This window comes from Orcinus orca, chromosome 6 (genome assembly GCF_937001465.1).
Source record: "Orcinus orca chromosome 6, mOrcOrc1.1, whole genome shotgun sequence".
Lineage (NCBI taxonomy): Eukaryota > Metazoa > Chordata > Mammalia > Artiodactyla > Delphinidae > Orcinus > Orcinus orca.
Window position 1 is genome coordinate 113,993,280 of NC_064564.1, and position 69,990 is coordinate 114,063,269.

Sequence of the window (69,990 nt, forward strand, 5' to 3'; positions counted from 1 at the left end):
GTCAGCAGGCATTAGAGTGGAATCACAGCCACTGTTCCCGTCTCCCAGGTCTACAAAGGACCCATAGTTCGTTGTGTCTTTGCTTGGCCACCTCCAAGCGCGAGTGGGGCAGAGTTCTTTGCTGCCCTGACTGTACTTGCTCGTAGAGTCACAGGCAAAGTTCTCCCACATTCCAGAGACGGGAGGCTCCTCTTGGCACTGTCACAACGTTGCTTTGCCTCTTGGTAGCTGGACGGCGGCTCACGCCTGCTCTCTCTGCATCATGGGCACAACCTGCTTGATTCACGCGTCCCCTAATGGGCCATCCTCTGCCGTGCCAAGGACAAATGTGGCTCCATCACTCTCCCCCTGGGGACCACTACGTGCTCCCCGCAATCAGAACTGACCTGGGAACCGGGGTCCTTGGTTCCAGACACAGTTCTGTAAAGATTTCCCTGTGAAATCTGGAGCACTTTCATTCCTGTATTCATAAATCACCAAATATTCATTCAGCTCCTGCTCTGTGCCAGGTCCTGAAGATTCTTGGGACATGCAAGTGAGCAAATCAGGGAAATACCTTTGGCCTCAGGGACTTACATTCTGGTAGAAGGACATACAGTGGAAGGCAGAATTTTGACCCTGTTAGTAGGTGACCTGGCAAAGAAGTGGCCAAAAGAAGTGACCTGGCCAAGGCTTGGGAGTCCAGGGTTCGGCTCTCTTCTCATACCTGAGAGCAATAGCGTCCACCTGACATTCCCACCCTGCCAAGGGTGGGTGGCTGGACCTCCTGAACTCCTGGCTGGGACAACAGGAGCCAGAGGCTGGAGCCAATGTTTATTTATTTTGTTTTCGGTTTTTTTTTGGCCGCACCGCGCGGCATGTGGGACCTTCGTTCCCTGACCAGGGATCAGACCTGCGCCCCTTGCATTGAGAGCTCGGAGTCCTAACCACCAGACCGCTAGGGAAGTCCCTGGAGCCAATGTTTGGAGAGGCCACTTGGTTGCTGGAGGGTCTGAATCTGCTCAGATGTGGACGTTGGTCTTAGGAATCATTCGCTTCTGCAGGCTGCTTACAACCTCTGACCTCATGCAGGCTCCTTCATCCAGGGGCTTGCACTGGACGCGGCCCGTGCTAGACAAACACGTGCAGAATTTCGGAAGAGGTTGGGTACTTCCGTTTTGAAGCATTCATCCCGATTACATAATCATGTCACTTCTCTTTGCGCACAGATTCCCAGCCTTGTTTGGGGAACACTGGGGCCGGCCCCAGGGGATCAATCATGATCAGTTCAAGCCATTCATGACAATCTGTTTCCCTTATTCTAGAGACTGGGACAGGGGTGAGCATGTGACCCAATTCTGGTCAATGAGATAGAAAGGGAAGTCTGCTGGGGGCTGCTGGAAAGATTCCCTCCCCCCACTTCACAAATATAGAGAGAGCTGTTCTAGATGCTTGTGTGTGAGGATGTGATGCCTAGAGCTGTGGCAGCCATCTTGCAACCATAAGGTGACACATTTGAGGTTTAAAAAAACCCCGAGGACAGTGGAGTAAAAGGTTGTAAGGCGTTCATTCCCACGTTACCTTATGTGGCGAAAGGAATTTTGCAGATGTGATTAAGAATTTTAATCTTGACGCTTGAGCCACTGGACTGACCTCAGGACTTCTTATCTCGGTAATTCTTCTTGAATAAACTTTATGGTTCAAGCCACTTGGATCTAACTGGGTGTTCACACCGCTATTCTACTAGAACCATCAGCAGTTCTCCATTCTGCTTAGCATAAGGACCGAAAGCCTTAGCCTGGCCCACAGAGCCTGTGCCTAACCTTCCCAGCCACACCTCATGTCCCTCTCCCCTGCACTCACTCTGTTCCCACGACACTGACCTTCCGTTTTTTCTTCCCACTCACCAGGCTTCTCACCACCTCGGGGCCTTTGCACATGCTGTGCCCTCTGCCTGGCATGCTCGCTCCCTGTACCTCCCAGCACCACCTGACCAACTTTGCAGATTCTTTTGGCCTAAGTTTATATGGCCTTAAGTAAGACCTCCAGCATCTTTTCTCTTATGGCCCTCATCTCATCTGGAATTATATGTTTATTTATGACTTCATCTGGCATTTGCTTCCCCCACTGGAATGAAAACTTTATCGCAGCTGGCACCGGGCCTGCTTTCCACACCTAGCCCCTGTACCTAGTACTGTCGAGTCCCCAGCAAGTGCACAGTTGTGTTTTTTAATTTTTATTGGAGTATAGTTGCTTTACAACGTTGTGCTCATTTCAGGTGTACAGCAAAGTGAACCAGTTATACATATACATATATATCCACTCACAGTTGTGTTTTCTGAATGAACGAAACAGTTTGTGAATCATTATTCCCTGCGTGTCTCCTCTGTGTACTCTGAGGACACCATGGCTGGGAATACCTCACTTAGCTCGTGGGGACACTTCCTTCCCTGGGTAGTCTCCTGCATACCTTTTTGCACTTGATTCATCTGTTTACAAGCCTGTTATACACACACCCACACATACACACACACTTATTAATCTGTTACTGCATAACAAATATCCCCCCCACAATAGCTTAAAACAACAGTGAACACTTGTCATCTCATTGTTTCCGTGGGTCAGAAGTTAGGCTACAGCTGAGCTGGGTGGTTCTGGCTCAGAGTCCCTCAGAAGATTGCAGTCAGGTGTCCACAGGGACTGCACGAGGCTGGAGAAGGTACATCCCCCGTGGCCCATGAACAGGCCTGGCAAGCTCATGGCCCCTCCACAGTGCTGCTTGAGCATCCTCACAGCATGGCAGCCAGCTTCCTCTGGAGTGAGCAATCAAAGGGGGCAAGGCGGACGCCCCTGCGCCCTCTGTGACTCAGCCTTGGAAGTCACATGTCGTCACATATTGTCATGTCCACTCTATTGGTCATGACACGAGAGCTTTGATACCTGGAGGGGCCATCTTGGAAGCCAGCCACCGTACACTTAGCGCCTCAAGAGCAAGCCTTGCTTTATTTGCCTTGGGTTCCCCCAGGGCCCTGCACAGGCCTGGGGCTGGGGGTGGAGTCTATGCTCAATATGAATTGTTGGAAGAATTAATGAATGAATACACTATCTTATGATAATGAATACAGTGTAGCACCTACATCTTGGGCCATTGTAAATGAGCTAATATATGGCGGACTGAGGCCATGGTAAGAGCTCTGTGCCAGCTCTTGCTGTTATCACTAAAGATGCTGTCCAATCGCATCTGATGCCCAGAGAAGGTGTTGTGTAGGCATGCGATTCACTACACCCAACAGCTCAGCCTCAGTGAATTGGGGGGTATGGAGGATCAGTGATGGTTTGGGGGATTTGGGGAGCAGGGGATGACTGTTCCCAACCCTTCAGGCACTGGTAAGAAAGGATCTAACAATTAAAGGCTTTGTGATGAATGAATGAATGAATAGATGAATGAATGATTGCATTGGAGACCTTGAGGAATTCCTTGCGTGACAGTGACATTCTGTCTCCTTGGCATCTCCTGGCCCTAGACAGGTCTTGGGGAAGAGCACGCTGGGCAGATCTGCTGCAGCCTGGCCCGGGGAGGGCTGCGGCCAGTATGCCAATGAAAACCATGCTCTCCTGGCCAGGGAAGTGCTCAGAAAGTATGGCCAGTACACAACGGCCCTGTGTCACCTGCTGGGATGGTCCATGGACCCACACATCTTGCTGGCGTGATCTCTCAGGTTCCTTCTTGGCATGTAGGAGGGCTCCCTCCCCAACCTGTGGTCCTTGTACCCCCGCCAGGGGCTAAATATTGTTTTATACAATCCGGGCTCCATGGAAACCGCCCAGATTCAGTTAATCCCCACTTCCCTTGCTTCCAGCAAACCAGGTTTATAGGAATCTCTGGGATCCCAGTTAAGGTGAAAATACGGGTGAGCCTTAGCATCTGCTGGGTACATTAACCTCGGGGTGACATTTGCCCATCACTGTTTTATATAGTGAGCGGACGCTGCTCTGTGTAGCCTCTTGTTTCCGTCTTAGCATTGTGAGGTCTTGGGCAGAACGCGTCTGCACCAAGCAGGTGATAACAGGGCCCTGGAAATGCCTCTTCGTGGGAGGCGAGGGCCGCGGACCACCGCTGGTGCCGAGACCAGATGACATAAGATCCTGGACAAACTGTGTTCCCGAACCTCAGTGCCCACATCTGAGAAGTGGGGGTGATGACAACAGCACATCTCAGAGGGCTGGGAGGACAAGGGGAGGTAGGCGCCCAGCCTGGTGCCGCCACCCAGCAGATGCCCCTAGATGACAGCTCTGATGGATGTCACCGCGTGCTGGGTTAACAAACCAACTCAAGATTTGCAAAGCCATGCTGGGCGGCAGGGACACTCCGCGTCCCTGCTCTGGACTGGGCCCCCACCTCCCAGAAGCAGCCACCAGTGTGACTGGGCTTTGCATGTCTGGGGGGAACCGTTGGCTGTGGGAACACATCAATTACACCACAGTGTGAGGTCTCTGTGCTTTCCAAACTTTCCATCATGGGTGTTTATTGCTTTGATAATGGGGGTGGGAGCCCCAAAGACCAAACAAACAGCATTATGAGAGAGAAACAGAGATTGAGAATGGGGCCAGGGCTGCGGCATGTGCTATAATAGAAGACAGAGAGAATCCTTTTGACGTGGGGCTTTTTAGATGATGCCCCAGGGGAGGGGAGGCCTCCTGGGGGAGGTCCCTGAGAAGAAGGAGAGGTGGGTCAGACCTTGGGATCCACGAGACAGGGCTGAACCACGGGGCAACAGAGCTTGCCTGTCATTTGTCGGCTGTGGGGCCTTGGGTAAGAACTGCCTCAGTCTCCCCCTCTGTAAAATGGGGGTGATGAAGATACCACTGGCCCCTCCACCTCTCAGGGTGGTCGTGAGGCTGAAAGGGGTGAGCAACCAACGGGGCCTCGAGCTGAGCCTGGCAGGATGGGCTCTGTATTCCTGTTTTATGGATAAATCAGAGTGAAAGCCCCACCCGCCACCAGGCCTGCCCCAGAATGCCTGCAGGCGCAGCTGCTTGTTGGAGCAGGCCGGCAGTTCAAGTCAGGGAGTCTCCCCTTTTCTCTATCCTCCCTCTTGCCCCCTCCTTGCTGAGGGGGTGGGGGATGAAAAGCTGCCCCTGGTCTGGTGATGGCTGGGGTCCCTCAAAAGGCGGCACGGGGCCTTTGTTAGCCTCTGCCTGTGGGCTCCTCCTAACAGGCTGGGGAGAGCCTTTAAGGGGCCTGAAGCCTCCAGAGACCCCTGGTTTGGGGGAGAGGGGCTGACAGTGATGGGGCCTCTTCCCCACCAGGGCCCTGCTCTCCCCCAAGTACCATCAGCCAGCCTCAGGCGGGTTTCTGCCCACGCGGGTCTGGAAGCCCCTCTACGGCGCTCCTTCCACCAGGACAGCTCAGACCTCCTGGCACCACTGTGAGGGGCCTGCCAGTCCCCTAGTCACCTCAGCCTCTGTCCACACCCACGGCACCCGTGTGGTGGGCTGGGAGGGGCTGCATTGAGAGAGGAGGGGGTGCAGGGCCATCTGAACCCCCAGACAGGTGAGTGCATCTGGGCCCCAGTCTCCTCATTTGTCCAAGAGGCTAAGGCAACCTCCCTGCCCCCGCGGCTCCGAAAGTCCGGGAAAACTCAGCTCAGTGATGTGTCTGCTACACAAGGGGGCGGCAGGTGGGGCAGGGCGCAAGGGACGGGAGACAGGATGCCAGGCCAGCCCCAGGGCTCTGAGCCACCTTTCTGAACACTGATACCCAGGGGCCATGCAGCCCCTCCAGGCACCACTGTCCTTGTTCTCCAGCTGCATTAAGGGACACGACCCAGTTAGCACTCCGCTGTAGGGATGTTGGGTGCCCCTTCCGAGAGAGCTGGCAGCCTCCTAGCGCACCGCTGCCGCCTCCCCTCCCCATCTGCCCCACTCAGGCTTCAACCAGAGAAACACAACCAGCAGGAGATCTATGTGAAGAAATTTATTGCAAGGAATTGGTTATGCAATTGTGGAGCTGGCTAGACAAGCCTGAAGTCTGGAGGGCAGGCTGGACCTCTGGGCCTGGCCTGATACTGCTGTCTGTGGGTGGAATTTCCTCCCCATCAGGGAAGCCTCAGCTCTGCTCTTAAGGCCTTTCAAGCGATGGAATCAGGCCCACCCAGGATATCTGGGACAATCTCTCCGACTTCAAGTCAACCAATTATGGACCGTAATGACATCCACGGGGTACCTTCAGAGTGACACTAAGATTAGTGTTTGATTGAAGAACTGGGGATTGTAGCTTCACCAAGTTGACACCAAGAATCACGTCATTCCTCCTCTGTCAATGGTTTCTAGCTCCTTCCAGCTTGAGCACCCACTCTCAGGTGGTCCCCACCAGTGGCCGGGTGAGGTCGGCAGGGCTCCCAGTCCTGCTGCAATGAATTCACCTGGACCCTCAGCGCTCAGCCTGGCTCCTCCTCCAGCCATGCCTCCCTTGCTTGTGAAATCTCCCTCAACCAGCCTGGGCAACCCCTGTGGGAGCCCAGCCTGGTGCGGAGCCACCCTCAAGGAGCTGCCGCTCGTTTGGGGGAGCTGTCAGAGCCCAGAACAGCAGTCTGCCAAGCGCCTCAGTTTTCCGGGCCCCCAGGTCACGCTCTGGGCTGGATTCTCTGATGAGGCTGCAGCTCTGGGCTGCAGGAAACCAGCCCCGTGGTTGTTTTGTTTTGATTGCACAACCCCGGAGCAAGAGGCCAGAGCGGACATCTGCTGTTTTGGCCGCCCAGCATCCACGGCCCGCCTCTTTCTGGCAAAAGTCCCCCAGTTGCCTCACGGGGAATTCCCCCCATGTGTGCAGCCTGGGGAGGGGGCTGCCAGGCCAGATGCTCCGTCCTTCCGTGCCAAGGGATGGGCCTGTAGCCCCGGCTGGGTCAACAGCCCTCCTTCCCCGAGGATGGGGCACTCATTCCTTGTCATGATGGCCAGCCCCAAGGGTGTCACTGAGTCTCCCTTGCTCTCCGAGATGCTCCGGTTGCATCCTCACTGGGGCCTGTCTGCTTCTCCTGTGCTCCTTCCATTCTGAACTCCCCCTCAGTCTGGTGATAAAGCCTCTTACTGATCAAGGCAAACAGAGCCCATTTCTGTTGCTTACAACCACAGAAATCTGACTGAATCTGAACGTTAATCCTGGCTCTGCCTGAATCTCTGTGTGACCCTGGGCAGGATGGCCCCTTTCTGGCCTCAGTTTCTCCACAGGTGCATCTCAGCTGGCCTCCCATGCTGACATCTATGACCCCCATGGCTGCTTCGGCCATTGCAGCCGACTGGAATTGACATGTCCACTGTCATGGATCAGCTGAGGGCTTCTCTGCCTTGACCCTGGGATCTCCGGGGCGTGTTTAGTGGGGGAGGGAAGACGGAAGCTGCGGAATCCCTGGTTCTACCGCCTACTGTGGGGCCATAAGGATCAATGTACTCGGTACCAAGGCCTTGCTAAGTCCCCAAAATAGGTCAGCGTTGCACAGCTAAGCGGTCGCTTTAATAGGAGAGTGGTCCACCTCTCTTTAAGCCATTATGCTCATTTTTTTTTTTTTTTTGCAGTACGCGGGCCTCTCACTGCCGTGGCCTCCCCCGTCGCGGAGCACAGGCTCCGGATGCGCAGGCTCAGCGGCCATGGCTCACGGGCCCAGCCGCTCCGCGGCATGCGGGATCCTCCCGGACCGGGGCACGAACCCGCGTCCCCTGCATCGGCAGGCGGACCCTCAACCACTGCGCCACCAGGGAAGCCCCATTATGCTCATTTTTTTGAGAATCTGGTGAAAGCTTTGGATGCTCCCCTTAGACCAAAAAATCTCTCTCCATCCATCTCTCTCTCTCTCCCTCCCTCTCTCTCTCACATGCACGCGGTGCACACACACACACACACACACACACACACACACACACACTTTAACGTACCATTTCAGGAGAACTAGGCACAGGCGTCAGATGCCCGTCCTAACCCTCAGGCGAGCAGCCCCTGGGTTTCTAAGACAAAGAACCAGCTTCAGCACACAAGTCAGCGGCCGGGCCCGACACCGGGTGCCTTGTGAGCGTCAGCTCACCCCCTAAAGCGAACAGCATTTGTGGTAGAGACTGCTGTTTTCACCAAACCCTGCTTCATTATTTTCCTCTTGGGCATGTAGCAAGACTACATTTCCCAGCCTCCCTTGAGGTTAGGTGTGGCCACGTGACTGAGCTCTGGCCAATGGAATGTGAGCTGAAGTGATGTGCCCCCACCACCCCTTTTAGCCTGGTCCATAAAATTCCTTCTATGCCATCCTCCACTCTTTCTCTACCCTCCCACAAGATGATTGTAGAGGAGCAAAAGTCCCTAGAAGCTGATGAACCACAAGATGAGGGAGCCTGGGCCCCTGAGTTACTGCATATGGAGGAAGGCCTCCACCTCTCCCCTCTACCAGCCCGTAGTAGATTGTGATGTGAATAAGAAACTTTTATTTGGGGGTGGTTTGTTACATCCCTTAGCCCATCCTGACTAATACAGCATTTGTATTATCTCCATCCAGGGGAGCTGCTCTTCGTTTTAGAGGAATCCATCTCAGGTTTCCTTTCAAGTAGCAAAGCTCCTCCATTACCTTCAGCCTGGGATCCCCAAGGCTGCAGAGGCTGCACGGTGGGCCCTGTGCCTGGCACCCACCTGAACTCAAGGTACTTTCTCCAGGACTCATGTTTACCACCAATCTTGGCCTCACCCCTTGCCCTCAGGCTCCTCTACCTGGCTTTCCTCATTTCGCGATATCTATAGTCTGCGATCTTCCTGTCACATCCCGTGGCCTCTCATTACTTTGGCTGTTGTCTGGGCTCCAAAGACCAGGGTCAGCTGTATCTATTTGTTTCTCTCCCACACAGCTCCTTGAGGGCAGGGCCTGGGGATGGTTTCCTGCTGAATTTCCTCGTGCCTAAGAGAACATGAGCACGCAGAGAGGGTGCTTCTGAAATGCTGTGGTCTTTGCAATTGCACCGTGTGGAAAGCCCCGAGAGGGCTGTCGCTGGAATCCCATTTTCCTGGAGCACCTGGATACCAGAGGGAGACGCTGGACTCTACCTATGGCTCATTCCCTAAATGGGCTGTAGCGAGGTTCCAGGAAGGTGGAGGCCAGGAGTCTGGACCTGGGCTGCCTCCTTCTGGCCCCATTTCCTAAGCACATATTGCACCCTGGTCCCTGGCCCCCGCGCCTACGTGCTGGGAGAAGGAGACAGGTCAAGGTCATGATATTCCCCACTGTGGGTCACCCTTTTCACCACTGTGCCTCAGAGGGAGGCGTGACCCCTACTTTTTTTTTTTTTTTTGGCTGCTTTGGGTCTTCATTGCTGCGTGCGGGCTTTCTCTAGTTTGGGGGGAGCGGGGGTTACACTTCGCTGCGGTGTGTGGGCTTCGCCTTGTGTTGATTTCTCTTGTCGTGGAGCACGGGCTCTAGGCGCGGGCTCACTAGTTGTGGCTCGCGGGCTCAGTAGTTGTGATGCACAGGCTTAGTCGCTCCGCGGCATGTGGGATCTTCCCAGACCAGGGCTCAAACCCGTGTCCCCTGCATTGGCAGGCGGATTCTTCTCCACTGCGCCACCAGGGAAGTCCCCTGACCCTTACTTTTAAAATAATTCAATTGGTCTCCAAACTACCTTTAGCCCTTTACAAACCCTTTAGCCATTGCTTAACTTCATAATAATAATAATAACAACAACAACATTAACTCTACTTGCTGTGTATGTGCCAGTCTCCAAACTAGACCATTTATATCCTAGATTCTTCTGACGCATCAGATCAACTCCTGGGGATGAACGCTGTCATTATTCCCATTTTACAGGTGAGGAAGTTGGGTCCCCATCCCAGCAGCCCCCAGGAGCAGCTGTGGAGGCACCAGACAGGGTCTGGCCAGGCAGGGGTGTTGTGGCAGATAGGGCTCCCCAGGACTGCCTTTCCCACTCCCAACAGTGGGAGAGGAAGCTGCTGGGAAGAGAAGAGGAAGGCAAGTCCCCTCCCAAGGGGGCTCCGCGCAGCTCCCAAGCTCGCCCTGCTCCGTTCCTTTCCAGGGGTCCTTGCCCTCCGCCCACGCCGCCAGCCACTCTGACCCCACTCTAGAGCTCTCCCTTCTCCTTCTCTGGCTCCCACCATCCGAGTGTCTGCTGTGGGCTTGGCTGTCTGGTTTCTCCCCAGCAGACTGGGGAGCGACGCCTCTCCAAGGTTGTGTGCTCACTTTGCAAAACAGCAGAAATTTACAGCCCAAGTAATTGATCACTGTGCCGCTGCCTCTCTCCACCTTGCTCTGTCTCCTAATTCCCTTCTCCCTGCTCTCCTCTCTCTTTTTTCTCAGCGCGCCATCTGTGGTGTCAGAGAGAAGGAAGCCAAGAAGAGGGAGGTTCTGGTCCCAGTTCTGCCAAGTACAAGTCACATGAACCTCAGTTTCCCCAGCCGCAAAACAGTGACGCTAATAATAACCGCTTACAAGTGGGCGGGGCCCCGTGGATGCCGGGGCGATAGGAGCGTCCATGCAGGGTGACTCCGTTCCCCGGACAGCTTTCTGAGGAGGGGGTGGCATGGAGCCCACCTTCCAGATGGGGACCCTGGGACCCAGAGAGCTTGGGGTGTTCCACTAGGCCTCACAGAGCTTGAACAGCAGGGCAGGGGCTTGAATTCCAGTCCACTGTGCCCCCAATTCCAGACCATTAAGCGACACTGCAGCCCTCTCCCCCAGGGCCAGTCAGAATAGAGGTGATCCCTGCTCCTGAGGCTCTGGGGAAGAAACGGAGGCCCTCAGGGGCGAGGGGAGAGGCTCTGCAAACTGTAGAGAGCCGTGATGATGGAAGGAAGCATCACCATCATTTGCTGACCCCTCTCCTGGACCAGGGTCCTTGACTGGGAGACTCTCTGGGACCTAGAAGCTGGCCTGGTCCTCAGATTCCGCCTCTCCTTCCAAAGACCTTGTGTGAACAGGGGCCTCCTGCCAGCCAGGCCCCACACCTGCCTGCCTCCTGGTGCCTCCAGGGAGGTCCCAGAACCTTCCAGAACGTTCCCCAGGAAAGGATTCCGAAGAGCCCTTCACTTGCCCTTCGCAGGGTAGGGGAGGCACACAGGCCTGGGAGGGGCCGCCATGTCCCAGGCCTGAGGCCTGCAGGCCTGGCTGGGAAGCCCCCTCCTGACTGCCACTCCAGCGCTCGCTGGCCCCCTTCATTTCTGGGGGGAGAATATTTCCAGGGGGCGAGAGCTTGTCTTTTCCCTTCCACTCCCTTCTCTTTCTTGTTCGCAGTCTAGCTTTAGCTCAGCCTCTGCGTGTCTCTGTTTCTCGGCTGTCTCTCTATCTCTCCCCCAGCCTCCAGCCCACAGGTGAGGACTTGCTCCCCTCCCGTGCCAAGTACAGCTCCTCTCCTGCCCCCTTGGCCTCCAAAGGCGCCTCCGGGCGGCACCAGCCTCTTCCCTTCGCCATCGCAGCTCAGGGTCTGCAGCTGGGGGGCAGCGGGTGCACTGTGTCCCCCACCCTTTCTGGAGGGGCAGGAGGTTCCAGCCCCTCCGGCTTCCTGCTCCGAGACCTGGCTGGCGGAGATGAGAGCCGGTCGCAGAGCTGGGAGCCAAGCAGCACACAGAACAAACAGAATTTTTTTTTGCAACTAGAGGGGGAAGCACAGAGCTAAAAATAAAACGAAAAGATCAGTATCTGTCAGTCTGACAGCTGATTGGCTGCTCGGAGATGCATATAATTACCAGCAACTGGCGCTGGGTAGGCAAAGCCGGGAGAAACTGCTGAGACGAGGTTAGGATTTAACCTTTAAATTCTGGAGCCACCCGAAAGCCGAGGGGAGGACGCCGGGCGTCGGTGCTAATGAGGGTGGGGGTGGGCGGTGGGCGGCTGAGTCCTGGGCAGGTCCCGGGGGGCTCATCCTGGAAGGCCCTGGGAGCCCTTCTCCCTGGCCACCTCCCCCATCAGACCGGGAGTGCGTTTGATTGGGCGGCCAGGAGGCATTGGTCCTTCTCCCCGCCCAGCGGGGGGGTGGTGTCTTACGGGAAGTCAGGGTCTCACCGTGGCGTGAGTGAGGGGGCTGCCTAGGGCTCTGGGCCCCGCCCAGACTGGCCTCCTGCTGAGGTCCACCCCTATCCCCACCTACATTCTTCCGCTTTTCCCAGCCTAGTGTTCATTTGAGAAACCCACCCCGGCTCCCCTCCTTCCTCCACCCCGGCGAGTCACCCGTGCTCCCGGCTGTTTCCTGCCCCACCTGGGGAGGGCATCTGGGTACCTCAGGCTTGTCCTAGGTCCCCAGAGATAGACAGAAACAGCAGGACTGGAGGGATGTTGTGGTCTCACTAAGCCTCAGTTTCTTCATCTGTAAAATAGGGGTGATGATAATAGGCAGATGCCAGGGGTGCTTTGGGCCCCGTCTTGCATCTTGATTCTCTCACCCGAGCCAGGAGTCAGGAGATACGGGCTCTAGTCTTAGCCAGGAATTGTCTCTTTCTTTCTTGGCACTGGTCTCCCCATCTGTAAATTGGGAGTAAGAGCTCCTGCCCTGTGTCCTCTGGGGTGGAGTAGGGAGGTGCCAAGTGAGATGGCGTAGGTGACGGAGCTCAGCAAACTGTACCTGTCGGGGCAGGTGGGAAGGAACTTCTTGTATCTTCTAGAACCACCACTTTCTCCCTTCCAGGCTTTTGCCTATAGGTGTGGCCTTCCCTTCAGTGTCTCCTCCTCTGGGAAGCCCTCCCTGATTGCCCCAGCAGGTCCTCTCCTCCTGCTGCCCTGGGTGTCTCACCTCAAGCTCAGGCCCCGATTATCTGCCTCCCACACAGGTCTGTGAGCCCTCTGGGGGCAGGAACCACATGCCTGACGAGGGCCTGGTCCAGAGCCCCTTGGGAAGAGAGACACCAGACCTCTGATGCAGGAGGAGGTCTTGGGCCACACTGCCCAGGCTTCGGGCAAGCAGTGGCCTCTGTTGGTGGGGAACCATCTTTCCTCAGTGATCAGCAGGTCCCAGGTACCTGCGTGGCACTGGCCCTTTCCCTGTACTCAGCAGGGCGGCCGGTGGAGCCGCCACTGGGTGCTAGGACCTAGAGAGCCCAGACTGACTACAGGAGACCCTGCCCAGAGCTCCTAACTGGGGTGAGAGGCAAAGGGCAGGTGGGGGAGGCAGTAGAAGGAAACCATGAGTTCACACTGGGGTAGCCCAGCTGTGCCTGCCCATCTTAGACACCTTCCAGCCATTATCCCATCGACTCCCCCCAATAACTCATTGGAGGCACTGCTATTGTTACTCACGTTTTGCAGATGAGGAAACTGAGTAGTTGAGCAACACGGCTAGTGAGAGCAGAGCCTGGATGCACCCAGTCCCCTTCTCCCAAGGCCAGGCCCAGCAGCCCCTGCCTCTCTGGGAAGGATGAAAGGGAGGTGCAGGGAGGGGCGATGTTTCTGGAGCAGCTGCCCTGAGACCTTCTGGGCAAATTGTCACAGAGAGTCTTGAGAATGCTTTTGTGTGTGGTGTGCAAAGGAAATCCCCTTTGGTGTCTCTGAGAGATCGGGAAGATTTAAACTGCTTTTCGATGATTTGGGGGTGTCAGACTGGTACTGCTTTTGAACGTGACATGGTGATGAGACTGGGCCCCAAGGCAGTCCAGTTTTATTCAGGTTACGGTAATAATCATCACCACAGCAGCAACTAGAGCAGTTTTCACGGGTGAGCGCTCACCACGTGCTGAATGCTGGGCTCAACCGTGGCTTGGATACACACTCTGCATCCTCACCACCAGCTTGAGATAGAGATTATTCTCATCCTCGGGTTATTTCCTCATAGCTGATATCTAAACGTGTTTGTCTCCACGCTCAGTCTCCCCTGCTAGGCAGGGGAGCTTGGTGAAGGCCCCAATCTTGTCTCTCCCATTCATCGCTGAGTCCCCGGCACCCAGCATCAGCTCCTCAAGGAGCAGCTGGACAATAAAGCTTTGCCGGACACATTTCAGATGAAGAGACTGAGGGTCAGAGAGGTCACACAGCTTGCTAAGAGGGAATCCCAGGTTTCTGTGGCTCGAGAGACCAGTTTCTAATCACCAACTCATACAGAAGCTTGAAAGGCCCTCTCGGAGACCTGCCTCAAGACAGCCAGAGAGCATGAATCCCCCCACCCTTACCCCCTGCCCACCGTTCTCAGGCCTGGTCCTAAAGCCCAAGAGACTTCTAATCTGAATCTGCCCCCTCCCCACCTCCTGCCTGCTTACCAGGGGATCAGATGGAAGTTGGCCAGAGTTAGCTCAGGCTTGGGGAAGTTGTACTCTTCCAGAGTTGCCTGGTGTTTTTGGTGTGACCTCATTCAAAATTTCCTTCCCCATCACACTGGTTCCCACTCGGAGAAATCTTTGAAGTAGAGATGACCTTATTATGTGGTTACTGGCCCGGTTAATTCATATGTGCACTTGATCATTGCTGCTTCTCTCTGGGATGGGGCCCTTGGTTCTGGGGGAGTCTAACCAAGGGTCTCATGGAGGCCAGCGGTAATAAACCCAAGACGCTCATGGTTAAGAACTTGACTCTGTCACTGAGTGACCTTGGGAACCTCATTTGACCTCTCTGAGCCTTGACGTGTTCGTAAAAGGGGGACAGGCATGGGGAGTATCTGTCTTGAATGCTGGCTGCAGGTGGGAAGAAAGAGATCAAGTTTTCTCTTTTTAAAAAAAAATCACACTTTCCACAAATAATAGACAATTTTTATCCCTGTACTTTAAGAAATGTTAATTTTAAAAAAACCTGAACACCAGACCGTACCTGGGCACCTGCCACGTGCCCAGCCTTGCATCGGAGCTGGGGCTGGATAGGGGTACCCCACTCGTGGGTGTGGCCTGTGATGCGTGTGTTCACCTGCTCAGGCCGTCCTCACAGCAACCCCACAAGGTTCGAGGGACCGGGATCGCCATTTCCCAGGGGAGGAAACAGGCACAGAGAGGAGACGTGACTGGCTTTACGTTCCACGCTGAGAAGCGGATGAGTCTGGCATTGGACCTGGACGCTCTGTTCTACTGATGAACAGACCTGTGAGCCCTGACTGCAGGGCCCTAAGTGAGCTTTCAGGGCACAAAGACGAACCAGGGGCGCCCGTGCCCTGGGGGAGCTACCTCTCCTAGGAGCGGGGGACACATTGAAAAACCAGTGAAACGTGGTGTAACGGGGGCACCTGAGGCTGGTTGGTGCGTCCACATCAGAGTTCTAGGCCCTTCGCTGTACAGATGGATGGTACATGTTTTTTTTTTAATACCTCCGCTCGAGCTGTATTTGAAAGCCAGCTGGCTTACCCTTCACTGTGCTGTTCTAGTCCATGGCCGCGGGGCCTCTGGACTGGGGTCTCCGGCTCCTGCCACTCAGACACAAGGGATCCTTTTTTTAAGAAGTGGCTGTGCCCCTCCCCCCGAATCCCGAGTCCAAAGGTGACTTCAAGTCCCTCGTGGAAGGACACCTTCCAGTGGTCAAGAACCTGGGGTCCCCACGCTGACAAGGTGTCTCCAGACGGAGGAAGCGCGTGGCAGGGGCGTGAGCTGAAGTTGTCCGTTGATCGCAAGCCCCCTGTATCCACTGGACCTCAGAGCCCCGGCGGTTAACCTCTGAATGTTCCCGACCAGAACCTCCAAAGCCTAACACCTCCTGTGGGTGTGGGGTGGAGGTGGGAGGGATGGAGGGGAAGGGTCTGCCTCGAAGGAGCGAGGGAAACACCATCCCAGCCCCAGACGTGAGCTCGGACAAGCCGAGATGGGAAGAAAGGTGCAGAGCGGAGCGGAAGTCGCACGCGAGGCCCACCGGGAGGTCTTGTTGCCGGTCTCCACAAGAAATTCAAGGTTGTCAGCGGCTGGCTTCCTGCGAACAGGAGCCCACACGTCATGGTCTGCTTCCGTGGAGAGCATGGCACGAGAGCATCTCGTGAAGACCTGTGAGACCAGGTGGCCCAGCCCTGCCCGCTGGGGCTGCCTCCAGCGCTCGATCCACTTGAAAGAAAACAGAAGCTGATTCCTCTCTCCATCCCCGCCAGAAAACTTCCTCCTGCTCTCATTTGCCCCCAGGCCCATGTTGGCCCAGCAAGAAAACTGCCTCTGTGTAAGTAATAGCAGCTTTCTCAGTGTGGGTCTATCAAGGGCGTCCACGATGCCGTGCAGCTCCCATCGGAGAGTCTGAAGGAGCACCGTGGGTTGACGTAATCCCATCCGAAGCAAAGAAAGGTGATGTCGTTTGGAGCCTGTGGTGGCCGGGCCCTCCGTCAAGGTGCAGTGACCATCAGGGATTTCAGGAGGCTGTAAGGAGCATGGGGTCTCTCCCTCCACCACCCCCGTGGCCAGAACTCCTTGGAGGGCTCCCCCAGGGCACCCCAGATTGGGAACCACTGGGCTAAGCCAGTTGGGATGAGGGTGCGACTCTCTGACGATCCCTGCAGCCTCTCCCATTTCCCCGTCCAGGAAGTCCTCCTGCCGCGGGGTGTCCGGGGAGAGCTTGGTGGCTGTGAGGTCATCCTGACTCTGCCATTTACCAGCTGTCTGAAAGCCTGGGTCCTCTTGCTTCCCTCTGTAAGGGCTGGGTGTCTTTACTGTCGCCATTACCTCTTGTTTAGGTGTCCTGACTTCCCACCCCGTCGTGTGTGATCCTCTCGCTGGATTTCCGTGATGCAAGAGGGATGCAGGGGCGGGCGAAGTGCACGTGGAAACGGGGCTCGGGAAATGCAGCTTCGGAGAAGCTGTCTGTGCTGGGAGCCTGGAAGGTGGGTGAGGAAGTGTGGCCCGTTAGCAGGCAGGCTGCAGGCACTTGGGGGCGGCAGCTCTGGGGAGCAGCCGAGCGCGCCCCATCTTTAATGTGCCTGGAATCACCTGGGAATCTTGTTCCAGTGCAGACTCTGATGGAGCAGGCCTGGGCAGGGCTCCCAGGGGAGGCAGGTGCTGAGGTAGCCAGGGCCACACTCTTGAGTAACAAGGTGCCCCCACTGGGGCCTCCGGCCCAGGGAGGAGGGAAGGCCACTTGGTGTCTGGAAGCGATGGTTCCAGAAAGGCCTGAGAGCCCCCAGGATGTCCATGCAGGGAAAGATGAAGCAACATGAGGGTAGAATTATGTTTTCAACAGAAGAAAAGGCCTCTGCCTGCTAGCGTTCCCACCCCCCATGCAGCCCCAGGGGTTTGAAAGACTGTGGTTTTCTGAGCACAGCCTTCCTTCGCTGAAGGGGGTGGATTCGCTCTTAAAAAGTTGCCTGTAAAATGATTTTTTTCTGTATCAAATGCTGTTTTCTAGTGGTGCGTGTTTTAAGACCACGGTTGCATTCCCACTGAGAAGTATCCAGCTCTGAGGCCTTGTTGTTGAAGACGTGGCAAACACGAGGGGCGGGGAGTTCAAGGCCACAGCGTGGCCTGAGTGTCAGTGGGCTTTGGAGCTGATGAGAGCTGGAGCTACAGAGGTCAGGAACCAAAACCTGAATCCCCAGTGGTCCCCAAATGCACTGAGGTCCACGGCCGAACTGGCTCAGAACCCTGACCAATAAATACCACTGATTGTATCACTGGTGGGACCAGAGGGGACCCAGGGCAAACCAGCCCTTCGGCTGAAAGAAGAGCTCAGAGAGACTTGGCCCTCTTGTCTTTGTATATGACACTGTCAGCCACCCTCTGAATATCAGGCTGAGAGTGGTTTTGTTCTTATGTTGGACACAATTGTCTCACGTGCTATAGGAGCCTGATGCCATGGCAGTCTGGCTGTGCTTCCCAAAGGAGCTCTGAAACGGTGATGCCAGAGTGCCACAAAGACTCCCGAGAAACAGCTTCCTCGCCCAGAGGGGTCTGCTTGAATATGCCGACGTGCACTGGGCATCTCGAATAAGAGACGAAAGTCCACAATCTGCCAATACTGGGCAGACTGTGGTTTTCAGAGTATAGCCTGGGGTCAGTATTACAAGGAACACGCTTCGGGAACCCAGTCAGTGAAGGGCCCTCGTAACTAAAAGGTCTCTCTGTTTCTGTATTAGTTATCTACTGCTGCATAACAAATCACCCCGAACCTAGTGGGTGAAAACAACAGGCATTTATTTTCTCCAAGTGTCTGTGGGTCAGGGATTCAGAACTGGCGTAACTGGCTTGTGGTCTTCCCTGAAGTTGCAGTCCAGGTGTCAGCTGGGGCCACCGTCACCTGACAGCTTGACTGGGGCCAGAGGGTCACCACCGTGGTGGCACACTCACTGGCTGGCAGTGCGGTGCTGGCTGTTGGCAGGAGGCCTTGGTTCCTTGCCCCACAGACTCCTCCACAGAGATGCTGGAGCTTCCTCACAACATGGCAGCTGGCTTCCCCCAGATGAATGCAAGAGAGCAAGACCGAAACCTCTCATGACCTGGCCTTGGGATGCACATGTGATCCTTTCCACACCGTCCTATTGGTCCCACAGGGCAGTCCTATTCATTGTGGGAAGGGCTGAAGGAGGTCGAAATCATTTGGAGACCATCTTGCAGGCCAACTGCCATGGTAAACATCTCTCCAGCACAAGGACAGATAACTTGCCTCATTCTCACAGCTGGTTTCTTACCATTTAGTGCCAATTAGTAATTTTGAGAAGTGACCCTGCTAGGAGGAGGAGACCAGGACTTTATCAGCCACGCCAACACCCCATGAACAGCAGCAATAATAATCATCCAGGCCCGTTCGTTGAGCGCTTACCCTACGCCCAGTGCCTCAACAGCATCGTGGAGACACGCAGTCCTTGTCCCCAAGCAGCAAGTTCCACAATATCTCCAAGTTATGCCACTCATTTTTATGAAATGTATAAAATGAGATTTTGGGGGGGGCAATGATGGCTACAGGGACACAAGCAGCTTTGCCCCCTGAAAATGCAGAGACAAAATCCAAGACCCGTGTGAACCCACGTGGAGAAGACTGGAGTGGGGTGTAAACTCAGGATGGAGAAATGCCAGAGAGAAACACATCATAGGGACTTCCCTGGCGGTCCAGTGCTTAAGACTCCACACCCTCACTGTAAGGGGCGTGGGTTCGATCCCTGATCGGGGAGCTAAGATCCCACATGCCACGTGGTGCGGCCCCAAAAATGAATAAATAAATACCTAATAAATAGGTGAGATAAAATATTTATTTCGTGTGCGTTAACAGTGTGTGAAGAGTCAGGGTGAGCCAGGAATTCTTTGGTTTCGCCCCAGCCTCATGCTAGGAGAAGGGGTCACATCTCCGGTGGTGGCCTAGTGGTAAGCAGTAGACACCTAGGCGCTCAAGACACTTGCATCCCAGGCCTGCCATGTCCGTCATTAGCTCTGTGACCCAAGCAAGTGACTTCATGGTCCTGTTTCCTGTAAAATGGGGTAATAATGGCCAACTCTCCTGGTTGTGATGAGGCTTCAGAAGGTGCTGGAATGCTCTATCCTGGCAAAGCTGATGGCGGGTCACCAAGGTGGTGGCACCCCAGGTTCAAAGAACCTTTGTAGCAGTGCCATTGCCTGGAAAGATCTTTGCTCTGTGACCGAGAGTGGACCCCGAGCCCCAAAACAGACAGTCGCTGCTGCAGGGGCCCCCGGTATGGGCCACCCCAGGGGGCTGGAAGGAGCTCAGCTCCTGCTTCTGCTGGGGGCATGTGTGGGCCTGGAGCCAGCCCAGCCCTTTCCTGTCCTGTCCCAGCATGATTTCAACAGAGGCAGCGTCCTGGGCATGTTTTCCCCGCAGAAGTCTCGACTCGCTGAGCAGGATTTGGGGAGGTCTGGCTAAATTTGCTGTCCCGACAAACAGACCAGGCACAGAGACTCTCAGAAAACACAATGTAGGCGCTAGTTCCTGATCCCACAGCCTGGGCCTGGCTTGACGGAGGGTTTTGGGGTCAGGCTGGCCTGACCCTCAGGGCTGTGTGACTCTGGACAAGTGTCTCCACCTCCCTGGCCCTAAATCTCGGGTTGGGCTTACCTGCTGGCCCTCAGTGGGTTCCGAGGAGCCTGGGGTTGCCCAAGGGGACACAGAGCCCACGTGGGTGTGCATGGGGCGGGTCCCAGTCCGCCCCCTTCTTCTCCAATCAGGGGAGCTCTATTTTCATCTCTTTGGTATGTTGGTGTTCTAAGCAGCACTTCATTTAAAAAGAAGAAGAAAAAGAAAAAAACAAAAGGAAACATGTCTACAGCGAAAACAATGCATTCAAGAAGTTTCCCACCAACTTACTTTGTCCCCTGGCTCGTTCCTTCAAGCTCTGAGGGAACAGAGGAATAGACGGCCTCCACCAGCTGGGTTTAGTGACTGCCCATTTCCAAATGGTTCCTGGTTTTCTGGATTGGAATCTCTGTTTCCGTTCGGCCTCTTTGAGGTCCTGTGAAAGGTGGGGAGAGGAAGGGGCTTTGATTGGGGGGTCCACAGAGGTCTTGGGGTGCCAAGGTCACAAGCAGGCTGGGTGTGCTGGCCTCCTCTCTGGACGTGTACTGTGGGCACCTCAGATGCCTGCCCCTCGCCCGCCCCCCCTGTGCCCGAGCCTCTCCACGGTAGCCAGCCCAGGTGCACATCTGCCCTCAGTGGAAGCGGGGGGCCAGCCCTTGCTGCCCCTGGGTCTCAGTTTCTTCATCTGAAGTGAGGAGACTGTGGGCCTGAAGGGTCTCTCGGCCCCTTCCAACTTCAACACTCTAATTGCTTCATTTATCGAGCTCCAGCTGTCTGCAGACGGGTGTCTGGGCGGGGGGAGGGGTGGATCCCATCCCGGGAGGAGCAGCCCCTGAGCCTGCTGCCTCTGGCCGGCCTGGGGATGGCAGGGCTCAGAGTGCACCCTGGGCCCCAGGAGGACCAGGTGCCAGGCTGCCATTTGAAATGTCTCCTGTTGGTAGCACTTCGGTGAGTTTCAGGTCTCCTGGTCTTTGTGTGTATTTGATTTGTACCTGAAACCTTAGTTAGCTAGCTCCCTTTCTTCGTTATGGGAATCTTAGTGCCTGAGGCTGAACCTGACCATGTCTTTCCCCAGGTAAAACCCTTCCATGGCTTCTCACTGCCCTCAAGACAGTCCAAGCTCAAGAGGCCAAGCTCTCCCACCTGGGGGCTCTCTACCCTCCCCCCCTCCTCCAGATACACAGACTGGACCGTGAAACCTCTCTCTCCTCTCTAGAGCCTCACATACTCTGCCTGACACACTCTGCCTCTCCTCTTCTTGTTGCTTGCTAAGTGTCACTTCCTCCAGGAAGCCCTCCCTGCCTAATCGAGCGACTTTAGTTCACACTCAGGCTCACCCCGTCCTTCTCCTTTGTAGCACTCCTCATTGTAGTGAGCTAAAAAAATGCCTGTTTATCTGATCCGCACCCCTCCCCCACCCACTAGAATGTGGGCTCTCTGAGCGCCCCGCTTTTGGATTTCCCTGCCTGTGCCAGGCCCAGTGCTGGGCACCCAGGGAGAGCTCTGGAAATGCCTGCTGAGTGAATCCTTGATTGGCAACTGTACGAGCCGACATGCAGCCTGTTGATCCAGGTTGCTAACCTGGGGCCAGCCAGGGCTGCCATCAATGCGCCTGACCGGGTCACACAGTCTGGGAACCCAGGCCCAGCCCCATCCTCTGGCCTGCAGGCTCTGCCTGGAAGGAAGGAAGGGGTTAAGTGTTTCTGGCGGCCCCGTGCTGGGTCTGTGGCAGTTCCCCCTTCCGGGGCTGCAGCAACCGAGGTTGGTGAGGAATGTTTGCAATGCAGAGCTAGGAGGGAGGGCGGCTGGTGGAAGTGGGGGCCTGGGGAGGCCAGCCGGCCAGGCTCCCCAGTTGAGCAATCGCCCAGGCCCAGCCGGTTCCTGTAACTCCTGCCTCTCCTCCCTCTTCCCGCCCTGCCAGCTACCTCTTCCCGCTGCCTGCCGGGCAGGGGCCACGGCCTGTACTCTAGGGCCTGCAGTGAGAGGTGGAGGGACAGAGGCCCAGAGAGCCTGGAGGCCGGGGTGAAAGGGAGGGGCTTCCAAGGAGAGAGAGAAGGAGTGCAGTCAGCTCAGCCACCTTGGCCCAGAGAGCGTAGGGCTTTTGCCCAAGGTCCCTCAGGGAGACGCCACCACCGAACTGGGCCACACCCTGGATTCAGACATTCTGGTTCCCATGACACCGGCTGCACCTTGACACAGCATGGAGGGCACTTTGCCCCTCAGATGGGCAGCTCTGAATCCCAGGGACCCCCTCCCAGCCGAAGGCAAAGACCCCCCGGCCCTGGCCTGGCTCTTCACTCAGGGCTAGGGTCTCAGAGAGGATGGTGGCTCTCTCTGGGCTGGGTGCACCCGCCCCCCGCCCCGCATCACTTCCCCAGCACCATGCACTGCCCAGCCTGTCCTGGGGACACCGGTCACCTCCATTCCTTCCCTCCGGGAGTGTGGAGGAAGTGGATGAAAGCCAAGCTGGTTCTCAAAAGCCCCCCTCCTCCTTCCTTCTAGTTCCTTTCAAGGAAGAACCTTCGTGAATTCTGAATAGCGTGTTGAGTCCAGGCACAAAACTGATTTCTTTCTTCACAAGCACACAGCTTCTTTGGGGGCAAGCAGCATTCCCTGACACTGCAGAATGAGCTTCTTCTGTGGACAGTATTTACAAGTGGCCTCTGCAGTCATTCAGGCCCAATTCGTATCCCGCTTCCACCACCTTCAAGCTTTGTGGCTGCGTACCTCTGAGCCTCAGTTTCCTCATCTGTAAAGTGGAATTCAGAGAGAGGGTGGGCGGAGCAGCAGAACCACGCTGGTTCTGTGGAGACTCTGGGCCACTTGCCTTTCCTGGTCCCACAGATGTTCAGTCTGTTTGGGGCTGGCTCAGGTGTGCCCCAACAGGGCCCTGGGCTTTGCCTAAGCTGCCAGGGGATGGTGGTGTCAGAGCCCTCAGAGGTGCCACCTTGGCCACATCTGGCTAGCATCAGCAGTGGATCTCCGGGGACCCACATCTCCAGAGGGCGGGGTAGGTGATCCACGTGAGCTAGAAATTCCTGTGAGAATCAAACACCACGTTTATAGGGTTTAGAGGTAAAGAGGCTTGCAGGAGGAGTGGCGTGCCAAGCCATAGCGAGGAATTTTAACCCCCCAAAAAACACCAGTAATACCAAGAACCCTCTTACACGCTGCTCTGCAGCTAAGTCCTTACAGTGAGCCAGACAATGACACCTACTTTATTCCAGCGACACGCCTAGGAAGGAAGAATATTGATCCCCCTTTTATTCAGGAAACAGAGAGGTTGATGCACTTGCTCAAGGTCACACAGCTTGTAAGGAGCAGAGCCTGACTTGGCACTCAGGCCTCTGCCCTCCAGAACCTGTGCTCTTAGCTGATCTCTTCCACACCTGGCTTGGGATCCGGGCTCTTCACAGAGATGGGCCACCTTGGGTCAGTCATTAAGCCCCAGAGCCACCAAGTGAGAGAAGAAGCTCCAGCACCCACTGGGGATGGGGGAGGCGCTGTGCTAAGTTAGCACTACCACTGGGTGAGCAGAGCTCAGAGGGGCCAAGCCTCTTACTCCAGGGCACACAGCCCGTCCAGCCAGGACACACTCCCAGAGGGACTGATGATGCCTTCCAGTCCCCTGGTCCCCTGGCTCTCTGTACGCGAGTCCACCGAGGCTGTGGCCGGGAAGGACCCCCAGAGCCGACTGGGTTCCGCGGACAGATGCCGGCCACCCCCCTCCCAGGGCCAGTGGGCTGCGAGGCTTCGCCATCTCCTCCCGAGCAGGTTTCCTTTAAGAAACCAGAAGATTGATTTCCTGGCAGGCTCGCAAGAGGAGCCCATCCAAATGGTTTGCATGTCTGCATTTTTTACTGCTACGTTTAATATGTATGCAAATGCCGGCCGGCTGCGCCGCGGCTGCACAGTCACACGCGGCGCCCCATTAAAGCGCCGTCCGGGCGCGCGCATCATTCGAGGCGACGGGCTCGGCGGCCCTGATAGATGGGGTGCGGGGACGGAGACAAATGACGGGCTTTTGTAATTTCTTTCTCCGTTTTTCCGGGGCGGGGTCGGGGGACGCGGCTCAAACCTGGAAACAGCAGAGATTTAAATATATGCAATATTGCTTGAGGGGTTTGGGGGGGGGGGTAGAAACCTGAACTGGGAGGGGGGAGCTCAGTGTTCTCCTCCGTGGGAGTCGGGCTGGAGGCTGGAGTGGGGAGCCAAGCCCCCACAGTCACCTTCTGGCAGAGAGAGCGGCTTTGCTCCTGATAAGCAGGCGCGGTCCTATGGGAAGCGCTGCTTCAGCCGCAGAGAAAAGGAAAATGCTGGTTATTTTCAGCCCGGTTACGCCCGAGAGGCCACTGCCTCGAGTTTTTCCCATCCCCCGCCCCACTTTCTTTTCTTGGGCTTCCAGGGCTTATAACTTTGTAAGTATGATGGATGTCATTTAACTCTCACACTAGCCCTAAGAGGTGGATCGCACCCATTGTACAGATGGGGAAACTGAGGCTCACGGGAGCCAAGTCCTTTGGGGAGGGTCGCAGAGTGAGTGGGAGGTGGGGTGGGACTCCCAGAGCGGTATCCTTGACACCCCCCCCCCCAGCCCTCGGCCAGCTCTTGCTCTGTGGAGTTTGCTCCCAGCCATGGGGGATGGGGCAGGTATGGAATCTGCCCAGACTAACCACCCCCCAACACCCCCTGCTCTGCAACCCTAGCCCCCCTCAAGGGCCCTCAGCATCCTACCTGTCCCCACCTGCCTGGTAACACAAGCCCACGTCCGACTGAGCCTGAACACTGAGCTCCAAACTTCCAAAATACTGTTTCAGCCTAAAATTTGAAGTGTGCGTTTTAAAGGAATCTTTCCTTATTTCTCAGGATTTTAGGCGACCCGGCAGCTGGGGGACAGTCTGGAGGATCATATGAAGATGGAAACATTTCCCTGAGGAGGCTCCAGCCTAGAGAGAGAGCCATTCTGGAGCAGAGAGCTCAGACCAACTAGACACGCAGTCGCGTGTGTGTGTGTGTGTGTGTGTGTGTGTGTGTGTGTGTGTGTGTTTGTGCTGTGTGGTGGTGTGTTGGGCTATGCTTGTGTGTCATTGTGAGTGTTTATCTGTTTGCCAGTGTGTGCACATGACAGTGTGAGGGTGGGATTGTGAGTGTGTCCGGGTACACACCTGCGTGTCAGTGTGCATGTGTGTGTGTTGATGTGACAGTAGCTGAGAACGCTTGTCCTTGGGCTGGCAAGCAGCTGGAGTGTGAATTTCCCTGAGGGTTTCCAGGCCTCTTGCCTCCCCGAGCCTCGTCCCAGATCTGCTCCCCTTTCCAGCGAAAGCCTCGGCTGTTTCAGCTGCAGAATGGGGGTTAGGACACCCCACAGGCAGCTGTGAGGATCCACAAAGGCTGAGCCCCGCTAAAGCTCTGCATAGATGAGAAGGTCTTTGATTATTGGGGGATGGGGTGTAGCCTGTTGCCTGATGGGTTAGCCTGGGAATTCTGGGAAGGAAACAAGCGGCACGAACAGCTGTCTGGAGAAGCTCTCCCTGTGTGTATGTGGGTGAGTGTGACACCCCCCCCACCCCTTCTCCCTCTCCCACCCCTCCCCTACTTCCCTCTCCTTCCCCCACCCCGCCCCCACTCTTTTCCACTCTCTCAGGTTCACGGTACCCTGGAGTCTCTTGGGCCCTCTCTCCTGGAGTTTCCCCCCAGATATCCCCAGGGCCCACCCTCTCCCCCCCAGGAGTCCTCCCTAACCACCCACTTCCGCCCCTTGCCCTTGCCACCTCCCACATCCCATCTAGTTGCTTGTTTGTTTCATTTTGTCTATATCATCTATCCCACAGGAACGTGAGCCCTGGGGGAACCTAGGACCCCCACGCAGGCCAGGCTCCTTTTTCCAGGCTCAGACCCTCCCTCTCAACCGGTCTCATTCACCCTGAGGCTCACCCTCCGTGTCTGTGGATCCCAACCAGACGCTGACCCCACGTCCCAAGTCCTCCCCCAACTCGTCTATATTTTGGGACAGTCCGCCCTTCTTCCAGGCCTCAAGGTGTCATCTTCCCTGAGCTGCCCCAACCGCAATCACAGCACCAGTGGTACTAACGGTGATTGTTGCCTGTAGCCTATTTGCATCACCGCATCAAGAAAGTTCTTTCATGGAGAACCATTTGAATGGACCTCAGCGCTGCCCCTCTCTGAATACCACCTCCCCTGGGGCCCTCTGAAGCGTCCTGTAGAGCATCCCATGGCCTGGGGAAAGGGTGAGCCCTGGGCCTCACTAGGGCCTCCCCCAAACCAGTTGGAGTAGACAGTAGTCGCTGGGCTGTTGAAATAGACAAGGGAGAAGATGCAGGAACCAACGAATGCACCGGCTTTGGCAACACGTCTTACCGGGCGTCCTGCCCCGCGTTCCCCTGGGGGTCCGCACCTTCACTCCCCAACTGGTTGGGGGGCTGCTGTGTGTGGACCGGCTGAGTCAGGCCCTAACCCCGGGCAAGGGGCCACACTGGCTTTCGCTGATCTTGCTCACTGTGCTGAATGTGCGTCTGCATCTCCCTCAGCAACCCGCCATTACTCATGGTTGGCATTTATCCCCAGGCAAGGGGTGACACTTGGAGCAGCCCGCAGCCTCCTGCGTGTTCTGAGGAAGGGGTGGCCGGAGGCTGGGCTGCGAGGAGGCACAGCAGGAACTGTGGGCAGCTGCTCTGAGTTCAGTGACCATGAGCTGAAAAATTAGGGCACAGGATGAAGCTGAGGGTTTTCCCAGATTTGTTCGTGTAATGAGTGGAAAAGTCTTACAAAGGTATGAACGTTAAAGCCTATTTCGTTATGTAGGTAATGGATTGTCTTTGCTGAAAAGAATCTGAGTTTCCCAAGTCAAGGAGATTCTGGAAATTAATAATTCGATTTGATGAACATTTGGGGGGCCCCTGGGTCAACCCTGTCCTTGGTGCTTGCACGATAATGGGGAGCGATTCTGGCCTCACAGAGCTCACTTGGGGAGGCTGACATTCCTCAAATAATTTCACATTTCAGTACTGTGAAGCACTATGCAGGGGTGGGGGGTGGGTACAGAGCTGTGAAGGCCAAGGGTTCCCATGTGGACAAGGGGTGGGGATGTCCAGGAAGGCTTCTTGGAAGAGGTAATGTTTGAAGTGAGACAGAGCCTTTAGGAGTTAACCGTGGGAGGGATGGGCGTGGAGTGGAGTGAAGAAAGCACATTTCAGGCAGGAGGAAAAGCATGTGCAAAGGGCCAGTGGCAGAAAGGAGTGCTGGGTGTTTGAGGGACAGGAGGCAGCCCAGGTGACTGCATTGTGATGAGTGAGGGGAAGAGGAGTTTAGAGATGTCAGCAGGGACCAGTCCAGGCAGTGCCCACCAGTCCGTGAGGGCATGGTGGATTTTCTCCTGCCGGCAATAGGGAGCCATGGACTGTTTGACACAGGTGGGACCCGATCGTACCTCTGGATGTGGATGACAGTGAGGATGATGATAATGCTGGTCATTAAGGGAAGTGGTTAGTCAGTGCTTACTCTGTGCCAAGCACCATTTCAGCCATTTTACAGATGAGAAAAGTGAGGGCTGGGAAGGGAAGCGGCTTATCCAAGGTCACACGGCTGGCACACGGCAGAGATGGAACTCAGACTGAGTCTGTCTGGCTCCAAAGTCCCTGACCTTGTCCCACACACAAAGCTGCACTAGACTAGACGTGGAAGGACAAGGGACATGCAGATGACCACCCCCTCTCCCCCCCTCACCTCCCTGTAATGCTGCCTCCTCTGTGCTCTGTGTCCCCGGCCTGGGTGGGGACTCTAGGTCACAGGATCAGGTGGGGCTGGAAAGGCCGAGCTCAGTTCCTGCTCAGGCCCAGTAGGGGAAGTAGGGGGTTGCAACGTCAGAGGCTGAGGTTCTGGAGAAGTTGGGACCCCAGCTGGGGTGGGCACAGGTCATCAGGGCACACAGTCACACTGTGCCCCAGGAGCACGGCACCACGCACCTGTTTGGGGTTCGAGGACTTTGAGATGTGGCTACGATGTCCCCAGGACTGGAGCAGCACCCCGGCCCCCTGCTTCCTCCTCTGGAAGCAGGTCCAGGGGACCGCACCAGTGGCATTAAAAAAAATCCCATTCCCTCAGTGACCATCAGGAAGTGCAAATCAAAACCACAATAAGATACCACCTAAGACCTGTGAGGATGGCTACTACCAAAACTCAGAAAATAAGTGTTGGTGAGGATGTAGAGAAATTGGAAGCTTGTACACTCTTGGTGGGAATGTAAAATGGTCCAGCCGCCGTGGAAAACAGTATGGTGGGTCCTCAAAAAATTAAAAATAGAATTACCATATGATCTAGCAATTCCACTTTGGGATATATACCTCAAAGAATTGGAAGCAGGGTCTCCAACAGATACATGTACACCCACGTTCCCTGCAGCGTTATCCACAGTAGCCAAAAGGCGGGAACAACCCAAGTGTCCATCAACAGACGAATGGATAAACAAAATGTGGTACATACATATAATGGAATGTCATTCAGCCTTAAAAAGGAAGGACATTCTGACACATGCTTCAATTTGGATGAACCTGGAGGACATTATGCTAACTGAAATAAGCCAGACACTAAAGGACAAATATTGTATGATTGCACGTATATTAGGTATCTAGAATGGGTAAATTCATAGAGAACGGTGGGTGCCAAGGCCTGGGGGGAGGGGTAAATAAGGAGTTCGTGTTTAATAGGTACAAAGTTTTGCAGGATAAAAAGGGTTCTGGGTCTTCCCTTCTGGGTCTTCTGGGTCTTCCCTTCTGGGTCTTCTGGGTGGTCCAGTGGTTAAGACTCCACGCTTCCACTTCAGGGGACAGGGTTCGATCCCTGGTGGGGGAAGTAAGATCCTGCATGCTGCAAGGTGTGGCCAAAAAGAAAGAGTTCTGGAGATGGATGGTGGTGGGGGTTGCACAAGAATGTGAATGGACTTAATGCCACTGAACCGTACACTTAAAAATGGTTAAGGTGACGCAAGAGGGAAGAGATATGGGAACATATGTATATGTATAACTGATTCACTTTGTTATACAGCAGAAACGAACACACCATTGTAAAGCAATTATACCCCAATAAAGATGTTAAAAAAAAAAATGGTTAAGGTCGTGAATTTAAAAAAAAAAATCCTTATTCTAAGCTCTCCCAAGTTGTCAACAGTGGGCTTTCTTTTAAGTTGTGTTTATAAGAGAGAAAGTAAAATACCAGGTGGCAGTTGTCGTTAGAGCAGTTAAGAATCACACACGCTGGGGCTTCCGGGCCAGTGACCTTACCTTCTTGAGCCTCAGTTTCCTGCTGGGGAAATGGGGATAATGATAGTGCCTCCCTCCTGGGGCCACTGTGAGGATTCCGTGATATCCCCAAGGTGGCCCAGCCAGCGGCCAGTGTCCAGCAAGCACTCCACATCAGCAGCCCTTAGTATTGGCAGATACTCCTCAGGCCTTTAGGGTTTGGGTACATTAGCAGCACAGGCCCTAGTAAGAGGAGAAAAGCCCCCTCGCCTCACCACACACATGGGGAAACTGAGGCCTGGTGGAGTCAAGGGACCTGTCCAAGCTCTCTGGTACCCCTTGAACAAGAACGTGGTTTTCCAAATGTGTATCAGTTAGCAAGGCTAGGTTGTTCTGCAGTAACAAATAAGCCCCATATTGAACCGTCTCAACACAACAAAAGTCTGCTGTGAGTCCAGGTGATTCTCCAGGGCAACTGTCCTCCGTGTGAAAGCTCAGGGGTCCACGCTGCCTCTGTCCTGTGTCACCTCCGTCTCTGGGTCACTGAGACAGGGAACAGAACAACACATCACTTCTTCCCACAATCCACTGGCCAGCACTGGTCTCATGACCCCGCGGCAAGGGTGATGGGTCCTGAGAAGGAGAGGAGAACTGAGGGTGGGTGAGCACCAAAAGTTTCTACTCAGCATTCTAGTGGGAGGAAGGCCAGTGGATGGCTTTCCTAGGGAGTACGTGCTCACGGTGAAGTGAATCAGAGAAAAGGGTTTAAGGGTAGAATTATTCTCCCTCCTACCCAAGCCCCCAGCTCCCTTCCCAGGGCAACCACAGCTACGTTGACAAGCAAGGTGTGAACCAGGTGTCCTTCCTGAAATACCGACGAAGGCCTATTACTCTTTTCACTCCTTGAAGGAGCAGGCAGGTGTTTGTTACAGCTCTTTGCTCTCCACTGGGCAGTGCCTTCCCATTATGTAATCAGTCCCCCTGGATGGGTGTCTAGGCGCTTTCCAAAGTTCTCCTGTTATAAACAGTGATGCAGTGAATTTCCTGTGCATTTTCCCTTTGTCTCCCGTGTGAGGCTTTCTGTGGTCTAAATTCCTAAAAATGGAATCTGTTGGTCAAAGGGCAGGTGCATGGGACCATCTGACAGCTCTTTGGTGGCAGGTGCTGCCTCCAGGGTCAGGAGGGGCTTTTAAGAACAGTTGCTAACGGAGCTGAGTTTTCCATCCCAGGGCGTTTCCAAAGAGGACGGCCACCTGGGGTTGGCCTACCTTCCATCTTGCCAGAGAGCCCCCGACAGGTAGAACCCCCCACCACCACCGGCCCCAAGGTGGGGCCTGCTCTGAGCTTAGGAAGAGTCAGTGTTGCCGATGGTGGGTGGGGGATGGGGAGGGAGGCAGGAAGAGGGGATGCCCTTCCCATCTCGGCTCTGCGACGCCAGTCCTAATACTGGCGCTCTTGCCATGCCCATCTTACAGAGAGCAAACACTGCCCGTGGTGCCCAGAGAGCGGCCTCTGAGTCACAGTCCCAGCCTGAGCCGAGTCCTCTTGGGTTCCAGCTCTTTGCTGGAGACCTCATGGATCCGCTCCTTACTGGCTCCTCTCAAAGGCACTCGTGTTCCCCCAAGAGCTTTCTTTCCGCGAGTTTCTGAAACTCGTCTTCTCTTCTTCGGGACTCACCAGGTCTGGTTCTTTGGTTCCTCAGGTTGCGGAACAATGAGCCTCTGACGTTTTCCCTTCGTTGTTTTCATATCTGCTGCATCTTTTTGGAAGAGTGTCTTGGTATTTACAGAGTTTAGTCTTGTTGACTTTAAAATTTTTTTTCTCTTTTGGGGTAACATCACTGTTGTTTCTGGAAAAAAACAAAACACCCTTCTTGTAAAATATATAAATAAATTCAAGCAACACCGAAAGCGACAAACAAGAAGGGAAAAGTCATCAATACCCCTCACCCAGAGATCCAGAGATGACTAACTATGGTTAACGTGTGCACACGAACGATCTCCCTCTTTCATAGATTCTAAGCGTTTCTAACCACCCCCTTTAATGATAATGATGATGAAAATCTCTAACTTTCTCGCTAAAGGTGGGGTGTATGAATCACTGGAGTGGGACTGAAAGTCGGTATTAGTTTCCCCTCCCCTCCCAGTTCCCCCATCCTTCATCCACAGCCATGCCTGGGCCTCCCCTCCCCCCTCTGCTTCCAGTTTGGAAGCGGCCTGTCCAGCTCCAGGGAGCAGATCCCACAGGGTTTGGTACCAACTGGGCAGGGGCTGACGACTTCCCCACCTGCAAGGAGAGTTCCATTCACTCCACACACGGGAGCCGGGATTTCATTCCTTCGCTTCCCAGACACCCAGAGGCTGAGACCCGCCCCAATTTGCCCAGTTGTGCCTTCAGCTGGTGGAAAAGTGTGTTTGACCCTCTGCTCTGTTGTTCTGTCTCCCATCCCCCACCCACCATCGGCAACACTGACTCTTCCTAAGCTCAGAGCAGGCCCCACCTTGGGCCCAGGGGGTTCTACCTGTTGGGGTCTCTCTGGCAAGGTGGAAGGTAGGCCAACCCCAGGCTGTTTCTGTCTCACCTCCCTCCCGAGGGGACCTCCATCTCTAGGGAAGAAGGGAATGCCGCTCAGGACTAACCAGGGCCTGGCCTGATTGGGGGCAGCGTGGTGGCAGCCCCAGAACCTGGTCCAATACAGACGTGAGGGATGTATGGAAAACAGGCTCCTGGAAGACTCGCAGCCCTGCTTTGGGGCCTCTGGGAGGCACAAGGGCTCTGGAACTTTAGGGACAACTCCCTCGGGGAGTGGCAAACATGGCTGTCACCTGCAGCGGGGATAGAGGCGCCCTGGCTGAGGGGTGGGTAGGTGGAGGGCATGGCAGTGCCCACAGCAGGACCAGCTCTGTCCGGGGCCGTGGCTGTTTTCTCTCCTGAATATATTTGAACAGCTCCTCAGATCTGTTCCTGAGAATCTGTGATTCCTCCCGGGGCCCAAAGAAACCCCTGGGGATGGCTTGACACTGACTGGAGCAGGACGGGGGCAGGAGCCAATGACACGCGCTGGGTGACCGTGCTGCTTCTTCAGGGCAGGGCAGTCAGTGTCAGAAGCCCGAGTGTCCTAGTTGAGCCTTGTGCTGGCTGTGTGACCTTGGGCAAATTACTGAAGGTCTCTGAGCCCCAGTTTGCGCGTTCACACTGCGGGTATGACGGCACCCACTGGGTGGGCCTGTCTGAGTGACTGAATGCAGTGACCTCATAAAGGATTCTGGGCCAGAGAGTCCTGGGAGAAGCCTCTTTAGCTGCAGTTTTGTTTGTCTGCTCACCCTTGGGGTGGCAGCCGGGGGAGAGCCAAGTTACGTAAGTGGGGGCTTCAGGAAGCTGCAATTCTCCATCCCAGACGGCTCCTCACTATTTACAACAGTGGGTTTCAAACTGGTTCTTCACATGCACCTTCCCACCTCAACCTTGGGCCTTGTTCCTTCTCAAGACAGATCCTGCGCAAGTGATCCATACTGAGTGAAGCAGGAGCCCACCCTGGCTCTCTTTGCCCCCTTTTCCCAATGCCCCTTAGGGTCTATCAGAGGCTTGAAAGCCACTGTTTTAGGCCAGCAAATGTGTCACCGGTCACAGGATGTGGGATAATTATCCAGAGGGGGGTCATTTTCCCAATGCATTTCTCACTGTGCTTATGGAAAAGACGAAGAGAAGTCTTCAGATCAGAGACCGGTGTTTCTGAAGGTCCTGTCGGGCCTGAGGTCACTAGGCTGGGGCAGGCTGGACAACTCTGATCCTAAGGGCCACCTTCCCTCCGGGCAGCACTGACCTGACCTAAGATGTCCCTGTGGGCAGCACAGGGAGCTGGGTGAGGACACCCTTCTGTGTCGCCAAAGCGAGAGCACCCGGCAGCCGCTGTCCAGCCTCGTGATCTGAGGCAAGTCCCCGCTCTGAGCTTCAGCGTTCTCATCTGTAAAATGGGGCAGTAGTCACTGGGCCCTAGATGAGAAGGGTGGGGGGAGGCTGAAAGGAGCTTTGAGGCTCCGAGCACTGCTCCTGGCACCTAGTGAGTCATGGACCAGTGGCGCTCATCACTGTCAACAGCAGTAATAAGAATCCTAAACAGGGCTTCCCTGGTGGCGCAATGGTGGAGAGTCCGCCTGCCGATGCAGGGGACACGGGTTCGTGCCCCGGTCCTGGAAGATCCCACATGCCGCGGAGCGGCTGGGCCCGTGAGCCATGGCCGCTGAGCCTGCGCGTCCGGAGCCTGTGCTCCGCAACGGGAGAGGCCACAACAGTGAGAGGCCCGCGTACAGCAAAAAAAGAAAACAGAATCCTAAACAGGCAGGGGCTGGAAGGAACCTTGGAACTCTTTGCCCCAGAGGGAAAGGTCAAAGGCTAAGGTCAAACAGCAGGGTCACGAATCAAACTCAGGACCTGACACCCGGGCCTCCTGGCCCAGAAAGGGAAGGCCGCCTTCCACCTGCAGCATCACACGGAGGAAAAGGATGCAGATCTCTGAAGATTCCCAAAGGTTTGCTCCTGACTTCTAGGCTGGTGTCGGTAGCAGGGAAGGCTCTGATCCGCCACCTACCTTGGTTTCTCTGGTGCTGACTGTTCCTTGCTGGGAGCGAAGAGGTTCCGGCCCTCTTTCCTGTTGCTGTTTAGAGCAGGTGACCTGGAGGCTGGGCGGGGAGGGGGATGGCTGGGCACAGGACAACTGCCACTTAGCCGCTGACGTGGGCAGCAGGTCGCAGGGGGAGGGCCCTTGTCCTCTGTCAAGGGGAGGGAGGCATCACGGCTCAGTTTGCAGGTGAGGAAACGGAGCCTGTGCTCCAGGCCACAGACTGAGAGTGGTGTGGCCCACTGTGCCTGGGTGCTGGGCGGGCTTTTCCCTACTCTTGCCTGGCTTTAGGAACTCACATCATACCCTGAAGACTCATTCCCCTGTTCCTCCTTTTTGCCTGATCAGCTGTGGGGATTGATCAGAGGGGCCTTGAAAACTTCTAGACTCACAAACAGATTTGAGAGCTGGTGTGGCCCTAGAGAACAGGAAGTTAGTCTTTGGCCCCATCCCACAGAGCAGAAAACTGAGGCTCAGCAAGGTCCCCTGGAAGCAGTGTGGCCTCTGGCTCCAGCCGGGGCCCTCCTGGGACGGCAGCCCCCTCCTGGCCCAGCTTCCACCTTCCCCCCAACTCCAGCGTCCCCAGTCCTCTGGAGGAAGATTTCCGTGGTCCCGGTTGGGGGTGCCAGACTGCCAGCGACGAGTGTTTTTTTAATCCCAGCCCCGCTGACTTAGACGATTATTCTTATTTAAGGCGGGGAGGAAACGCGAGAGCGTGGCAGCCGGTCACCTCCGGGCGGCGGCCCCTCCCCGCCAGCCTCCGGTGCTCTGCTCCAACCGGAGCAGGAAGGGGAGGGGGAGACGGGAAGCGGGAGGAGGGAAGTGGGGAGGAGGGGAGGCGGGAGACGGGAGAGGGGTTAGAGGGGATAGGAAACGGAGTGGGGAGAAGAGGGAGGAGGAGGGAAGGAAGGGGCAGGAAGGAGAGGATTAGGGAGGGGGGAAGGGGATAGACGGAGAGAGGTGGGGGAGGGGGGAGGAAGAGGGTGGGGGAGGAAGACGGGGCGGGGCGGGGCGGGGGGGGGGGGACACAGAAAGCCACACCCCCCTTGACAGCTCCCTAAGCAGTTAGGAGAGAGGGAGATACACAGATGAATAATTTACTACGGAAATGCAAAAAGAATTTAGAAACTCTTATTTTATAAATATTTATTTTCACAAGTTCGCCCCCTCCCGACTCTCTCCCCCTGGCTGGCCCTAGTCTTTTCTCTTTGGGGGGCCCCGTCCACCGCCCCCCACCCCCCATCTCTATGCTGACCCTGCCTCTCCCAAGATCTCTCTCCCTGTCTCTGTACAGGGCTGTGACTGTCTCTCTCCATCTCTCAGCCTCTGTTGCTGTGGCAGGGGCGGGGGTGCGTTTTCTTGTCACTGTCTCTTTTTTCTCCACCTCCATTCTCTCTGCGGCCTGTGTCTCTCCCTGCCAGGGTGCGTCTCTGCCTCTGTCTCCCTGTCTCTCCATCTCTGGGTATCCCTCCCCCGTCTCTGTCTCCCCAGTCTCTCATCCAAGGACCCCAGCTCCCGCCCGCAGGAGTGGGAGGAGCCCTTTGAAGGTTCAGAGGGGAGAGGTCGTTTCCCTGACAACCGGCGGGCGACAGGCAGAGCCACAAGGGCTGCAGATTAAGAAGCCGGCGGCTGGCGGGCGGGGGCGGGAAGCCGCGGGAGCCCCGCCCAGGCCCCGCCCCCTTCCACACTGCTTGTTGGGGGCGCACCTGGGGTGCGTGGTCGGAGGAACGTGAGCTGGGCAGTGGGGGTCGGAGGGGACTCCCTGGAAGGCCCGTCAGGAGGAGGGGCCGTGGCAGGTAATCAGTCAATCAGTTAATCAGTTGGTGGGGCAATCAGTTACAGGCACGCACAAAGGGAGAGTTTAAAGAGCTCGGGTGTGGAATGAGACGGAGTTGAGTTCTAATCCCTCCTGGGCTTTGTCCTGGCAGTGTGGTCCCGAGGGCTGTAAGTCCCTGCACACCTGGCCGGCCTCGGTCTCCCACCTGTGCAACGGGGCCACAGCAGCCCCTGCCAGCAGGGCAGACGCTCCAATGCCGGTCATCGTTGCCCTTGTCTATCCTTTAATTCACAGATGGAAAAGGGAGGCCCTGAGAGGTGAAGTGCCTGGTGGGCATGGAAGGGACCTGGGGGCGGGGTTACCAGCCATTTAACTAGCTCAACAAAACTGACTTCCGCGGACTCGCTTTTTGTGAGCTGGGACCTAGGCTCAGAGGTGATCCGACCCTTCACAGCACTTGCCTCGGTGCCTGACCCAGAACGGGTCCTCGGTTTGCACTGCCTGCTCCCTCTGTCTCTCCTCCCTGCCTGTCTCTTCTCCTCCAGGAGTGGGGAAACTGAATTCCAGCGAGGCCAGATGGATGGCATGGTTGCCTAGACCCCGGAGTTGAATGCCAGCCCCTCCCCTTAAGCCATTTCTGAGCCTGACACAGAAGCGCAAAAGAGCTGGGGAGAGGGAGCATATTCCTTAATAACGGAGGAATCCTCAGGCAGCATCCTCAGGGTCACCAGCTGGGTCTCTTGGCAGACGCTCCCTGCTCCCTGCAACTTCAAACCAGTGTGTCCTTTACTATAGGAACTCTTGTTTGTTTTTGTTTTGAGCACAACCCTTCTGACAGGCGCCAGCTCCTCCTTGCCCCACCCACCCTCCCTGAAGCTGGCTGGCGGCTGGACTGGAAGATGGTGAAGGGGCTGGTGGAACATTCCCCCCACCCCCCCCCGCCCCGGAAGGACTGGGGAGTCACTGGGAAGGTGGCTGTTTATAATTTCAGCGGCCCCTTTAAGCCTGGCCTCCAGGCCTGTTGTCAGGAGGGCTCTGTTTGAAGCTCTCAGCTCTAATCCGGCTGCAGCAATGGGCAGTAGCAATGCTCTCAAATCAGGGTCCTGGGGTTGCCCCAGAGGCAGGGACAGGCCTGGCTTGTGGAGCTCTCCTGGGACTGAAGGCAGCTGCAGGACCACCCCCTCCCTGTCCCCAGCTCCCCGCACTGGGCAGACACCACACACGTGCACACACACACATACACACACACACACACCCCTCTCTGTGAAACAAACACACAAACTCATCCCCACAAACCCTGGGAGAGAGAATCCTATGGCTCCCACACGGACTGGCATTGGTGTCTGAGGCCTGTGGGACCCTAGCCCGAGGCCTGCCCTGCCCATGCCAGCCACCTTTCCTCTGCAGGAAGGATTTCTCTAGGACCCTATGATCCTCCCCAAAGGTTCTAGACTCTATCCTCCTTGAGCCCCAGGACACCCCAAGTGGGTTTAGAACCGGAACCCACCTAGGAACTGACAGGAAGAAAGGGCGGAGAGGTGGTGGGAGGGGCTGTCAGATCTTGAAGGAGGGACGTTGGTCTAGATGCCCAACATGGCCCCTCGCTCTCCAAAATGGAGCTCATCCCTGGTGGAAGGGTTCTTATTCCCCCAGTTTACAGATGGGGAAGGTGAGGCTCGGAGCAGTAACACACCCAAGATCCCCCAGCTAGTGAGAGGAGCGGCTGGGATTTGGGCCACGTGTCAGGCTCTCACACATTGCTGCACTTGCAGGCCGGGGTAGTTGATAGCATCCCCACATCTTTCCGCGAATACAGGTTTGGGGTTTCCCCACGGCCGTCTGTGGTTGGCAGGACAGCTTGCATCTCTGCCCGGCACGTTATGGGTGCCCAGTTCACATTCCCTGGCTGATCGCATCTATGGAGAGAACAGAGAAAAGGGAGGGTGAGGAGGACCCTCGGTCAGGCTGTGCCCTCCGCAGCCAGTGGGTCTCACCATGGAGCCAGCAATCAGGCTGTGGGGTAACTTGCACCTCAGGAGGCTCCAGGGGCAGGGAGGACACAAGAGGGACTAGAGGAGTCAAAGAGGCCAGTGCCTGAGACTTGGGGACCACCGTGTCAGACAAGGCATGGGATGGCATGCTGAGGCCTGGGGTCCAGTTCCAGAACCAGCTGTGTGACCTTGGGTCAGGCCCACTATCTCTCTGGGCCTCAGTAAAAATAAGGGAGCTGTGCTCCCTAATCTCCAAGGATCCTCCAAGGAGGACAGGTCGAGGAGTCTGAGCCTTTCATCCTCCACCAAACCTCCCTTGAGCACCAGCAGCTTCACGAGGCCGTGCTTGGGTGAGCTACAGGAGACCTGCCCTGCGGAGAGTGAATGCCTGGTCCCGGGCAGCCAGAGTGCAAACGCCCCTCTCCCAGTGTTGGGCCATATGCCAACGGAGGAACTGAGCAGCTAGTAATGGCCACATTTATACAGCACCTACCATAGGCTTTACCCCTGCTGCCTTGTTAAATCTACACAACAGCCTCATGCGGTAATTACCATTATTATCCCCATTTTACAGTTGAAGAAACTGAGGCCCAAACCTGTCCCAGTTCATACGGCTGGCAAGTGCGAGCCCAGGCAGATGCCAGCCTTGGGTTGCTGCAGCTGCCTTGATGGTTGTTAGAAAAGTCTTCAAAGTGGAGGCTTCCTAAGAGCTCCGTCTAGAAAGATCTTCCCAAATAGAAAAGGAGGCAGAGGGCGTGCCCTGAACAAAGGCGTGGTGCAAGGACTGAGGGGTCTGGCATGGTGTGATGGACAAGGAGGATGGGGTGGAGGTCATCACCTGAGGGGGTCTGTAGGGCGCTGTTCCAGTTACCCACTGCTGTGTGATAAACCACCCCCAGTGCAGTGGTTTCAAGCATTAGTTTATTAGTCTTCCTGGTGATGCTGGAGTTGATGGGGCTTAGCTGGGCAGGTTCTTGCTTGGAGTCTCTCATGCAGTTGTAGGCAGATAGCAGCTGAGGCCGGAGTCATCTGAAGGCTCCGCTGGGCTGGGTGCCCAGGATGGCCTCATCTTGCTGCTGCATCCTATGCCCTTTCCAGCAACCTAGACTGGATTTCTTGTGTCAAGACTCAAGGCTCCAAGAGGCAAGAGGTGAAGCTGCCAGGCCAGTTCTGGAACTGTTCCAGTGTCGCTTCTGCCGTCCTCACTGGTCAAAGCGGTCGCGTGGCCCACCCAGGCTGAAGGGAAGGGAGAATAGACCCCGCCTCTCGATGACGGGAGTGCCAAAGAATCTGTGGCCATGTTTAATGTGCCACAGATGCTAATATATATTTCATGGAAAAAGTGGAGTTCATGGCTCAGTAAATTGTGGGCAAGGCTGGATTAAGCACAATTGAGTAGGGTTCTTCCTTGTGGGACTTCTCAGTGCCTTCATGGGCTGACGTGGATGGTTTGTTTCCAACACAGGGACAGAGCTTGTAGAATTTCCCAAATGATTTTGGTTTGCCTGCCAGGGGGATCCCATCTTGGGGCGGGGGTACCTGGCCTGGGAGGCTGGGGGACTGAGGCTCCTTTGAGCTCCCAGAACATTGCTCTAGAACCTCCAGGTCTGGCTTCCACAGTACTATGCATGGATGTGATGAGATGAAGCTGGCTCTGGCTCTGACTACTCCTACTCTCCTGGGGCATCCTGGGGCATCTGGGTGTGTGGCGAGCTGCCTGGGTCTGCTGGCCAGGGCCACCTCCCTGGGCAAGCTGAGCCAGGTCTCAGCAGCTCAGGTGATCAGAACCTTGGATCACCCGCCCCTGTCTCTTCTTCTTCCCTTCTGGCCCTGAGAAAGGGGCTTCCTCCCGTGGACCTCCTGGCACTCCCCTCTGTGGGGGTTGGCAGGGAGGCCGATGGGTGGCATGGGGCAGGGGAAGGGGCCTTGCAGCCTGATTGTGTGACCTTGCCCCAGTCTCCACCCAGGCTGAGCCTCAGTTTCCAGCTACTCACGTGGGGTGATGAAGGCCCCCTCACCAGCTGTGTGTGAGGACTCCACTCAAGGAGCTGGGCTTCACTGGTGTGTACTGGGAAGGCAGGCCCTGCACCTTGCAAGTTTCAGGCTCCAGCTCATGTCATTCTCTCTGGGCCTCAGTGTCCTCGTCTGTAAAATGGGGATGGTAATAGTACCCACCCCACAAGGTTCAGTGAGAATTAACTGGGTAACAGCCATGAAATTAAGAGATGGAGACCCAAGCGCTCCCAGCCCAAAGGTCTCAGCCTCTGTGGCCCTGGCTGCTGGCTGAGCCGGGCCAGTGGGCAGTGCCAGTTTCTGGCTGCATCTGCTGGGTACATTGCCTGTGTGACACTGTGCAGAGTGGGCTGTCTGCTTCCCAGGAAGCAGGGGAGCGCTGTTAAGGAAGGCTGCAGCTCGGGTTGTCTCCCCTCTCCTCTCTGCAGGCTGCTTCCCCCTCACTCTCCTGTTCCAGGGCCAGCTCCCGCAAAGGCTCCAGGATACCACGCCCCACTACTTGATGTCCCTGGGCAGAGGCTGGCAGGGGAGGGCTAGCTCCCAGAGAGCAGGGGTCACAATGCACTCCCACCCCCTCCTCTGGCCTGGACAAGCAAAGTGCCCAGGGACAGTCTCAGAGCCTCTCCGATGGATCCCATCACCCTCCAGATGTGTGTCCTTGAGCACAGGATACCAGCCCTCAGTTTCCCCCCTCTGCAAATTACCCCAAGTATGTTCCTGCTGAGAGAGGCTGGAGGGAGGATTTGATGAGATGCCGCCCCTACCTCAGCTCAAGGCAGCTCCAGCATCATTTGGGCTGGCGCCTTCTACCCCATCAGAGATTCCAGCCAGAGCCCTGTAGTGGAGGCCCGCAGCCACAGCAACAGGGACCAGCATTTCCCAGCAGCCCCATGGGAGGACCACAGCTAGGGTGTGGGACATCCAGGGCACCCTGGAGAACAGTCCTCTACACCTGCCCCTCTCTGCTGCCCACAGAGCGAGTGAGTCCCCCAAACTTCAACGCCCCCTCTCTGGGAACCACTGCCCACGGGTGGCACCCAGCCATCCTGCTTCCTCTCCTCCTCACGCCTCCCACAGTGTGCAGCCACTCTGCCTCCCTAGGGCATTGCACATCTGCGCCCCCTCCCAGCCACCGTGCCCCCCTCTACTGCTCCTCCGTCTCCCACCTGGAACACCACACCAGCCTCTTCCAGGACCCCCTGCAGGACGGCCCCCAGTGATCCACACTCCACAAAGGGCCCTGCAGTTCTGGTGAAGTGTCACCCCAGCCCACGATGACCCAGTAACGCAAATGTCCCCAATCGGCTCCTTCCCTTGGCTTTGAAGGCTCTGGGGACCTGCAGCCTCCCCGCCCCCCACCTCTGCTCCAGCCAGACCAGCTATCTTCTGGCCTCTGTGCCCTTGCACATGCTGTTCGGAGGACTGGAATTCTCTCCTGTGTCATCGGATCAGCTGTTCACTCTTTAGGACTCAGCGGGGGCTTTCTCTCCTCCGGGGAGGTGCCCCTGGCCCTCCTGTGCCACGGTCTGTCTACTCGTCTCTCACCTCCACTAGACTGTCCAGGAGGGGCTGCGTCTCATTTATCTCTAATCCTCTAGCTTGGCTCAAGGCCTGCCTGGGAGATGGGGTCACTAGTGATGGTCAAAGGATGGCTCCATCCCACCCCATCCCACTCCAGCTCCATCCTCACGCCCCACTCCTTCCCTGGGACCCATCTTCCTTTCCCTCTGTTCTCTTTGTGGGGTAGCATTGTGCTAAGGGTACCCACTTTGAAGTCACACGACCTGCGTCCTCATCCCACCTGCACCTCCTCGAGGCACTGAGCCTCAGTTCTTCATCTGCAGAATGGGGAGAACCACAGCACCGTCCTAAGGCTGTTGGAAAGATTAAGTGAAGAGTGTTTATCGTGTCCTTGGACATCATAGGAGTTGAGTAAATGTTAACTAATATTGTCCTTGTTCTGTATTATCCAGCCCAGCCTGTTGTAATCACCTCCTGGCCTGGGTCTGGGTCTCCTGTCACCACAGCTCTCTGCTCCAAGCTGCTCACAACTTGAATCGTTTCGTCTTCACTTAGAACACTCAATGGCTCCCCATTGCCTCCCCCAGGACATAAAAACTCCAGCTAATTTTAAAAGCTCTTCATCACCTGTTTTTCCGGTGAGGCTGCCCTGACTAGTGGCCAAAAGAAGACCTTCAAGGAGGAAGGGGCTTCCTCCTGGCAGGCCCCTCCCCACCCCACCCCCCAGGGAGCTGGGGGACCCTGGATGGGTCCTTCACTTCCCAGCTGGCTCCCTCAGCTGCGAAGTGGAGCCGGTACCAGTGCCTTGTGCTGGTCCCCTCCTGGGGGTATGGGAGACGGGGACGCTGGGTGCAGAGGGCTTAGCCTGGCATAGGGACGTGCTGAGCACCAGAGCCTCGTGGCTGGCTCAGGCCAGCCCACAGCCCGGCACACAGGCTCTGGAGCGAGGCTGGAATCCACACTGATCCTCGTCTCTGCAGCGTTCCCATCTTTCCACGCTGACTATCACCCTGACTTGTGTTGTAGGGAAAGGCAGAGAACATTTGTTCTTTTTCTAAAGAAAATTACATTTTTCTCCATTTACGAAAGTAATACACGTTAACTGTGGATAATTTTGAAATTAAGATAAACCAAAGAGAAAAATTGAAATGATCTATAATTCATCACCCATCCGTAGCACTTTGAGTGCCTGAGCCTCTAGCCTCCAGACTTCGTACTGGGTATGCAGCATGAGCTCTGCTTTGAGCCCAGCAAGGGGATCACAGAACATTCTGGCTTGCAACCTGGTTCTTCCTTTCACCAGCAGAACTCAAACTTCTCCGTCACCCAAGGCCTCTATCCGCTGGTACCCAGAGAGTGCTCCCCAAGCAGCAGCTGTTAGAAGTGCAGGATCTTGGGGGCAGGGGTGGGGGTAGTTCCTTGGTGGCCTCGTGGTTAGGATTCCAGGCTTTCACTGCCCAGGTGCAATCCCTGGTCAGGTAACTGAGATCCTGCAAGCTGTGCTGCAGGGCAAACAAACAAACAAACAAGAAGTGCAGGATCTCAGCCCCGGGCCCCCAGAACTGCATGGCGCCAGGAGTCCCAGGAGACTCTTAGGCACAGAAGCAGGCCCAAAGCCCCCTTTCCAACAGCAGCTGAGTGCCCACCGTGTTGGTACGCTCACACTTATTTGAGCCAATCCCCTATTATTGAACACGGAGGTGGTTTCCAAGCGGTGATATCATAAATAAGGCCACAGAGAATAGCATCACGATAGCTAAACCCTGGGCACGCCGTGGGTATTTTCTGGGAGTGAGTATTAAGGAGCTTCCCCTGAAATCTGCTGCGTTCCCCTTCTCCCCAGAACATTCTGGTGGGGTGGGGACCATCTTCATCCCCATTCTGCAGGTGAATAAACTGAGGCTGGAGGCAGGGGTGACAACACTCGCCACGGTCCCATAAACATAAACCTGGCCAAGCCAGGACTTAAGCCGTCCTGGCCAGGTTTCCTTTCCTCCACACCCATCCTACTGACCTTTGCTGGAAGTGAGTTTGGGTCCAGTGTCAGCCTCTGTACACACAGTGTGGGTCTCACGCCTGCCCCAGGCTGGGCACACAGCTGCTTCCGGGGGCGTCCGTGTCCCTGCCCAGTGGGACCAGTTTGCCCTGGTGACAGACGAGGCCTCGCTGGGTGGATGGGGCGGCCTCACGCCACAGCGGGAACCTGGAGGGGCTGGTGGGTGGGGCTTCAGGGAGGGGACAGGAAATGGTAGAGGAGAAAGTGGGGCTTCCAGGTCAGCAGGGAGGGGGCTCAGGCCCAGAAGAGAGGAGGGAAGGACGACGGCAGGGGACCTTCCAGTGAGGTGGCAGGAGGCACAGCCATGTGACCGTGAATCCTTTTGGGGGAAACCCTTGGCGGGGAACAGAATGCCATGATGGCAGCGGATTCTATTAAAAGCAATTCTCATTACTGTATCGTTAATTATTAATAGGATTGGGCAAATAAAAGATGGGAAGACCCAGCTGGACCTGACTCAGATTCTGCCTCCCGGGCAAATGGCTTTTGGGTCCCATCCAGGAGACCCAGCCATGAACGTGCCTGTTGGAAAGTAATCACAACCCGCGGCTGCCACGGTGGGACGGGCACCACTTATATCTGCTTTGAAAAGATAAAGGAAGGGAGCCCAGAGGAGGCAAACATGGGCCTCTGTCCATTCTCCCCAGCTGAGCTCTTAGGCCTAGGCAACCTGGCCATCAATTCCTGCAGACCTCATCCTTCTCTGAGCACTGCCCAGACATGGGGCTGTTCAGCCTCTAAGGAGATCCAGAGGGGAACTTTCTCCCTGTCGCAGCAGAAACCACAGTGAGAACTAGGCCAAGAAGGAGGGTCAGGTTTGGGCTGAGGAGACCCCAGAGAGAGAGACTTCGCCCCTCTCTCTTGCTCCCACCATCCTTATCTACACAGAACTCCTATCCACCCTTCAGAGCCCAGCTCAGATGGCCTGTCCTTCAGGCGGCCCTACCCAGTCCCAGCTGTGCTAACAAACAAGGATACAGACACTGTTCCTGCACTCACGGGGCTGCCAGTCTGACAGGAGTCTAGTGAGGTGATTATTCAAATAATCATCACAAACCATGATGAAAACAGGCACCGTGCTCTACAGCAGGGAAGTGGAAGCTGTGTACCATGAGGGCAGGAATCCTAACGATTTTATCTTCCTCTCCCCTAGGCTACTTCCTTTCCCCTTACTTTTGCCTGGAGCAAAAGAAAGTTCTCAATAAATGTGCCTGATTTCACAGACTGCTAATTTGGGAGCACAAGAACACGGTCTTCAAGATGGAGAAGTCAGGTTTGCAGAGCGGAGGAAGGAAGAGGCGGGGGCCTGGGCCTTTTCCCTATTCCTCCATCTTTGCAGAACTCTCCTGTATTATTAGCTGAGTTATCCTGACATCCACTAGGAAGCCAAGCCGTGAACACACTACTTTTTTTGAACAAATAAATGTGCATGAATGAGTGAGTCTGAGCTTTAAAAAAAAAAAAGCACTAAAAACCTGTGGACTTCTATATAAGATGACATGTAACTAGAAACCCTGATAGAGCCATTCTTAGTTTTCCACTAAATACCCATGAACGTAGGGAGAAATATGAAACCTTACGCATTGTGGGGAACAGCTGCCAACCCCATGTCAGAATCTGGGAGGAACCCATGCTGATGACAATAGTGGGTGTGGGGGGCCGGTGTTGGAGAGAGACTGGGGACAAAGGCAGGAAGGGGCTCAGAACCTCCTCCATCATTTGCCCCCAGTCAGAGACCCGGAATCTGTGCCACTCTGAAAACTGGATAGCTGTCCCTCTCCCACAGATGCTATTGGAGTAATGTCCCCTAGTCATTGAGAGAAAGTGGGCAAGCAGGGGGCTTTCATGGTGCATGGGATTCTGGGAAGCAAAGGTGATCATTGTAGGGGGAGTGGGGGTGAGGAGAACACTAGGAAACTCCCCAGTAGCAGTGCATGCTGGGACTTTTGCTTATTTTATCTGTTCAGAAAATCCAAGAACCATTTAGCTGGACCAGAGCGGATGCCACCTTCGTTCAGCTGGGCTGCAATTGGCAGAACCTGCTGGAAACTGGGACATGGATTGAGCAAAGCCCACTTGATCCTGTTGCCCAGACCAAACCCTGAGAATGGGATGGAGCCACCAAACAAGTAATAAGAGGACAGGACCAGAGGCAATCTACACATCCTGTCTACTTAAAATCCTGGAGTGTGGGTTAATGTTTCTGTGTCTGAGGGACAATACGGAGGCAAAAGCATCGACCACAAAGGACTGTGAAAGAACACTGCTGAGCATGGAAAGGGATCAGCATTCTGCAACACGAGAGCAGGCGGCTCACAGCAGTTTCCTAAAGGAACCAGAAGACGTCAGGAAACGGTGTGGCAACCTTAACGGAAAGACGTGCTCTGCAAAACAGGAGCGGGAAAGCACAGGGCAACCCCGACTGATGGGAAAAGGCAGCATGAGGCTATAAAAAAAGGGACGTGGACGTGGACTGTGTAGTGCCTTGAACTGTGGTCTCCAAAAAGACCTGTCCAAGTCCTACCCCTTGGTAATTGCGAATGTAACCTTACTTGGGAAAAGGGTCTTTGCAGATATAATTAAGAATCTCAAGATGAGAGCATCCTGGATGAACTGGGTGGGCCCTAAATCCAATGATAAGTGTCCACATTAACAAAGAAACACAGACAGGAGAGAAACAGGAGGAGGCCGTGCGAAGGTAGCGGCAGAGATTGGAGTGATATAGCTACAAGCCAAGAAATGCCATAAGCCAGGAGAGGGGCATGGAACAGACTCACCCTCAGAGCCTCCAGAAGGAACCAACCCTGCCAACACCTGGATTGCAGACTTCTGGCCTCCAGAACTGTGAGGGAACACACTTCTGTTGTGTTAAACCCCCCAGTTGCCGTTGTTTCATATAGCTGCCCTAGGAAACTAAGACAGATGGGGTTAGGAAAGATCGCAAGGAGAGAAAAAACATAGTAGCAGAGTTCAAGTCCATACTAGAGACAGTGAAAAGCGGAAATTGAAATGCAGAGAATGCAATCAGTGATGGGGAGAGGCCAACCTTGAGACATTTTCTAAAAAGTGTGGCAGAAATCGAGAGATGAAAACAAAGCATGAGAAAGTCGTGAGGATTAGCAGACAGCAAACGCATAACTGGGATTCTTGAAAAAAAAAGGCTAGAATAAGAGATAACTTAGAATATAATGAGGAAAACTCACCTGTGCCTTAAAACCAGACAAAAAGATCTGAATATGCAGATTGCAAAGGTTCACTGCATTCTGGGGGAAAAAAAAAGAGGCCTCTACTGAGACATTCTGGAAAACAATGTGATTTATACAAATAATGACAACTTGTATATGCCTGCAGGAAGGAAAGTGAGTTACTTATAAAAGAACAAACCCAGGCTGGTTTAGATTGTGACATGCTAAGTGATGAGGCAGCCATGTTTATGAGGTTTGGGGGAAATACTGAGCACTTGTTACCGAAAGATATGCTCCCATCAGCTGGGAGTCTAAGAATGATAACCCCTGTGTCTTAAGAAGTCTGAAACCAGCTAAAAAGCAGCAAGTCTAAAGATTTATTGTCAGTATCACTTCCAGACTAAAGACAAGTGTCAAAAATTGTTCTTAAATGACAAATCATAGAATGGAAAAATAATAATCTGACCATCTGAATCTAGAGCTGTAAGTCACATCAATGTGGATCAAAAGGGACCTGAGAGACCTCTTAAATAAGAGGGATTCAGGATGTACTGTTTCTCCTTGAATGATCAGGCAGCTACAAATGAAAGACTTTTATCAATGTAAGATAACTTCGAGTACAATTAGAAATGAAATAGCTACTAACCAAAGTCTGCAAAAGACTAAAGCAAAAAGTCAAAGTCCATAAAACAAAATGCAGGAACAAAAGGAAGTAGCTGAGAGGATGAAGAGAAAAAGGCAGAGACCAGCTTTTCCATAGAAGTGAGATGTGCAGGGTCAATGTTAACAATGAATGTAAATGCATGATGTTTTCCTAGTAAAATACCAAAGACTCTCAGATTGGATAAAACAAAAACTAAGATGGAAATCTAACTATACGGTGCTTGTAAGAAATACACTTAAAACCAAAGGACATGAAACAGTTAAAAGATTGCGCAAAGCTACATGAGACAAGTTCAAGTCAAAGGAAAGCAAGGGTAGTAATATTCATATCAGACCAAGAATCACAGGCAAAAAGCAGGAGCTAGGACAGAGGTCCTCTGAATTGATGAAGAGTACAAGTCACAATAAAGATCTGATTGTCACAATCTTTTATGTCCTACATTGCATTAGACCTGACCAGAGGAAGTGATAACTTAGATACATAGAAAGGTAACAACAACAACAACAACAAAAAACACTGGAGGAGACTTAACATACTTCTGTCTTTGACATATTTACATAATGTTCTCCCCCTCCCATGTTTGTATAGGACTGGAAAAATATAATTATTAAGGTTGATTTAATAATTGAACTTTGTACCCGACAAACAAAAGATACTCATTTCTTTGCCAGAACCCATCAAACATTTATGAAAATCGATCATATATTAGGCCATAAAGAAAAATTCAATATAATCCCCAAAACACATATAGTGAAAGCCCCATTCTTTTTTTTTAATTAATTAATTTATTTATTTTGTTTATTTATTTTTGGCTGTGTTGGGTCTTCGGTGCTGCGCACGGGCTTTCTCTGGTTGCGGTGAGCAGGGACTACTCTTCGTTGCCCGTGCGCGGTCTTCTCATTGCGGTGGCTTCTCTTGTTGCGGAGCACGGGCTCTAGGTGCGCAGGCTTCAGCAGTTGCGGCACATGGGCTCAGTAGTTGTGGCTCGCGGGCTCTAGAGCGCAGGCTCAGTAGCTGTGGCGCATAGACTTAGTTGCTCCGCGGCATGTGGGATCTTCCCGGACCAGGGCTTGAACCCACCCGTGTCCCCTGCACTGGCAGGCAGATTCTTAACCACTGCGCCACCAGGGAAGTCCCCGAAAGCCTCATTCTTTGACCACAATGCAATTAAGCTAGGAATTATTAACAAAAATTTAAATTAAAAAGCCAACCTTTTGAAAACTAATAACCATTTTTGTAAATAACTCTAAATAAAACCTACATGACAAGCTATTTTAAAATAATAATGCTGCGAATACCACATATCTGAACACATGGGAAGGTGGTTAAAATGTAACAGGGAGGAAAATTCATAGCTCACTGATGTGAATTTTTTAAATAAGAAAGGGCGGAAGGCAAAAAAGATAAAAACCAGAATTTAAGAAATTAGAGAAGAGAAAAATAGAAATAAAAGATAAATCGATGACTTGTTTTTTTGGGCAGTCTAATAAATTAGGAAAACTTCTAGCAGATCCAATGATAGTAAGCAGAGAGAAATGAACGCACAATAGGAACAAATATTTTTTAAATTAATTATATTAAGTAAAACCTTATGATAATAAATTTGCAAATATGAATAGCAGATATTTTTGTAGGAAAATACATATTACTAAAACCAATCCAACAAGTAGAAGAAAACCAAAAAAAATCTATTACTACAGAGTAAATTGAAAAGGTAGGTAAAGAGCTACTTCCTAGAGAAGTGTTGGCGCTGACACTTTTACTGGCAAATATTCAAATATTTCAAACATTCTGTTTCAGGATACAGGAAAGATAGAGAACTTCCCCAGCTATCTTAAAAATGTAGCATAGGGGCTTCCCTGGTGGCGCAGTGGTTGGGAGTCTACCTGCCTATGCAGGGGACACGGGTTCGTGCTCCAGTCCGGGAAGATCCCACATGCCGCGGAGCGGCTAGGCCCATGAGCCATGGCCACTGGGCCTGCGCGTCCGGAGCCTGTGCTCCGCAACGGGAGAGGCCACAACAGTGAGAGGCCCGCGTACTGCAAAAAAAAAAAAAAAGTAGCATAACCTTAAAACAAAGAGTTGGCAGATAGCACAAAACTATAGACCAGTCCTGCTTAAGAATATGACAAAAATCCTAAATAAAGCACCAGCAAATTATCCTGGTTGGGACTCTTTGTGGCAGAAGAAACAGAAATCTGCTCAAATGAGCTCAGAAAAGGGGAAGATTCCTTACAAAGATTCAGAGCCCTCATGGAATTAAAGAGGGAGACATGTATAGCTGAGCTCCATTGGAGACAGTAGCCATCAGGGCCTATGAATGCATGATTTCACCTTTTTCTTTACACTAGCATCCTCTGCTACTGATCAGATGGCCAATGCCAATTGACTTTTCAAGTTGACTATTAGGGTCTTTCAGGGTCCCAAGCCTAAACTTAGCAATGAAGAGATGTTTCCTTAACATGGTTCTGGTGACATCTGCAATGTTTGCCAATCTTTCCAGTCCTCCTTCTAGGCTGGGATTGCACTTTCCACTGGGGTTAAGCAGGGCCATGTGAGCTACTGTGTGCCACTTCTGGGTAGAAGCACTTAATTGCTGGTACAAGACTCTCCTATTCCATATCCCTTGCTTCAGTAAGACAGGAGCATTTGGTGATGTGGAGGTGCAAAGCTGAACCAGTCACAGCTGTCCTAGAGAACTGTCTGAACCCACAGCTAACTTAATATGAACAAGAAATAAACTTCTCGGAAGCCATGATATTTTGACATTATTTGTTACTGCAGCATAATCTACTTATCCTGACTAATTCAATGACAAAGAATATCTATCTCAAGCCAAACGCCAATATCATATTTAATGGTAAAATACTGGAAGCATTCTGAGCCATGTCCAGAATAAGGCAAGGATGCTTAATAATGCCTCTATAATTTTACATGGCTCTGAAAGTTCTAGACAATGCAATAAGACAAGAAACATATACAAAAGGACAACCACTAAAAAGAAGACAAAATTATTATTTGTGGATAATTGTCTACTTGAAAGCACAAAGGAAGCAAGTGAAAAAGTATTAGATATTAGAAGAGTTCTATGAAAGTAGTCAGTTATAAAATAAACATACAAAAAATCAGTAGCTTTCTTCCCTCCCTCCTCTTTTTTGCTCTCTATTGGACTGACTGCATTTTCTTCACTTCCGTTTTCACTCTGTCAGTATAAAAGTTATACATTCCATTTCTGCATTTTAGACGTTATCTTTAAATTTTTATCAGGCATAATTGACTTAGTATAATCTAAATCAAAATTCTCCACCCTCCTCCTAGATAGTACAAAGTCTTATAGTGATTTAACTCCAATTATAGCTTCCAATCACCATGTATGATTTCCTAGTATTTTGGTTCCATCTTGTTTTGAGCCTACATTTGTTGTTATTATTATTAATTTTTACAGCCAACTCTTATTTAGATTTTACCTACATTTTAATATATTTGCTCATTGCTCATCACATACCTGATACAGGGTTTGATCTCCTTCCTCCTTAGATAATCCTTTATTAGTTCTTTCAGCAAAGCTCTGTGAGTGGTAAAGTTTCTCAGTCTTTGTCCAAAATGTCTTTATTTTGCTTTCACTCTTTAAAGGTAGTTTAGCTGAAAGACATTTTCAGTTGACAAATATTTTCTTTCATCATCTTGGATATATTATTACTGTATTTTCTTTTGGCCTTTATTGTTGTTGATGTTTTTTGTTGTTTCTTTGCAGGCTGTGTGGGATTGTGGTCAAAGCATATGACCTGGAGTTCTTGGCTGCCTAGGTCCACATCCTGGCCCTGCCATTAATAATTGTGTAATTTTGTGCCCAAGTATCTACTGCTCACAATTCTGCTATTTGGGCTGGGATCAGTTGGGAAGTTCTTCTGCTAATCTCCCCTAGAGTCACTCATGTGGCTGTTCTCATCTGGGGTTTGAATGGGGTAAAGGGTTCAGATGGCCTCAGTCAAAAGCCTGACAGTTGGTGCTGGCTGTCAGGTAGGTCATCTCAATTCTCTTCCACCAGTATTCTACACTGGGTTTCTTGACAAGAGGGCAGAAGTGATCTAAGACAGCAAAACTAGAAGCTACAAGGCTCCTTAAGGTCTGGTTTTGGAAATAACACAACATCATCTTGGCTGCATTCTACCAGTCAAAGCAAGTCTCAAGGCCAGACCAGGCTCAAGGGTGGGGAAATAGACTAAGATTCTCCCTTGTGACAAGTGTGTCCTCTTGAAGGCAGGAGGAGCAAAGTCACATCACAAAAGGGTACTGTCAAGGGGAAGTGTGATTCTTCAGGGGCCATTATTGTAACAAGAATTACTAAAGTAACATGAAGTAATAAAGATTAGCTAAACTTTCTGTGCCTCAATTTTCCATTCTTAAAAGGTTTAAGAGTGTTATTTTGAAGACTTAAAGAGCTAGTGTGCAAAGTGCTGAGAGCACAGTTTTTCCTTCTGGTTGCTTTAAGTAATTTTCTTTGTCTTTAGTATTACATATTTAGTATCTATATCTAGGTGTAGACTGACTGTTATTTATCCTTCTTGGAATTAATACACCTCTTAAATCTGAGGAGTTGTGTCTTTCATCACTATTGGAATATTCTCAGACATTATCATGTTGAATACGATCTCTCCTCCATTCTCCTCATAATCTCCCTTCTTCTAGGTCTCCTCTAAGACATATGTCAGACCTCCTCACTCTATCCTGTTTGCTTCTATTTTTGGTCTTTCTATCTTTTTATCTTTGTAGGCTGCATTCTGAGTAATTTTCTCAGTTCTATCTTTAAGTTCATGAACATTTGTTCAGCTGTGTCTAATCTGCTATTTAACACACCCATTGAAATTTTAGTTTCAGTGGCTGTTTTTCATTCTTAGATCTTTGTTTTCCTTCAAATCTGCCTCTTTTTTAAGGTATCTTTTTATTTGCTTATGGTGCCTTTTTTTCTTTTAATAATTTAACGCACACTTGGTTTATAGTCTCTTTCAGACTGTGCTATGATCTCAGTTTCACACTGTGCTAATTCTCCCTTGTGGTAGATCATTTCCTCCTGTTGTTTCTATTTTTTATCTGTCAGCACCTCTTCACTGAGGATCTTGCCCCTTTTGGGGGTTGTATGTTATGGAATAGTTCCTGGCTCTGGTTTTCCCCTCCCAACTTCCAGGACCTAGGAGTTTCCCATTCTTTTTTTCAAGATTAATTATTTCTGTTGCTGTGCTAAGTTTTGTTGATGTTCCTTAGCATAAGGAGTGAGGGGAGTGTCACCATTAGCTCAGTCTGCTAGGTCACTGGAACCAGAAGTCAAATTGAATATATTATAAAGGTATCATTTAAAATCAATAGGGAAAATATGAACTATTTATTAAGTGGTATTAAGACAACTGTTCAATAATGGGGGGGAAAGCAATACACCTTAACATACACCATCACTAAAATAAATTGCAGAGATAACACAAAATTAAATATAAAAGTGAAACTATAAAAGCGCTAGATGAAAATAATGTCAGTGGGAAAAGCCTGATGGTAAAATGCTCTCGAAGCTTTGACTACAAAAAAATGTAAAAGTTATGTACATTGAAGAACTATGAGAAAACCCCCAAAGCAAGTGACCAATTAGGAAGATATTTACAAGATATAATAAAGGTTCAATATCCCTAATCTACAAAGAGCTCTCACACACGCAGAAGAAGACAATTAATACCTAATAAGGAATTGAGCAAAGGACATGAATCAGTAAAACAATAAGAAAAATGACCAACAAGCATGTGAAATAAGAATTGCAAAATAAGAAAAACAAATGACCAGCGAGCAGATGAAAATATGTTTCTCTTCACTGATAGTAAAAGAAAAGAACAGAACAGAATGCACTTTGAAGCAAGAGATCCTTTTTACCTTATCAACTTGGCCAAACATTTCAAAAAGATTAGAATATCCTGTGTGGTGAGGGGAAAAAGGAATTTTACACAATGCTCTTTCCTTGGTAGGAGTGTGTGTGGGTTCAGTGGTAGCCCCCTGAAGCCATGAGCATGTCCTAACCCCACAACCCATGAATGTTACCTCATTTGAAAAAAAGGGTCTTTGCTGATATAATTAAGGATCTTGAGATGAAGAGATCATCCTGGATTATAGGACAATGTCCTTGTAAGAGGCATATGGGGAAAAAATAGACAGAGGAAGAGGTGATATGACCACAGAGGCAGAGACTGGGGTGAGGGGGCTACGAGTCAACTGACAGAAGCTAAGAGAGGAAATCCCCTGGCGGTCCAGTGGTTAGGACTCCACACTTTCACTGCCAAGGGTGTGGCTTCGATCCCTAGTTGGGGAACTAAGATCCCACAAGCCACGTGGTGAGGGCACCCCCCCCCAAAAAAAACCCAAAAAAGACAAAACCAAACCAAACCTGACACCCTGATTTTGGACTTCTAGCCTCCTGAACTGTGAGGGAATAAATTTCTTTATTTTAAGCCACCAAATTTGTGATAATTTGTCACGGCAGTCCTAGGACACTCACACCGTGTCATCAGAACATTTTCAGGAGGGCAATGTGTGAGTATGCAGACAGACTGGTCCTAAAACGTGCATACCTTTCCTAACATGGAAACTTTTCTCCTAGAAATCACTCAAAATTAATAATTGAGCATTTGTTAAAGACTTCTCGGCAAGGATATTCACTAAAGTCTTCTTCGTTAAGGGAATTTGAATAAACAGCCTAAATGTTCAATGACAGAGGTTTGGCTAAGTAAATGATGGTTTTGCCATGTAACCATAAGGATAAAAAATAATAATACCTGAAGTGGGTGGAATATTTTTGATGTGTTCCGCAAGGAAGGAGTACTTTCTGTCTCTTGCCTCATGTAATTCTCACCACAAGGCTGTAAGGCAGTCAGCAGTAGCCCCACCACACAGAGGAGGACGGCAAGGTCAGAGGGTGGAGGCCACCTGCCCGACGTGACGTAAGCAAGGGGTCAATTCCTGACCCCAAGCCCTGTACTGTGCACATGTCCACCACACAACAAGATGACTCATGGTGCAGCCAGCAGATCACCAGGTAACGGCACAGAAGGATCCTGGCTGCAGAGTGTCGGATGAAAAACAGCAGTTGAGCACGTCCTACTTTTGCAAAAATAAAAAGTGCATTCAACTTGCAGAGAAAAAAGGCTGGAAGGATTTACTATGCACGTTAACGGGGAGGTTACCTCGGGGGATGGATTTGGTGATTTTGATTTTCTACACGAACACGCACAGCTTTGGTAATCAGAACAAAATAATGAAAACCAAAACCACACCACCGGGCCTGTGCTGACCACACTGACCTCTGACTTTGCTCTGGGAGATGGGGAACAGCCAGTGCCGCAGCGGAGGGACCCCAGGCTCCTGACTCCCCCCCCGCCCTTGGTCTTCTCCCCTCCGCTGCTGTCCACACCTTCCCTGCACCCGCTCTTCCGTGGGCATCGATTTTTCCATCCTTCAGAGAAGCGCCTGAGGAAAAGGAAAGAGCATCTCTGGATCAATGAGTAGAGCCCTGCAGCCCCGGTCAGGTGGTGTGTCGCGGTGGTCTGCGGGCTGTCTGTCACTGCCCTGCCCGGGACTCAAGGGGGAGGTTGGCTGGTGAGGGGAGAGTGAGCCTGGCTGGGCTTCCCCAGTGGCCCCGTGAGCGCGCCGTGTGTGCGCGCGCGTGTAGTGTAGGCGTGGTGGCGGGGGGATGTGTGAGATGTGTAATGGGGTGTGGGGCTGTATGCGGCGCAGTTTTGTGTGTGTGTGTGTGTGTGTGTGTGTGTGTGTGTGTGTGTGTGTATGAGATGGGGGTACAGTAGGGTCTGGGATAGGGTGGGGCGTGGTTTTGCCCCCTGCCAGCTGCCAGCGCTGATCTTTGCCTAAAGAAATGGGGAGCAGCCCAAGCCCCCTCTGGCAGGCTCCCATCAACTCACCCTCACGGCTCAGTGAGGAAGGTGCTGGTAGCCACCCACTGCCCAGGTAGAGAAACTGAGGGCTGTGTGTGGTGAGAAAAGGCGAGACAGGGGGGGAGGGGGAGGGGAGAGAGAGCGTATCACTTGTGGCAGCTCCCAGACTGTGAACCAGACTCCCGTGTAAGGCACCAGCACTCACCTGTGCTGGGTGCTGGGAGTGGGGGCACAGACAGGAGACACCCGCCTTGGCCCCGCCCTTCGGGGCTCCCAGTGAGGGGAGGGAGTCGGTCTATGGGCACTCTTGGGCCAGACCTGGCCAGTATGGGTCAGCAGACACCTCCCCCATGCTCTTCTGGCCTGTCCGAGCTTCTCCCACCCACCACGCTAGCCTCTTCCTTCCGGTCAAACCGTCTCCTGACTTGTCACTTGACCAGAGCCTGGTCCCCTCACTCATGCAAACACACCTCCTCTCAGAAGTCCCCATGGACCAACCCCCAGCCCCACAGCTCCCTGAGCTTCTCCTCCAGGGCCCCGGTGACAAACATCCTTGAAGATTTCAGTCCACTGTTTCCCGTCTGTCTTCTCCCAGCCTAGACTGTGAGCTCAGAGAAAGTCAGGCTGAAGCTGTGGGTCCTCTTGGCTGGCTGTGCTGTGCCCACCCCCTGACCAGGCACCGAAAATGGCTCAACATATGCTTGTTGCATGAATGAATGAACCATGATAATTGCTAAGAAAAGAAGTATGCAGATGGTCTATGATGGAGTTCTGTGAGCATGGATTGGGTTTGTGTCCGCGTGCACGTGCGCTGAGGTGTGCTCACGTGTGGGTACGGTGCGTTCACGGACACGTGCACAAGTATGTGCGCGGGCATGGGTGCGTGCACGTGTGCACAGGCACCCAGTGCTTGCGTGTGTGTGTCACGCATGTGTGTGCATGTACTGGGGTCCACGCGTTTCTATATGCCAGTGTGTGCAGGTGTGTGTTTACACCTGTGTCTGTTTATGCTACTTCTTGCTCAGGGTTGGAGGAACATCATGATCCTTCTCTCACATTTGTTCTCTCTCCATGACCTGCAGCCGACCTTGCCGCTTTTCGCTTTCTGCAGCCTCCAATCCCAGTCCCAGCAAAGCCTCTAGCTCCAGCGGGGCTTCAGCGCTAACATTCCAGCCCATTCCACCACTCAAGGCCCAGATGTTCCCGGGAACACAACAAACGTGTAATCTCGGCTGGAGGCTTTTGCCTCTTTCGCCTTCGCATCTGTAAAGTGGACACCAAGCTCACAGACACGCATAAAAGGCACGGCCCAGGACCTGGTCTATAGTGCGCGTTCGACAAATGTTTCCCACCACGATGCTTCTGACGGTGATGGTGGTGACGACCTTCCCCTGGTGGCTGCAAACCAGGGGGATCTAGAGGACGCGGGGAAGGGAAGCCAAAGCAGCGCCCTGCCTGGGGCGGATGACTACATCCCGCCCTCCTGGCCACGGGCTCCCAGAACATGCTGCGGTGGAAGGAATCAGGGGAATGAAGAGCAGACGCGCAGCCCAAGTCCTCCTCCCAGAGCTGCTTCCCTGGCCCGCTGCGGTCAGGGCGCGTGGGTTCTCCCACAGCGGCTCTTCCGGCTGGCTCCACGCCAATCACACGTGAGGTATGTACTTGAAATCAAACCCCAGCTCCTCTTCGTGGCCTGCATACCCCTCCTTCCCTGTGCTCCAGCCACACAACTGTCTTTCTGCTCTTCTTACACATGTTCCTGCCTCAGGGCCTTTGCATTTGCCATTCCCTCTATCTGGTGTACCGGGTCTCCACATGGTCTTAGGGCTGGCCCCCCGCTCATCCTTCAGCTCAGAGGCCCCCTCCTCAGTACCCCCAGTCACGCACCATCACACCACTTATCAACAGCTAACATTATCTTAAAACGTGCATTTATCAAGCTATTGTGTCTTAATCACCACCTGGAAGGTACTCAACAAGGATTTGTAGGAAGGGAGAGAGGGCGGGGCCTGGCTCCTGGGATCCAAACCTCATAGTTCCATTTATTTAGCACTTACTATGCGCCAGGGTGTAGCCCAAAGTCTAGCCAGCTGGGTGACCCGGGGCAGCCTGCCCTACCTCTCAGGCCTCAGTTTCTCCAGCTTTAGAGTGAAAGGCAGCCCCGAGTCTCTTGAGGGATCCTCATCTCCATTTTCATGGTGTCTCCAGCTCTCTGCAACCTGGCAGTCTGCAGAGCCTGGGAATGCGAGGCCTCTGGGGTCCGCAGCCTCCTGAGCCTGCCCTGCTCTCCCGCAACTTTTCAGTCTTTTCAGAGGCCTCAGGCCTCTTCGGAGCTCTCAGCACACCGTAGTTTGATCGTTTACTTCTCTGGCTCCCATTAGGCTATGAGCACTGGGAGGTCTGGGACAAGTGTTTTCTTTCAGCATCCTAGCTCAGAAGGGGACACCCTGCAGGACCCCGGAACCTTACCCAGTGGAGACAAGGTCTGGGATGGGTCATCCAACTCTGCCACCAATTTGCTCACCCCTGGGAAGAAGCCACGCCCTTCTCTGTGTCTTCAGAAACACTGGTGCTATTTACTGCCCACCAAGAGCTCCAGACTTTGCAGCCCTTGCAATGCTATTCACAGCTTCTACCTGATGTCTGTCCAAAAGGCCCGACTCGATGAGCACCCCAGCCTCTGTGCCTTTTTTGTTGAGACGGGGCCTGGTTTCTGAGTTTGTTTCAGCTGTGAGGGTCCCTGGGGCGCCTCTGCAGGAGGGGTGCGGCAATGGCAGAACACTACGTGGGCAACCAGCTTCCCTGTTTTCGCTCTTCCCACCCAAGCCCCAGGGGTGGAAAACAAATCCACACTCGCCAGAAACCTGACTCGGCTGCCGAGCTGGAAAAGCTGGTTCTGGAAGGGAAGGCTGGGGGAGGGGTCTTCCGAGGCCCCAGGGCCGCTGTCTGGGAGCTGTTCTCACCAGTCAAGTGGCCCTTGGCCTCCCAGGACGCTGTCACTTGGAGGTTCTCTCTCTGGGAGACGGGAGACTGGCTCTTAGCCAAGGCCACCTGAGCAACGACCACTGCAGGGTCTTTGGCGTTCCAGGGAGCCACCGGGAAGGGCAGTCCGTGCAGACGGTGGGGAAGGGGAGAGGGCGAAAGGGCTCAAACGCTAAGTAAGGGTCCTTCGGGCTCTGGGCTAAAGCCCGGGCCTAGCAGCAGGACTTGGCCAGCGCCCGGGGCCGCGGGGCTCGGCGGGCACGCATCCGAGCACCGCTGGGTGCCTGCCCAGCACTGTGCAGGCCGGGGCGAGAAGAGGCGGAGGCGGCCCGAACCAGGGAAAGGGGAGGGAGCCTGGCCGCCGCTGGGCCTCGGGGACGCGAGCGACCCCAGCGACCGCCTGGTCCAGAGTGGCGATTCCTCCGCGGGGCCGCCAAGCACGCGCCCAGCTGCCGGGAACGCGCCGCGTGCGTGCGCCCAGCTCGCCGCCACCGGCATCAATTCCCGAGATGTCTGTGCATGTCTATTTCTTTCACTAGAGGTTGCTCACTTTCACTTCTTGCTTCCTTTCCGCTCCTCCGCCAGCTCCGTGAGCACGTGTGCGTGGGGGGGGGGGTGCGCGCGCCTGTCCGCGCGCTCCCGGCGGACGCTTACCCCGCCCGCGGGCAGGGCGCTCGGGGATCGCCGGGTGCCCGCCGTCTGGCGTCAGGCGCGACGTGGCCCAGCCGCCTAGCCCCCTACGGGAGCGTGAGAACCGGTTCCAACAGCCCCCAAAGGCCTGACCACCCTGCGTTGCCCTGGAAGATGGGGGTCCCAGGTGGAGCAGGCCGGAGAAAAGGCCTGGCCTCATCGCTGCGTCCCCCCTCCGCCCTCACCGACTTCTCTCACTTTCTGGGTCTTTAAAAAAAAGTAACAATTCGCCGCTGCTACTTCTCCTGACTCCAGAAGCATCTCTCTGGGCCTCTCCACTCCAAACAGGAAACCAAGGCCAGGATGGATGGAGCCTTGCTTCACTGAGCAGGAAGCCACATCCCGTGGAGGCCAGAGCCTTTTGCTTGAGAAAGTAGGATTTGGATGGGGCTGAGAAGGGCCTCTTCGGCTTCCTTTCCGGGCCCAGCCTGCTGGTCTCCTTACTGTTCTTTTAGTGCATCTTGTGCGGGGGTCCCACCTCAGGGCCTTTGCACAGGCTCTGGGCTCCAACGGGCCAGAGACCTCCATTCCTCACTAGCTGTGTGACTTTAGGCAAATGACCTAACCTCTATGAAGCTTCATTTTCATGCCTGTAAAATGGGCTCATAATAGGATGTTTGAAGGTTCAAAGTGATGCCCAGGGACTGAGCAGTTAGGGCACAGGGAAGGACATTTGGTGGGCCCAGGGCAGATGTGGGGATCGGGCAGAAGCCCAACCCCTTGGCTGGGATACCTCCCCTCACTCTTTCAGGGAACCTCTTTACCACCCATCTCCCCAGTCCCTGCCAGGCCTTCTCAAGGCCTCATCGGCTGACCTTCACCCAAAACAATTCCCTGCCCCAACCCCTGCTGTGAGGACCAGCAGGAGGCAATAGAAAGGGGACCAGGTCAGAAGGCAGGAGAACTGGGTTCAAATTCTAGCAAATTCTGCCTCACTGTGTGATTGTTAGCGAGTTGCTTGGCGTCTCTGTGCCTAAATTTCTCTCTGTGTGAAACTGAGGCAGAAGGCTGTCTGGCCTACATCTCAGGACCCTTGGCAGACAAAGCAGCCTGTGGGTGGGATGTCATTCCAAGAAGTGAAAAGCCTCAGATAGAAGCATGTTGCTGCTGTAATTTACACCCATCCTCAGAGCATCAGCTCGGGCTTGAGGAATCAACTTGTCAGCTGGATCTGAGGGGTCCCTGCCACCTGTGCTAATGGAAGGTGGCTGGAAGGCCACTTCCAAGAAATGTACAGATTGATGGGTTCTGCCACTCACAGCTGGCCTTAGTCATCAGTTCCAGCAATGGGGGTGCCTGAGGCACTGTACCAGCCCCTGAAGGGAGTATACTGCGGGGAGAAGCATCGTGTACTTCGCTGATGAGTAAGGCCTTGGCCATGGGCTATGGTCCGTGGCCTTCCTCAGCCCTGCCACTTGGCCCCCACCTTGACTCTCCTTTGCCTCAGTTTCTTCCTCCTAAGTGCCAGCCCCTGAAAGTCCCCATGTGGGCTCCCTAGAAGCCTCCCGTGCCCCGGGTTAAAGCTGCCATCTTTCCCCCCCAGTTCCCTCCTCCTTTATTACTGCGATCATCACATGCTGGGAGTTGCCACCGATTCTTCAAGCCACACGCCCATGGCCAGCTTGTTTGCTCCAGACAGAAACACCAGCATTGATTTTGCTGCATATTCATTGTAAAACTGCAAATGATTGAAGAATGGAAGTTCCCTCGTTATTTGCCCTCCAAAAATAGCTACTGGCCACATTTGGTGAATTCTGGTATCTGTTTAGACTCTCTGAGTTATAACAGGCAGAACATCCAATCAAAATAGGAATTATGGGCTCATGTAATAGAATAATGCAGAGGCGGCTGTGGGTTTCAGGCATGGTTTGATCCAGAGGTTCATGATGTTATTGACGCTCCGGCTTGACTTCTCTGCAGTTCTTTTCCCTCTGCCCTCCTCATGGTGTCAGCGGGTCCAGTTAGGGTGGTAGCAGTAGCTGCTGGGGTCCCAGATGTTATACTCACACTGCACCATCAGAGGAGGCAAGACCAGCTCATTCTTGGTTCCCAAGTAAGAATGAGGAATCCTGTTTCTCAGAGGTGTTCTGACCCAGCCTGGAGGGGGTCAAAGAAGACTTCCTGGAGGAGGTGGGGCCTGAACTCATGTTGAAGAGCCCCCTGTCAGGAGAGTTGGGGCCCCTTTCATGTATGAGAAAGCAAAGTGCCCTTTCACCTCTGTTGAAACTCGAGGCTCAGAAAAGTTAAGTCGTGGGACTGAAGAGGCTGAAGTGGTCCAGCAGGACCGCATGAAGCGAGTCAACAGGTCAAGCTCCCATTCTGCAGACAGATCTGGGCCGGAGCCTCGGGTTGTGTGGCCTCAGGCAAGCCGGCCTCATCTCCCTGAACCTCAGCTTGCTGACTCCCTGTGAAATGAAGGCAGCAACAGACCAGCCTTCGGGGTCATTAGGAGGGTTAAGGCCCATCCCTCATGTGCACTCGGGAAACATGACTTGCTATTCATATTGTTGTCATTGGTGCCTTTGTTATTACGGCCACTTTGATAGAGACTCCTTAGCACAGTGCCAGGTACCCAGCAGGTGCCCAGGAAATAACAGCCGGGACCCTGATCATTATCGCCAGCTCCCTGGGGCACAGCAGATGTGGCTGGGCCCACCCGAAGCCCACTTGCCCAGCAGAGTGACACCGCCACCCTCAATGAGCAAAGAAGGTGAGTGGTGGGACAGGCCCAGCCTGGGCCCAAGCTCATGGGGAGCTGATCTCTCCAGCAAGGTCCTTGCTGCACCTGCTCACAACCCGCCCACGCCAGTCTTAGGGAGGTTTCTGGGCTGGGAGGGGTTGCCCCACTGCCTCCATCCATCGGAGCCTCGCTGTGTGTCTGGCTGACCGGCTACGTGTCTCTCCCTGGCAGATGAGCTATGAAGCACCAGGCCCCAAAAGCACCGGCCTGCAGTCTCAGCATTAAGTGTATTCGCAGCCATTAGCAGGAGGCCCCAGCCTGGCCAGTCAGGGCGAATCCTCAGCCCACCCCTTGCCCCCGCTCCCTGGGGGTTGCCTGTTAAAGCTCCATCCTTGGAGGGGAGAACAGAGGCTGAGAAGAAAACATGGGGCTTCTAGGGCCCACGTGGACATTTGTGTAGGTTGTTCACTGCACAAAGGTGCTGCTCAGGGGGCAAGTGGAGCTGCAATTCAGCCAGCCCTCCGCTTCCCAGGCTGTGGGACCTGGCTCCGGCTGCATTCCACACAGGAGGTGGTGCCCTTTTCTAATCCATTCAAAGGAGCCTTAGGGGAGAGCTGTGGCCTGCGTGGGCTGCAGAAAGAAGCTATCTGAGAACTCGAAGCCTTATGTAGCCTTTTTTTTTAATTGCATTTTTAGGGACATCTTTTTAGAGAACAGTTCTGTGAATTTTATCATGTGTATAACTTTGTATAACCACCACCACGAGTAGGATACAAAACAGGTCTATCACCCCAAAAAAGTCCCTTGTGCTATCCTTTCGTAGTCACGTCCTCCCCTTGCTCCTAATCCCTGGCAGCCCCAGATCCGTTCTCCATCATTGGTCTCTTAGAAAATGGAATCGTGCAGTATGTGATATTTTGAGACTGGCCTTTTGCACTCAGCATAGTGGCCTTGAGATCCATGCAAGGTGATGCATGTGTCAGTAGTTTGTTCCTTTTCATTGCTGAATAATAGTCCATGTTCGGGATGTACCATTTGATCCATTCACCCACCGAAGGAATTTGGGTTGTTTCCACTTTGGGGCTTTTACAAATAAAGCTGCTCTGAACATCCATGCCTCTGTGACTATGAACATGCCTGTCTCTGCGTGGACCTAAGTTTTCATTTCTCTGGGATAAATGTCCAGGAGTAGTACAGCTGCATCATAGGACAAGAATATGATTAACTTTTTAAGAAACTGCCAGACTGTTTTCCAGAGTGACCATACCGTTGTGCATCCGTATCTATAATGTATGAGAGTTCCAGTTGCTCTGGACTCGTCAGCACTTGATATTGTCAGTTTTTAAATTTTAGCCATCCTAGTGGGTGTGAAGCAGTACCACATTACACTTTTAATTTTCACGTGTCCCTGATGGTTAACAGTATTGAGTATTTTTTCATGCATTTATTTGTCATCTGATAGATCTCTGATGAAGTGTCTATACAAGTCTTTTGCCTATTTTTCAATTGGACTGTTATGAAACTATTGAGTTTTGATGGTTCTTTATATATTCTGGATACAAGTCCTTTGTCAAATATGTGATTTGCAAATATTTTCTCACAATCTGTGGCTTGTCTTTTCATTCCCTTAACAGTTTCTTTTACAGAACAAGTGTTAAATTTTGATGATTTATCCATTTTTTTTCTTTTGTGGGTTGTACTTTATTGTTATGTCTGAGAACTCTGCCTAATCCCAAGTCTCAGAGATTTTTCTCCTATGTTTTCTGAAAGTTTTATGTTAGAGATTTAGGTCTATGAGCCATTGTGAGTTGATTTTTTCTTTCTTTTTTAATATGGGGTGAGGTTAGGGTCAAGATTCCTTTTTTTTTTTTGCATGTGTCCCACAGTATTTATTAAATTAATGAATGAAAGGCACAAAGGATCAGGTAGCAAGGCTAGCAAAATGGGGGAGATCAAGATTGTGTACTAGTCAATGGATAAAGGATTGTTTTTTCAGCAAATGATGTTAAAACCATTGGACATTCATTTTTTAAAAAAAAAATGAACCTCAACCTAAACCTCATATCTTATACAAAAAAATGACTCTCAGTGGATCATCGATTTAAATGTAAAAGGTAAAGGACTCCAGCAAACCCATCTATGTCGTAGGAGATTCCCAGCCCAGCTCCGCTGTCAGATGACATAGGACTGGTGAGAATTATACGAGCATATAGGGTAAGTCAAGTGAGAACCTTCTATGGCCACCCCTGACCTGTCCAGGGTTTGAGAGAACCAACATTTATCAAACGTGAACCCTGCACCAAGTGTTCCACTGAATGCTTTCTTTGCATCCTCTCATTGAATCCTAAAACAAATCAATAAACTTTTAGAGGTTGGTGTTTTTGTGCCCACTCTATGAATAAGGAAACTGAGCTCAGAGAGGTTAAGAAACTTGCCTAAAGTCACAAAGTAAATGGGGGAGCGAGGTTTTACCCCAGGGTGTTCACCTCTGCTGGAGGCAGGCAGGGCACAGTTGGGACAAGCTAATGTACAGCTACACTGTTGATCTATCACGTGGTTATGGGGCCTTGGTTGGGGTGGGTGCGGGGGGGTGGGGCAGGTATGCTTTTCTCCCAGGATTCTGGGGAGATTAGAGGCCCCCATTCTCTGGAGAGCCTTAGCTGAGTCCCCTTCGTGCTGATGCCTCCTCCTGGATGGCTCTTGTTTGGGGCACTCACCAAACCCATTCCCAACAGACGGAACCGTTGCAGGCCTGATGATGGCGGATGCCTCCAGGCAGCGCATGCGCATGACGGCATATGCCAGTCCTGGGCTGATAGGATCTTCTCGCCTGCGCTGGGGCTCCCTGCCTCCTGTGACTGGTCATTCCAGCCCCTCGGCCTTTCCCTCGTTCCTAGTGCATCCCCACCCCCACCCCTTGCCCAGCCTGTAACCCCCTACTTAGGGGGCCCTCTCCACGTCTTCTCACTTGTTTAAACATGACTGCTGTTTCAGCATTCAGCTCAAGTGGTGCCTTCCCAGCAGCTCCTCCGAGCTCTCCCTCTTCATGCTGCTGATAAATACAGTCTAGTCCCATATGGTCTGAAAAGCTGGCATTTGGCAACATAGCTTTCTAGAGATGCACGGGCCTCTCTAGAGCCTTCTAGATACACCTAGAGGTGCATCTGGGGGGAGCAGCCTCAGCCCCAAATAGATTGTGAGGGCAGGGACTGAGTTTTTTTTTTTTTTGGCTGTGCCACGCAGCTTGTGGGATCTCAGTTCCCCAACCAGGGATCGAACCCAGGCCACACGGCAGTGAAAGCCCGGAATCCTAACCACTAGGCCACCGGGGAACTCCCTGGGGGCTGAGTCTTAATCCCCTCTGCTGGGCCCAGAGGAGACTGGCTCCCAGCGCATGACTCAGGGTCCATCAGACCCATCTCTGCCACCTCCTTGCTGTGTGACTCAGTGTCTGGCATGCCATAAACGCTCCATCGATGGGAAGAGTTGCTGCTGTTGCTTTGGGGGCTGTTATTTTTATTCCCAGGATGCCTCCTGGAGCGGTGTAGCCAGGTATGGACGGTGAGAGGGTCCGCTGCTCTCGGAGGGAAGCAAAGTCCTACTGCAGCAGGAAAGCTTCCCTCCTCTCACCCCCACCCCCGAACCCCGGCCTGGAACAAGCCCACCACACCCTGCGGGCGCCACACAGCTCCCTCCAGCCAGGGCTGCAGGCTCCTAGGGGCAGGGTGGGGGCGGGGAGAGGGACCAGCTTTTAATTCTTTTCCCCCTTCATAGCCTGGAGTTGACCCTCGGAGTGACACTGAAGGGGCCCCAGGGAGGCTGGGGTCAGGCAGAGGGGAGCAGCCTCTTGCCTAATGAAGTCTGCCCAGAGCCCAGACCTCCTGCAGCCTAATTAGATTTCATGATCCTGAAGGAGGCACCCTGGATCCTTGCTCACCTCCAAACCTCATCAGCACCCGGCCTTGTCCAGTCCAGGCCCTGCATCTCAAACACAGCTCCTGCTGGCAACCTGCCACTGTCCCTGGCCTCCGACCTCTCCCACCTGCTCCTGCCACCTCTCCTGTCTCGCCCACTCTTGATCAATGCTGGGGATATCTTTCTAGAAAGCAAATCAAATCGTGTTCCCCTCCCCACCCCCAGACTCCCACTCCCTTCAACGGGGGCCTCTCCATCTTTTTATTCACAATTATCACCTGGTGATCCTGTTAAAATGTAGAGGTATTGGGACCCATCCCCCAAGAGTATGACTTCCTGGGTCTGGAGCAGGGCCCAGGAACCTGCATTTCACAAGTCCCCCTTTAGGGCTGGGGACAGGAGCCCAGGGTGTGGCTCTACTCATACTCTCACGTTCTGGCTCAAAACCCTGAGGCCACAAGGATATAAATGTGAACCTGGCCTCCTGGAGTACTGTGAAGGTGTGTCTTCAAGGAAGGCGGTTAGAACAGGTTTGCACAGAGCAGTTTTCTAGCCAGGTTACTAACTTGTAAATGTCTAGACAGTTGATACATGGACCTCCATTTGGCCTTGGGTCCCACAAATTTGAGGCGTAGTCCTGCTTGGCTCTCAGCTCTTTATCGCCTCATCTGCAGAATAAGCTCCAGGCGGCTCAGCTTGGCTCAGGTCTGACCCCCTCCCTTCTCCACATTACCCTCCAGCATCTAGCTTATGGTCTTTGAAAACATCAGGCAGCTTATCACCTCTGTGCCTTTGTACATGTTCCCTCTGTCTGGAATGCTCTTCTCCCACTTGTCCCCTTGGAGAACTCCTATTCATCCCTCAAAACCCAATTTAGGTTCCATGATTCCTGAGGGCCCCTCTGTGCCCTCGCCCCCTTCTCTGGTTGCACATACCCTGCTTTGCTGTAAATATTTTGTTTGGTTCCTTTCCTGGAGACAGTTTATCATCTTTGCCATAATGGTTTTAGATTTGGGAGACTTGGTTTTGCCTCTGGCCCTGATACTTACCAGGGCTCTGAACTTGGATGTCGTCTACCCACCTCTCTGAGACCTTTTCATTACTGATAAAATGGGGATTAAAATATTACCCTCTGCCTTGTGTTGCTTTGATGTTTAAATAAGATCACACATGTGTGGGGCTTGGCACGGTGCATGGCACAGAGTTACTGCTTCATTATTTTGACGTCTTTCCTGATGTCGGGCAAGTTCTGTGAGACCAGGGAGTGTATCTCCTCATCTTTGGACCCTTGGGAGTCCAGGATGGGACTTCTCCCAGAGTAGACCCCAGGAGGACAAGTTGCTGGGTAGCTCAGGGCTCTGCTGTTCTGCCCTGTCTCTGGAAACTGTCCCCACTTTGAGTGCCATCTTTGACCGTGCTTAGGGAAAGGGCCTCGTGTCCCTCTAGGGACATTCATTGGAAGTGAGAAAAACCAGCAGGGCCCACGGGGTGAGAGAAGCAGGGATGGGGGCGGATGCTCAGCCCCAGCTTAGGAGAACAGCTGTGTAGTCCGGTGTGTGTTCCAGGGTGCCGGCCCCCTTCCCATCTCCTAGGGTCCTGCCCAGTGTCGGGGGGAAGACAGCGTGCCCGGGAGGCACGAGGACTGGCCCCAGCTGCAGAGCTGGAGCGAGAATCTCTTGATCTCTTGGCTACACCAAGAGGCGGAGGCAGCCGGGGCCCTGGAGATGGTCTCCATGACAACTGCTGCCACTCACTCCCCATCTCGGATGTAAATTAGTTACAATTTTATTAGTGTGCAGAATTTCAAGAGGCCGGATCCTGCCTTGGAAGGGAAAAGGATGGTGGGGGGACAGGGAAGAGTCTCCAAATGCTTCATACTCCCACAAGGGCCCCAAACCCCAAGGTAGGTCCACGGAGACTGAATTGGGCCGCACGCCCTCATTTGTCTGGCCTGTCAGCCGGTCTGGACTGGGTGAGTCAGCCTGTCTCTGGAGAGGAAGGGACACACAGGCCCAGAGCACCAGCAGTGGGCCCCGTGCTTTTCAAGCCTTGTCTGGCCTCCTCCTTTTGGCAGCCTGTCCACCTCCCCACTTGTCGGGGGAGGCGGCTGAGGGCCACAGGGGTCATTAGCTGGTCCGAGGGTCCCGGCTTGTCACGACCAGGCTCTGCTCTCCCCTCTCTGCTCAGCTGCCTCCCGATGGGGGGGTCAGAGGTCACTGAGATGCTGCTGGGCACCAAGGCAGGCAGGTGAGGACATTGCCAAGAGTTCGGGTTTCTGAGCAAACTTGGGGCCCTGGGCGCCAGGAGTCAGCATGTGGGGCTGCTGCAGATGTGGCCGGATGGTGCCCAAGTCACGGCTTCCTGACGTTCGATGATCTGAATCACATGTGCAGATACACAGGCGTGCACACACACACATTTTTCCCCCCAAGGAGGGAAAAAAGGGACAAATGTGTCTTTCTCCTAAGGCTGTTGTCAAAATTAGTTGCGTCTCCCAAGGCGCATCGCACCGTGTGTGCCCCTCAGGTGGTGCCACTCCCTCCGCTGCGGAGATCAAGCTCTGGAGGGCGGGGCCCAAAGAAGCAGAAGGCCAGCCACGCCCCCTGGGCTCCTAGCCACGCCCCCTGGGCTCCTAATTGCGACTGGCTTGGTGGTGGGCACTGAGGTTCCCTCCCAAGGGCAGAGGAGTTGGCACTGCAGGGGCAGGGGGGGTGCCGCGGGACAGAGGGCAGGAGGGGATGAGGGAAAACTCCAGGTAGGTGTGAATGGCCGAGCCAACGAAGAAAAGAAAGCTGAATACAGGCTTGGAGGTGCGCGACAAAGCCTCAGCGAAGGCTCAGGGCACAGGCTATCGGGAGGACGGATGGAAAATGGATGGGGGGCTGGACAGGGGACTAGATGGGGATGAATCAGAAATGGATGGGAGGTTGGATAGGAAACTGGATGGGACATGGTTGGGAAGATGGATAAGCTGGATAGATGATGGACAGGAGGAAAGATGGAAGGGCAGGTGGGAGGCTGTTTCACACAGCGGTTAGGCTTGTGGGCTACGGCCACACGCGCTGGGATTCAATCCCCAGCTAGTCCATTTAGTCGTGCTGTCACCTTGGACAAGTTTTCATAATCTCTCTGAGCCTCGGTGTTCCAACGGGAGGGTGGATGCAGGATCAGTGGAAGAAGCAGTAAACTGGGGGCTCATGCATGTAAAGCACACAGTAAGTGCTTAATAAATGTTCACGCTATCATTTCATCCCCGAATCCCGAACTCGGCCTTGGGGACATGGTGGTGAGTAAAGAAATGCTGGGGCTGCCCTCGGGGGCTCGAGTCCATCGGGCGAGGTGATCGATCCTGATGCAGGTCCCCTTGGGGTGGAGAGAGAAGGAGGGGAAGGGGGGAGGAGAGGGGTCACGGTTATGGGATCTGTGTCCCTGGGGTCTCGGGACAGGGTCAGGGCGCTGGCAGTGTTCAGGTGAAAGAGAAGAGGGCCTGGCTCTGGAGGTGCCAGTGCAAGGCGGGAGGGAAGCCAGAAGCAGGGGCGAGGAGGGCGATTGTGCTTCACGCAGGCAAGAGGCAGGCTGGACAAGGTGGAGCCGGACCAGGTGCTTTTCAACAGTCGGTGCTACTCCGACTGTCTCTCCCTCGCTCAGTCAGTATCCAGGACCTGGCCCACCCCTGCCTCTGGACCTCAGTTTCCCCAGGTGTACGTGGCCTGGAAGATTCCTAAAGGTGCTTCCAGATTTGGGGACAGTCTGCGCCTCATCCAGGTGGATGGTGGCATGGACCTCTCGCTCCTCCTTGGGAGTGAGCCAGCCATCGTGGCCGGCCCCTCCTAAATGGACTAGCTGGGGTTTGAATCCTAGCCCATGTGGCCGTAGCCCACAAGCCTAACCGCTATATGAAATAGCCCCTCCCGACAGGGATGGAGAGGCACCAGCCAGGCCACAGGCCCGCCCTCCCGAGGTCCAACCCACATGTGTGAGACAGATGAAAGTGTTAGGGAAGGATCTATAGGAGGAGAGCATCCTGCTGCTTCGACAGGGCTCTGTGTCTGTGGACTGTCCATCTGTGATTAGATCATGGCCCAGAGGCTGGGCAGACCCCGTGGCAAATAGGCCCCGGTGACCCTGTCCTGGAAACACGCCCTTATAGATAAACCACTGATTCTACAGAGACAGCGAGACCCCTCTCTAACTCCATACTGCTGGTTCCGACATCCGCGTGAGGGTGACGGGATCCCTGAGCTTCACCCGGGTTCAGTGTCTGGCGCCAGGTGCGTGGTGATTCCCTGTAAGGCAAGGCCACCTGCCCATCTCCCGTCACGTGGAGACAGAAGCCCACAGAGCGAGGTGGCAGCTCCGGCTGGCTCCCCCACCACCCCGTCTCCTCCATCCCCCATCTCACAATGCGCCATATTTTGTGGCCCGAGGGCTGAGAATCCTAACAGGCAAGAGCAGGGATGGGACCGCCCACCCTGTTCCAGTCATGTGTCTTCCTAATTATGCCGCACACCGGAAAACTTAATTAAATCGATGCTTGGTGTGTAATTTCAACTAGTTTGGAAGTAGGGGCAAATCAAACAAACAGGCACACGGCCCTGCCGGCCCGCACCACCTTCGGCAAAATCCGGCTGGGCCTGGGATGCTGAGAGTTGCGGGCACTTGTCCTGTCCGGCTCAGCTGTGGTGAAAACGCCTATTTCCCTCTGAGCCCCCAGAGGAAGCTCTGCTCCCTGGACTTCCCAGCCCTAGAGACACACACACACGTTCACACATAAACAAACATGCACACACACGTGCGTGTACACACACACCAGGAACTACAGGAGGGAGCTAGATAGCCAAGGGGACAGGGAAGGTGGGAAAACCCTAT

At 53.5% G+C, this 69,990-nt stretch overlaps 3 long non-coding RNA genes across 15 annotated transcripts; 1 reads left to right on the forward strand and 2 right to left on the reverse strand.

The window, feature by feature from the left end:
* The first annotated feature begins 11,763 nt into the window (after positions 1-11,763).
* Positions 11,764-19,059, forward strand: LOC125964639 (uncharacterized). The gene is made up of 2 exons (XR_007477838.1): positions 11,764-16,719; positions 17,675-19,059. It is a non-coding gene; the product is annotated as an uncharacterized LOC125964639 (long non-coding RNA).
* A 9,822-nt stretch (positions 19,060-28,881) lies between these two features.
* On the reverse strand, positions 28,882-34,636 carry LOC117201058 (uncharacterized). Of its 2 annotated transcripts, XR_004482971.2 has the most exons (4): positions 33,696-34,636; positions 32,931-33,100; positions 30,785-30,956; positions 28,882-29,650 (listed from the first exon to the last, which is right to left on the reverse strand). It is a non-coding gene; the product is annotated as an uncharacterized LOC117201058 (long non-coding RNA). The 2 variants fall into 2 exon arrangements; XR_004482972.2 differs by lacking the exon at positions 32,931-33,100 and having other exon boundaries at positions 33,696-34,627.
* Positions 34,637-34,954: 318 nt separating this feature from the next.
* Positions 34,955-56,654, reverse strand: LOC117201057 (uncharacterized). 12 transcript variants are annotated; one of them, XR_007477844.1, is made up of 9 exons: positions 55,911-56,654; positions 50,438-54,432; positions 46,287-46,346; positions 43,042-45,996; positions 41,275-41,380; positions 39,488-39,638; positions 38,332-38,729; positions 37,010-37,418; positions 34,955-36,269 (listed from the first exon to the last, which is right to left on the reverse strand). It is a non-coding gene; the product is annotated as an uncharacterized LOC117201057 (long non-coding RNA). The 12 variants fall into 12 exon arrangements; XR_007477843.1 differs by lacking the exon at positions 34,955-36,269 and having other exon boundaries at positions 36,460-37,418; positions 50,438-54,020; positions 54,267-54,432; XR_007477852.1 differs by lacking the exon at positions 34,955-36,269 and having other exon boundaries at positions 36,460-37,418; positions 50,438-54,024; positions 54,267-54,432.
* Between the last annotated feature and the right edge of the window lie 13,336 nt (positions 56,655-69,990).